Source organism: Culex pipiens, chromosome 3 (genome assembly GCF_016801865.2).
Source record: "Culex pipiens pallens isolate TS chromosome 3, TS_CPP_V2, whole genome shotgun sequence".
Classification (NCBI taxonomy): Eukaryota; Metazoa; Arthropoda; class Insecta; order Diptera; family Culicidae; genus Culex; species Culex pipiens.
In genome coordinates this window covers 38,096,427-38,168,515 of record NC_068939.1, presented here as the reverse complement: position 1 = coordinate 38,168,515, position 72,089 = coordinate 38,096,427, and the positions used below count along the sequence as shown (strand labels likewise).

At 38.0% G+C, this 72,089-nt stretch overlaps 2 protein-coding genes across 2 annotated transcripts; one reads left to right on the top strand and one right to left on the bottom strand.

Annotated features, from left to right (window-relative positions):
* Nucleotides 1–17,643: 17,643 nt before the first annotated feature.
* Nucleotides 17,644–18,316, bottom strand: LOC120426298 (uncharacterized). The gene is made up of 2 exons (XM_039591048.2): nucleotides 18,037–18,316; nucleotides 17,644–17,983 (listed from the first exon to the last, which is right to left on the bottom strand). Exons 1-2 carry the CDS (start codon nucleotides 18,250–18,252, stop codon nucleotides 17,651–17,653), a joined length of 549 nt encoding a protein of 182 aa, XP_039446982.2. The 5' UTR covers nucleotides 18,253–18,316; the 3' UTR covers nucleotides 17,644–17,650.
* A 10,691-nt stretch (nucleotides 18,317–29,007) lies between these two features.
* LOC120426296 (protein hairy-like) lies at nucleotides 29,008–32,656 on the top strand. The gene is made up of 3 exons (XM_039591047.2): nucleotides 29,008–29,568; nucleotides 29,917–30,012; nucleotides 30,105–32,656. The coding sequence occupies exons 1-3, from the start codon at nucleotides 29,461–29,463 to the stop codon at nucleotides 30,936–30,938; spliced, it is 1,038 nt and encodes a 345-aa protein (XP_039446981.1). The 5' UTR covers nucleotides 29,008–29,460; the 3' UTR covers nucleotides 30,939–32,656.
* Nucleotides 32,657–72,089: the final 39,433 nt, after the last annotated feature.

The window sequence follows — 72,089 nt, the reverse complement described above, 5'->3', positions numbered from 1 at the left end:
TTTGTTATTGGATTGTTATTGTAATAACAGACAAATAACATTTTTAGTTATTCTTCGAACAAATCTTTGTTATTATCTTTTGTTATTTTAACAACTAATCCGATCATCAAAATAACATTTGGAGATATTCTTCCATAGCAAAAAATGTTATTCTCGAGTTGTTTTGGCGTTCAACCAATACCAGACCAGTAACAAATTTTGTTATGATAACATAAACTGTTATTATACCCTTATGCAAAAATGGATTTTTCAAGAAGATTCCATAACAATTTCTGTTATTTTAACAGTATTTGTAATTGAAATGGCATGAATTTTGTTATTACCGTCTGCCCGGGATGTTTTAGAAGTCATCAAATGCCAACTTTTCAGAAATTTCTAGAATGTGTTAAAAAATCTTTGATCGAGTTATGAATTTTTGAATCAATATTATTTTTTTTTTCAAAAAATCGAAACATTATTCGCAATTTTTATTCAACTTCATTTATTGTTGTAAAATCGAATTTGAAACCAAAAAGTACAATAGAGCAATTGCAGCTCAAATCAGGACTTTTTCTGGTACTTTTGTACCCGACCCTCTCCATTTTCAATGAAATTTTGTAGACATGTTATCCTAGGCCTATATATGCCATTTTTGTGTATGGGTAATTCTCCGCCAACTCACACAGCAGTTGCCCCGACCCCTCTTCGATTTGCGTGAAACTTTGTCCTAAGGGGTAACTTTTGTCCCTGATCACGAATCCGAGGACCGTTTTTTGATATCTCGTGACGGAGGGGCGGTACGACCCCTTCCATTTTTGAACATGTGAAAAAAGAGGCGTTTTTCAATAATTTGCAGCCTGACACGGTGATGAGATAGAAATTTGGTGTCAAAGGGACTTTTGTGTAAAATTAGACGCCCGATTTGATGGCGTACTCAGAATTCCAAAAAACGTATTTTTCATCGAAAAAAACACAAAAAAAGTTTTAAAAATTCTCCCATTTTCCGTTACTCGACTGTAAAAAATTTTGGAACATGTCATTTTATGCGAAATTTAATGTTCTTTTCGAATCTACATTGTCCCAGAAGGGTCATTTTTTCATTTAGAACAAAATTTTTCATTTTAAAATTTCGTGTTTTTTCGAACTTTGCAGGGTTATTTTTTAGAGTGTAACAATGTTCTACAAAGTTGTAGAGTAGACAATTATAAAAATTTTGATATACAGACATAAGGGGTTTGCTTATAAACATCACGAGTTATCGCGATTTTACGAAAAAAAGTTTTGAAAAAGTTGGTCGTCATCGATCATGGCCATTCATGGTCACCCGCGACAGACACGGACGACGAAACAAAGAGAAACGCAAAAAGTAACTTTTTCAAAACTTTTTTTCGTAAGATCGCGATAACTCGTGATGTTTATAAGCAAACCCCTTATGTCTGTATATCAAAATTTTTATAATTGTCTGCTCTACAACTTTGTTGAACATTGTTACACTCTAAAAAATAACCCTGCAAAGTTAGAAAAAACACAAAATTTTAAAATGAAAAATTTTGTTCGAAATGAAAAAATGACCCTTCTGGGACAATGTAGATTCGAAAAGTACATTAAATTTCCCATAAAATGACATGTTCCAAAATTTTTTACAGTCGAGTAACGGAAAATGGGAGAATTTTTAAAACTTTTTTAGTGTTTTTTTCGATGAAAAATACGTTTTTTCGGAATTCTGAGTACGCCATCAAATCGGGCGTCTAATTTTACATAAAAGTCCCTTTGACACCAAATTTCTATCTCATCACCGTTTCAGGCTGCAAATTGTTGAAAAACACCTCTTTTTTCGCATGTTCAAAAATGGAAGGGGTCGTACCGCCCCTCCGTCACGAGATATCAAAAAACGGACCTTGGATTCGTGATCAGGGACAAAAGTTACCACTTAGGACACAGTTTCACGCAAATCGAAGAGGGGTCGGGGCAACTTTTCCCGATTTCGTGTGAGTTGGTAGAGAATTACCCGTATATGGAGCCAACAGTACTCGAAAATAACATTTGAGAAGGGCGTAAGGTTTTTAAATATTTTTGTATTTTGTAATTTAAAAATTACTGTATCTCGAAGCCTTTGCGTCGAATCAAAAAGTGGTCAAAGACAAACTTGTAGGAAATTGGACGGACCTTTTGAAAAAAATACACTGAAACAAAAATACACGCCACATCCATGAGATTTTTTGATTTTTAAGTCTAAAACTTAAATTTAAAGGTGATGTCACGATTTTTTTCGTTCAAATTTTTTGAAGAAATAGCTCAAAAATTTACCAAAAGACTGACAAAAAAATGGAGGACGGTATGTCTCTCTTAAAAAAATACAAAAATCATTTAATAAAACTGTTTTTTTGAAAAGTGGTCAAAACGTCAAAATTTTTAAAAACCAGTAGTGGGGATCGATATTCCGGACAATTTTACATAAAAGTCTCCATATTGACCATTGTCCTATGTCCAATCCTTGTGAAGTTACAGCGGTTTTAAAAATACAAATGTTGAAGAAAAGGGTTTTTTTTGGTTGTTTTTGGCAATTTCTAAATGACAGACTTGGTTTTTCAGCTTCGTAAATATTTTTACTGGAAAGCTCGTCCAATTTTGCATAAGTTTGCCTTTGACAGCATTTCAATTGGATGTAAGGGCTTACAGATATAAGCTTAATTACATTGCTTATAACTGAAAAAAAGAATATTTTTTTCAGTGTGGTAAAAACCAGGATAGTAAATTTGATTACGTAAATATAAAAACGATCATATAGTCATATAGAAATTGCCAAATACCACAAAAAACGCGTTTTTTCAACTTTTTTGTTTTTAAAACCACTGTATCTTCCCAAAGATTGAACATAGGACAATGGTCAATATGGAGACTTTTATGTAAAATTGTCTGGAAAATCGATTCCCACTACCGGATTTCAAAAATTTTGACGTTTAGACCACTTTTCAAAAAAACAGTTTTGTTAAATAATTTTTGTATTTTTTTAGGAGAGACATACCATCCTAAAATTTTTGTCAGTCTTTTGGTAACATTTTAGGCTATTTCCTCAAAAATTTTGAACGAAAAAAATCGTGACATCACCTTTAAATTTAAGTTTCAGGCGCGTATTTTTGTTTCAGTGTATATTTTTTAAAAGGCCCGTTCAATTTCCTACAAGTTTATTAATTTTTGATACGACGCAACGGCTTCGAGATACAGTAATTTTTAAATTACAAAATACACAAATATTTAAATACCTTACGCCCTTCTCAAATGTTATTTTCAAGTACTATTGGCTCTATATACACAAAAATGGCTTATATAGGCCTAGGATAACATGTCTACAAAGTTATATCGAAATCGGAGAGGGTCGGGTACAAAAGTACCGGAAATAATCCTGATTTGAGCTGGAATTGCTCAATAGTGAAATTTTGATCACCGTGTTCAAGTTATAACCATTTTTAAGTAACTTCTAAGGAAATAGTAGTAGTTATTCTTTTTTTTGAATTAGTTCCCATGTTTACCCACTATTGCAAAAAAATTGAAAAGCTGGGAAAATTCTATATATTTTGCTGTTTAGATCCATGTTGATAAGAAACCCTTAGTAACTAAGATATTGCTGCCAAAATGGCGATGATGAAATACTGAAACAAAATAATTAGTTATTTTAAAGGAATTCAAACCATCTAATTTGACTAAAATGGGGTTGCAGAACTCGAATTTGATATTAAAAGTAAAAATGGAACCAGAATAGAAAATCATTTGTATCATGATTTGATTATCTAATTAGAATTTAAATAAATTAAGTCAGTCAAGAGAGCACTCTTTCACCACTCACTTCACTAGCAATTGCCCTCCCGCACCCTTTTCAAATCCAAACAATGAATTCCCCATAATGAAGATGTTCCTCCTCGTCGGGGAACTGCGCGAGTCGACAAACTTTGCTCCGCGATTTGCGCACTTCAGCCCCATAGCTGCTGCTGCTGCTGCTGATAACAGCTAGCTGAAAGCACCCGCCTCAGACAGTCGTCTGCCACTAAGTCCCAACAAGCCCCCTCCCCGGCTGTTGAGCCCACTGTCTAAGGCCGGTGCTGTTGCCACTCTCGTGCGGCAAGTGCAGTTGTGTTTACTCAGCCTAAGCTCCCGGGGATTGCACTTTGCTTAGCAGCAACGGGCTCCGCGGTATCGATGGGGTGTGAGAAATTCAACGTGATTGTGTGACTAATGCTAAGAGTGGTGGTTGGAAGAGGTGTTTGCTGTTGCTTTGTACAGAAATTAATTTCAGGACACAATCTTAACAAAATGACTAAGATTGAAGTATTTCTTACCACGTGCAGCTGCCAAACTTTCCCACGACCAGCCAATCCATGTCGTGGTCATCGGCGGCGGTTTTGGAGGTCCTCTGACCCTTTCCCTGGCCCCAGAAGAACCCTCTCACCAATTTGCCATCATCTACAGTAAAGTCACGCTCTTGCTCTTGATGTTGCTGGCCATGTTCGCACGAGCTCCAACATCTTCAATTTGCCTTTTTCGAGGTGGAGAACGGAAAGAACTGATGTTCACAGAAATTTATCAATATATATAAGGTACAAAAGTAGAAGAATTTAAGTTTTCATATTTAAACATTTCTATCAAGTACAAAATTTCAAAATTTACATGAAAAATGATTTTAATCTTCCAGTGCCTCAAAATTTCGAAATCCTTCCTCGAAGCGCAGCAGCCAGCAAGTTAAGTCAGTTCGGGACCAATTTGGCTCGTAATTTAGTCAAGGCTTCGCTCCTTCCTCACAATCCCTGCCCTCCAACCCACAAGTTACGTGATTTCGACGCACCTCCCTCTCGAGAGAAGGTGGGAACAATATGCGCCCCCAGCGAGGGGAAACGAGACAACAGATACGGATTTTTTTTTGCGTGATCTTCGGTGGCTTATTTGCGCCGAATTTGGTTTCGTCCTCCATGGACTTATTAAAGGCATTTTAGTTCGATTTATTATTTATCTTTGGCGTGCGGACTGCCCGCAGGACATGCGCGGGCACGCCACGGACACTTTGGCAAGTCAGCATTGTTCACCGGGCTTGGATGTGGTCATTTATTGGGGATATCGAAAGGGATGAAGTTAAAATGAAATTTTCATGGAAAACATATGGTTTAAATTTGAAAAATAGTATCACCATTGTAATCCTCAGAAAATTTTACATGGGAATCTGTGGAAACGTCAGAGTATTGTGAATTTCTATCAAGTTACAGCACTTCGAAGAAAGATTGTCAGTTAAATGCTAGGTAAACTTGTGATTGCTGTAACTCGGGAACGTTTCATTATACTTTGGGATTTCAAGTGTTCTTGATGTAATTTCTCGCGCTGAACATGATGGTGACATCAGCTTTTCTCTAAATTTATAGGTTGTCAAAGAAAAATGCCATTTCAAAGAAAATACTCACAACTTCAACCCTGCAACCCCCGTCGTGATTCCCAAAAACCGATCACAATCCCACGCCCAGGAGCCATCTGGTGTCCGGTTGTACGAAAGGTAAAAGGACATTCCGATCGTGCACTATGTCCAAGCCGGTTGGAATCCCAGCGATTGTTCGCAGAGTTGTTTCATTTCGACCGCCAACACGCAACACCTATTTTTTATTGGAACCTGTTTCTTGAACACCTCCTTTGGTCCGCCGACGTGCTTCTTCTTCTTCTCGTCGGTGGCGGCCACTAGGGTGTAGTGATGATCGGTCGGGCCGCTTCTGAAGAAGGTGAAGCTGCCTCCACCATGCTGAGCCGAAAGCCGAACCTTACCGGACTAATCTCCGATCGGCCTGCTTCGAAAAATTGCAACGGACTAAAGCGCGCGCGTCCAGGATTAATATTTTAACGCGAAAGCTGCGAAATCGATTTTCTTCTTTATCTGTTTACACTGTAATTACCGGGGACCTTTTGCGGAACCAAGTGCCGTGTGGTACGGGGCAAATTCGATCCCGGATTAGGGACCGCAATTTGGGATGATTTTCGCACTATTCGTGCGATTCTAGGAAATTTTGTGCTCTTGGTTAGCGCTTTAGCTACCATATAATTAGGCTGATCGCCAATTTTAATCCAGGTCTGGGCGAAATCCCACTTTTACACCGCCCGATATCAAGCCGGCGAGATTGAGTGAATCTGCCAGAGATAAGTTAAGGCCTCTGGGTTGACCATTGACGTCACATGGTTTAACCATTTTATCAGCTCGGCGAAGAAGTGGTAATCTCTGTGGTTGCCTTTGTTTCACTGTGTGGTTCACTGGATGACACATGGACTCGGTGATAAGGTGGCAGGAAATTTTTGGAAGTGTAAACTGTTTAATTTTGAATCAAGAACTTAACAATGAGGACATTTTCATAGAACACATGGTTGGTTAGAGAAAAAATAGTCTATGAATTGAAAGAAATTCTGTATGGCAGGGTAAGGATTTTCTTTTTCTAATTTCCAACCAATTTGCTGTTTCTCACTAAATAAATAAAATATTTTGCAAAGCATTTGATGGGTACTAGCTTGCTCTCTTATTACTGAGCTATTTATTGCTCGAATTAGGCTTAAAACGCCTTTTTAGGAGCTGTAGTTTAACGTCAAAGTGCTGACATACAAAATATGTGTACGAAGGTATTTCATCCTGTTTCTCCTTTTTTAACACTGATGAAACATTACGAAAAATTATTTTCAAGTAGCAGACATTTAAATGTTGAGCAATTCCAGCCCAAAACAAGAATTTTTAGGTACTTTTTTCTCTACCCTCTCCGATTTCAATGCAACTTTGTAGACATGTTATCCTAGGCATTTATAAGCCATTTTTGTGTATATGAAGCCAGTTACACTCGATAATGACATTTGAGAAGGGCGTAAGTGTTTTAAATATTTTTGTATTTCGTAATTTAAATATTGCTGTATCTCGAAGCCGTTGCATCGTATCAAAAAGTGGTCAAAGACAAACTTGTAGGAAATTTGACGGGCTTTCCGAAAAAATACATTGAAAGAAAAAAACACACTACTAGAGGGTGACGAGCGGAAATTCCCGGGAAAAATTTCCCGGGAAATCGATCATTTTTGGACCTCTCGATTCCCGGGAAATTTGGTCGAGACTCCCGGGAAATTTTGTAATTATAAATATGAAAGCAACATTATGTAAACTAATCAGGAAAAACATTCGAAAAATTCGAAGAAAATTGAGAGTTACATGTTCGATATTCAATTTCGAATATATCATTGCTTCTGCAATCTTCTTATTAGGAAGTGTAAATTTTAACTTGTTAAAAATTCCAATAACTATAATTGAGTGTTGCCAAACAAATGTGAACGCCAAAAGTTACTTTAAATCATGTCTAGCAGGAATGAATGAAAAACTTAAGTTTTTTGAAAAAAAAATTATTTATTATTTCTAAGAGGGAATAAAACCTTTTCAAGATAAGTTCAATTTCCGTATCCTCTCTTGAACATAGAAAACCTTATATTTTTTTTTTTTTTAATTCTTAGTATTGAAGTTGATTTCACTGTATCAAGGTCATTTCCTTTTTGATGTCAATATTCAATTACATTTTGGAAATAAAAAAACTTTAGAACTCTTTGTAAAGTGAAGGTCCACTAATTGTGAACATTCGAGTTTTCCAAATAATAGTAATAAAAATAACATAATTATTTACTTTTTATATTAACAGTTGACCTTAAGAAAGAAAAAGAACTTTGAATTGTTGTTTTGAGTCGTTATTTATCATATTGCAAAAATCCTGATATAAGGTTTTCTAGGCCCAGTGAAAAAAAATATAATTTAACCCAAAAATGACGAACTTCTCGTCACAGTATCCTGATGCAAACAATGATCGAGCTCGAGCTGTCACAGCCCTGCGAAGTATGTTGGCTGACATATCGGGCGGTTAGTCAAAAAAACCAGCTAGAAGTCGCCTGACAAAAAAAAATTGCTAGAAAGAGATAGGAAACCTGATGCAAACAATCGTCCAGCTGTAATGTAAACATACTTTGAATGTATTGGTCAATTTCAGGCTAGAAAGCCTTATTGGGAAAATATATAAGAGCTAGTTTTTTACTTCACAAAAATCTAAGTCTAGTTCATGAAAAAGTTTGTGCAACTTTTGAAAAATCACTCAGTGTGAATAAAGATTAGTAAACATTTTCAACTACTATTTTGAGTCCCAAAAAGTTCATGAAATGAACTCGTATTCACAGATTTAGAAAAAAAATTATCAAAAAGTAGAACTATGTTATGAGCCTACTTAAATTACCGTTTCATTGAATAATTATGAATTAATTGTAACTTTTCATTGAAAAGAAACAAATTTATTACTTTGTTTTTTTTAATTATTGGCACAATTGCATACTTAAAAAAAACTCCCGGGTCCCGGGAATTCCCGGGAAATTGCCAAATACAACTCTCGATTCCCGGGAAATCGAAAATCTCGAGAATCGTCACCCTCTACACACTACTTTTATGAGATTTTTTGATTTTTATGTTTAAAAGTCAAATTTTAAAGTGAGCCCACGATTTTTTTTTTCGTTCAAAATTTTTGTGAAGATAGCCTAAGATGTTACAAAAAGACTCACGAAAAATGCAGGATGGAGCAACTCACCTAAAAAAATACAAAACTCATTTACTGAAACTGTTTTTTTGAAAAGTTCTCTAAACGTCAAAATTTTCAAAAACCGAATACGAGAATCGATTCTCCAGACAATTTTACATAAAAGTCTCCATATTGACCATTGTTTTTTGTTTGAATTGTACAGTTCGGTTTTAATCAATTATTTAAAATTATATTTCTAAATAAACAGTTCTATGCGTTTTGACAAATCAACTTTTTTATTTGGATACAAGTTTGTCCATTGATTCCTTATTTTCAAAGAAACCATTTTGCATTTTCACACAAGTTTCCAAGCAAACTTGGAAGCTGTCCATACAAAAAATCTATGAAAACATTCCAAAACTCCCTATCGTGAGAAAGGATTTTCTGAGCGATTTGGTATTTTCGTCTGAGTTTAAGATTATTATTAGAACTTAAAAAAATATATACACATTAAATCTCATTTTAATTAGGCTGGCACAATTTTTTTTATAAGTTTTTGATTAGTTTAAATTTTTAAAATTTTCTATTATTTTTAATTTATTTATTATATTTTTTAATAATCTATCAATAAAAGAATTAGGTTAAGGAATAAACGTATTTTCTCTATAGGTTATTTTTTTGTTTTTTGATACGTTATTTGAATGTGATGGTGCACTCTTCAAACATATTGCATAATTATAATCTGAAATAAGGCTGGTGCCAAGAATGGCCCGAAAAATCAGGGGGCAAAAAAATATTTTTTCAGGAACTTCAATATATCAATGAAATATTAGGTGCAATCAATTGAAATCAATTTAAAATGCATTCCCCTGCGTTTAGAATAGTTTTTAGCATGTTTGGGTAAATTTAAAAATGTATAGAATTTTTGAAAATTTTCTGTGTTTATTATCGCAAACAGTTTTTTTCGCTAAAATTTTTGTTTTCGTCAAATTTTACTGACTAATGATTGCAAAACAACTTAACTAGTGTCAAATGCATTCAAAAACACTTTTTTTTATTCAAATGTTGAAACAATGGCTTATTATTTCAATATTTATATTTTTTATTGATGATAATTTTAATTCATTTATGGATTTTTATGCAAATATTTTTCAAAGTTTATGTCCCCCCCCCCCCCTTCAAAGTTGACCTGAACAATCAGGGGGCAAAAAAATATTTTTTTCGAAAAACTTCAAAATTTTAATGAAAATTAAGGCTTAATCAACTGAAAACCAGTTAAAATGCATTTTCCCGCGTTTATAATCATATTTAGTATGTTTGAACTCCTTTGAAAACATTTTAAATTTTCATGAAATACCAATGTACAGTCCCACGAAAAGTTTTTATTTTGCGAAAAAAAAAAATCCGTCACTACCTCGATATTTTCAAAACTAATGATTGAAAAGCAACTGTACGCCTGTAGGATGCATTTTAAAGCAATTTTTTCATCCAAATGTTGAAACCTAGGGTTGTAATTCCAATTTTTATAGTTTTCTTATTTTTTGCGAATTAATTTAAATTATGATCATTGCCAAATGTATATCAAATTTTTTTTCATTATTTTATGGTATTTTTTCAAACAAATAGAATAAAAAAAAATCATTTGGAATCATTTTTTTCAAATTTTCCTTGCGATTTATGCAATTTGCTCATTGCCTTCAAATAAAAAAACGAACATTCAAAATGAAACAGCTTCCTTTAATTGATTCTTTGCAAAACGTTTTTTCACATTCTTTTTATTACGAAAATTGTTCATGTAAAAATCGAAGTTGACTTTATAGCTGTCGGCCACTATTGCTAGTACCAACCACTATAGTGTCTTCCTTTTAACTACAAGGACTTCGCTGCCCTGGGCTCCTAAGTATTTGAGTACGGCACGTAGCGACGTCGGGTCTCGTGGCGCAGGGGTAGCGGCTTCGGCTGCCGATCCCGATGATGCTATGAGACGCGGGTTCGATTCCCGCCTTATCCACTGAGCTTCTATCGGATGGTGAAGTAAAACGTCGGTCCCGGTTTCTCCTGTCTCGTCAGAGGCGCTGGAGCAGAAATCCCACGTTAGAGGAAGGCCATGCCCCGGGGGGGCGTAGTGCCAATAGTTTCGTTTTTTACGTAGCGACGGCGCTGGATACTTATATTTTCACAAAGAATTTTAGAGCGCCCACCGCGGGTTCGAACCGGCAACCTCTGGATTGTGAGTCCAGTGCGCGTTCCGATTGTTCCACACGAGCGAGACAAATTCCATAGTAACAGTTCAATAAGGCGAATCTGCGTCTGTCACTTGAGCAAAAGGGATAGACTGCTTGTCTACAAAAGCAGATTCGCCCTATTGAAAAGTTACTACGGAATTGTTCATGTGATGCTTTTAAAATCACATTGTGTATACAATAAAATAAAATGTAATCGTACCGCCCCTTCGTCACCAGATGTCAAAAATTGAGCTCGTATTCGTGTTCAGGGACTAAAACTACCCCTTTGGATTATTTTTACGCAAATCAAGAGGGGTCAGGGCAACTGCTGTGTGGTGTGTGTTGGCGGGGTAGTTCTCCGCAAAATAGGTTATTTAAAATATCTTGGCATTTCACGGTATTTAACAAGTTTCACAGTCAAGGGCAAATTTCGAAATAGGGGGAGAGGGGGTAATATGCACCCCCGGGGCAAAATGCACCCCCTGCTTTTCTCTGTATTTAGAAGAATTTTCCGGGGGAAAAATCATAGAAATTGGAGGTTTAACACTCCTAAATCATGCTGGAAAAATTTGAGCATCGTAGTATAAAAACAGCTCAAGTTATTTGCAAAACTTTAAAATGTTGTGTTTTCATCTAGTTTTCATTGAACTTTCATTATGATTTTTGGACAATATAAAAAGCATTTATTGTTATTGTAAGTGTTGAGGTATATAGTTTTTGTCATAATCTTCATTATTGTGTAGATAGATGAGCCCAAAAACATCAAAAAATGCATTTTTAATTAAATTTTCTGCAAAAAGCGTGGTCGGGGCAAAATGCTCCGCTGTGAAGCTCCTTTGTAAAAAAAGCGGTGTCATCTAGTGGTGACTAGTGAAAACTGCTTTTAGCCAGTGCATTTTGCCCCATGTTGTGGTGCATTTTGCCCTGTTGTTGTAGTGCATTTTGACCCAATGTTGCGGTGCATATTGCCCCGCATTGTTGTTTGAAATGAATCAAAAATATTTTTAGAAATCTGTTATTTTTAAACAATTTTGAGGTTTTTAAAGACTTGTTTCACTTGGATGACGTTGAATAATAGTTATTTATGAACATCTAACGAAATTCTTTCACAGAAATGCTGTTATGGTTGGGAAATCACAGTTTTCCCTTAGGGGGTGCATATTACCCCCTGTCCCCCTACCACTAGCCCAAATTACAATGAAAGATTTTTTTTTAATCTTGCAAAAGTTATTAGAACTTCTAGGTATTTTTTTAGCATGAAGGATCCTAATATTTGAATTAAAATGTCTTTAAAAATTACGAACTGTTTGTCATGAAATTATCATTTAAAATATTGTTGCAACTTGCAATAAGTAAAATACTTTGATGATCTGAGCTTTCTCCATGTAAAAATGTTTAAACCATTGTTACCTAAATTTACCTGAAAGTAGCATTCTAAGTAATTTTATTGAAAGTAATTAGAGCGAAATTTGAATTATTGAATTCGTTTGTAGAATCTCTACAGACAGAAAAACATTTTTGGCAACCCTAGCCAAAACATTTTAGCACGCAACCACCAAACCCTTATCTCGCTTCAGAGGCCTACGCCTAATTGGAAACTTTCCCAAAATAAAGTCAACGAGCGTCTTCCTTTATTTATTTGTTTGTTTCTTTTACAACTCAAGATAGCACGGCCACGCGTCACTCCGCCAAATTCGTCACCTCACCTCAGAGCGAGAGACCAGAAATAAATTTATAATTAATTATCACCGCCGAAGCCGAGCTTTAAGCGGTGGGATCTATGGCGTCTGGCGTGTGTCCAAGATAGTGAAGAGAGCGAACGTTGATGCGGCGTTTACCTTTTATCGCAGCTCGGACGAACTTGCATCACCGAACCAAACCGATTGACACCGGATTGGTGGTGTGACGCACAATGCTGCTGCGGCTGGCCCTTGGCCCCGTGGCCATATCCGGGGTTTTTCGGGGAGGTTGAATGATAGCACTGCGTGCACTGATAAATTGGGATTCGTTTACAAGGTGACAGTGAGATTTTATGGTAGACGTGCGTAGATTAAGGGCGAGAAGTAGGCTTTATCTTTTTGAAATTCAGATAATTGAATATTTCGGATCGGGGTTTCGGATTGTTGGATATCATTCAATGTATCGGAAAACAGAAATCGAGAGATCAGTTCAAGCATCAGTTTGAAGATCTGGCAACCCTGTTGAAGGTTATGACCAATTAATTTAAATATTCAACAAGGTGTCCACGTGATTTGTTGATGGTCTCTTTGGTTCCAAACGAAAACCTGAGAATCAATCAATAATGTTTTCTATGTTCAAAAAATAAATTTTAATAACTTTATCATAAATATACACGAAAACGGTAACTGATTTCATACACATAGACATCGACCTCCTACCAGGGCCGATCGCGTGGCATCCACAACAACTCCTGCCCCTTTCAATCCATTACCCACTCCAGCTTCATCTCGATAGACACACGCTCCCGCTCCAACTTCAACTCCACACAATCACCGCAGCCCGCGTAGATCTCCGTTGACGTGCTGCGGCTCGTTCAATCGTCGATCGCGCACGAGATCGTTACCACCGCTGAGTTCCCGGGAGTCAACTCCAGCACGAATAAGCCACCTTCTTCAACTCCTTCTGTCAGGCACGTTTTCGTACCGCTCCTCCTCTTCCTCGGTGACCACTGATGAACGCTCGAACCTCTCGAGGAAGCCTCTTGAACGGCAGCAGCAGCTCGTCCAACAACTCCACGGTGGCGGCGGCGAATCGTGCCCAAAAGTGTGGGAACAGAAATAAGATTTGATTTTCAATCACATTTCACTGGAACATGCCGGGGGTCTTCCCGGCACAAAAGGAGAAGCGTGCGCGACGACGACGACGGCTTCAAGGTACTTCCCTTGGGATTCGATTGAGCTTCGTTTTGGAGGTAGGAATGTCTGGACTGTGTCTTTTCCTTTGAACCTGGTTCTGCGGGTCGTGATCTACTGGACCTTGAAATACTATTGATCAACTTTTTTTCAGACAATTTCCAACAAGTCACGTCCTTCAACCTGACTAGTCAGAATCTCCCCTGGCGTTAGTCCCAATCATCGCGGCCACGCGCGCGATCATCAACGCTCCACCAGCTTCTTCCCCCTTACGCGACCAACAAACCAGCCGTTTGATGGCCGCGGCATTCCACCGCGATCCGACAGTGGCCACTACTACGGTCTTCAAGAGTTCGCACGCGTACGCCACTTCTAGACGGACCGAACCGAAGTCTACGCGATAGCCGCGGGGCAAAATGGGCCATAAAAGAGCTAAATTTATCGCCCGTAGATTGCTTTGGGAAATAAATAGACCCGTGGAGACGCCGCCGTGGCCAGGCGTTCGGTGAGCGAGAGGTAGAGCGATGAGGGGACGTTGATGACGACGTTGATGGTGGGAAGATTTGGCCCCGGGTCTGCGCGGGTACCTTTTGGACCATGCCGCACCAGCAGCGGCTCGTTAGTTGACTAGGAGTAACGATCCGGTTGGCAGTTTAGCCTCTCTTAGAAGAGAGACAGTTTGTTCTTTTTTGACATCCCTACTCACTCCACAAGCTTTACTCTACCTGTCACAAGGAGTTCAACGGTCAATCCCGCGCATCTAATCCGTCCAGCCGTCGACGACTCATCCCGGTGCTCATCCCACCGCAAATCCTCCGGTTTGTTGTCACCACAGTGCTGACTTTAGCTAGGCTAATCCCGCCCTAATGATCGTGACCAGCAGACACCGTCGTCCGTGTCAGCTCCGTTTACGGGTAATTTCGTCCCAGTCAACATAAACAAAACCCTTCGGATCTAGCCAGGTGCGTCGAAGTGATTTGCCGGACAATTTTTTAAGCCCAAACAAAAACAACTCCCGGGACGTGACGGCACACAAAGGATCAACCCGTCTGGGGACGGGTCGCGACGAGGATCAGGATGTTGTTTTAACACGATTTTTCTCCCCCCGTAGAAGCTTCGCATAGGATCTTCAGCGTTTTGTCTGAACTAATGAGTTGGCTTGGCAACTTGTCTTGATCCGAGTTTTGTTTTCATTAGCGATTTCTATGGCATCCTGTGGGACCTGTTGTTTATGTAAAGGATTGAGCGCAGATGATCTACGGCTCGTTGTTCAGCAGTGTTGACCAGCCTGCTGCTCAGGCAGCACATTCCGACACCTCCGTCGGGGCTAATCACTGGGGTGACCGCAGTGTTGCCAATTATTTGAACTTGATCTACCTTCAATCAAACAACATTTACAGTTAACTGGCAACACTTCAGCTCAAGTCAGCTGAAATTAGTCCTGAATCAGCGACCAGGTCGACAAGTTTGTTGTTTTTTCGGCTTATCCAAGGACCTCTTCTCTTCTCCGGAGACACGAATCCTAGACAAGTCACCGCTATTTAGCAGGTCTAAGCTGTCCAGGGATCGTCATCGCCGTCAGACTGATTGAAATGTTTGTCGTATCACCTTCTCAAGCTCTCCGGATGATTGATGTGAAGTTCATTACGGACATCACGCACCTGACGTCGGCCGGCCGAACTTCCTTCTCAGAACGCGAGTCGTGACTCGAGTCAATAAAGTCAGCCCCGGGTTACCTCACAATCTCGAGCCGACTTTTTTGCCGAGCTTGAGGCTAATTTTGTCACGCCGTTCATCAGCACTGCCACACGTGGAGGAAAATTGTTTTGACGGGGCGTATAATCGGCACCCTTTCCCAAGCAACTGTCGGATTAGACAACTGTGAGAAACTAATCCGGGCGGCGCGTCGCCGCCGCAGAAAAGCCGGTAAAGCCGTGGTCCCAATACAAAATAGCTAATTAATTACAAAGTATCTCTCACCCGAGCGGGAAGCGTCGGTTGTCTTCACCCAGGCCACCGATGCGATGACTGTGAAGATAGCTGTCTGGCATTCCTGCAAGTACCGCGTCTTCAAGTTTGAAAAACAACCAAGTCGTTGAAATATCTGCGATTTACGTCATGTTTTGAGCGTTTGTGAGAATCCGCTCTGCAATAATTACAAAAAGTCAACTTTGTACCATCTTATGGCACAGTCTGTAGACTCGTTCATTCATCCAAGATTCGCTGACACCGTCGTATCCCACAGGTATCCCATATCCAGCCAACTTACTCAACCAAACACCTTCCAAGAACCGCTCGGCTCAGCAAAATACCCAGACTCAGACACGCATTTGCAAATCCAGCACTCTCACGTGGCTACCGCGCGACGTCACGCTTCACTTGACATACCACTGCAGCTGAGTCACAACCCCGCCAACAGAATCAAACGTCATACAAATATTTATCCAAGCATGCCACCTCCACCCTCATAGCTAGCCCCTTCATTATTACACTACCATTGCGCGAAAATGGTACACCCAAACGAAAACAGTGAAACATTTGGCCGATTTTGACAGAAGCGCCGTCATTGAATGACACAGAACTCCATCGCTTTCGATTGAGTGTGCAGTGGTGCGGTTGTCAAAATCGCTAGCTCTGACTCTGTCACTTCGATGAAAGCTGACTTTGTTTATGTTTTGGTTTTCCTGACACAGTCCATTGTTTTTGTTTTGGTTTTCGTGGCACGGAGTGATGCACTCACAAACCAAGACTCGCTCCGCATCCGTTAGCATTAGTTGTCACAATTCCTTCGTTTGGGTGCATCCCGAAGCCGATACTCTGCGCTGATGCAGCATCGTCATTCCGTGCCAAACCTCCCCGGAGCTCACATTACCGGTCCGACGGACGCGCGCGCGCCACTTGCTCCTCCGAAATTCTTTTCTCACGCTCAACCGCCGGCTCCTTATCGCAAACTGTCCAAGAAGAAAACAATCGCGCCATCTCTTTCCCGTTCGGCTTCCAGAGAGAGCGCCCCCCTCCGACTGGAACTCACATTTCCCCAACCTTCGCGTTCGGGCCACGTTCGGCTCGAGTCGCGTGGGGAACTCACGCTGGAGCGAACCACCGGTTGTCTCTTTCTCGCGGCTTCGTGTGGCCGTCAATGAGTTGAACCGCGCGCGCGCTCGATCGGCGCACGGTCGATCGTGAGCAGGACGTGCGCGCCACACGATCGCGACGAGGCTCCTCCGGGGAAGGCTTGCTTTTGTTATCGTTCGCGCGCGCACGCTCGCGCGTTTGTTTGTTCCTTCGTTCTGACGATCTTCGCTGGGATCGAGCGCGCGCGCGGGTCTTGAAGGAGCTGTTTTTTAGGGTCTCTGCTTTGGGCGGTTGTTCGTGCGGTGATCGTGCCACGAGTGGACTGTGAAATTGGGATTTTGATTTTTGTTCTTTTCTTTCTTCGGGTGTGTTTTGCTTCTCTGTTCTAAGGAGTTTGGGATTTGGGACGCGCGAACGAGCGGTGAACGATTGGACCGTTTTATTGGAAGGGTACGGGATCGGGAGAATCTGAACAATGGGACCTTTGTCTTTTTTTGGGATGCCGACTCGGGTGGTGGATTTCGAGCGGAAATGGTTTCAAAGATCAGGAATTTGATCTTTTTTGAGTTACGACTAATCTGCTGTTTGGCAGGTCAATATTTTGAAGTGGTGGAAAAATGTTCTGGGAAAGGATTTCTCATACCAATAAATCATAAAACCTACAGGTTCGATCATGTCATCAGCTTTCTAGTAAGCCTAAAATAGAACACAAGTTGAGACACCGGAGCATCCCCCCTCTCCAAACCCCAACCGTCATCCGCCACAGCCCTGTGGGCACAACCGGCGGAATCCAGTCAGCTTCCGGGGCCATATCCCGCACCCAGTACGTTCCCTTGGGAAACGGACAAAACACCCGAGCACCTTTATCGACCTGCGGCGTGTTGGAGGAACCGACCCAGACGTGCTGATACTCGCGATATTCCTCAACCATGTACCGGCAGACTGCCTGTGTGGATCAATCGGACCGCGCGCTGGACTCACAATCCAGAGGTCGCTGGTTCGAATCCCGAGGCGGACGCAAAAAAAATTCTAAGTGTAAAATATAGGTAATCGGTGCCCTCTCCCCGTGCCATACCTTCACACTTAGGAGACCCGGGAGGCGGAGTCTTGTCGCAAAAAGAACGATACACACCTGTGGATCCGTTGACGAAACCGCAAGGTTTAAGAGGGCCACATTATAAGGTGTTACGTCGATTCCGTACCGGCAGACCTTCTTGCGGGGCAGCTTCATCGGGTATTCGTTGAACTGGTTGTTCCCAAGTGAGCTATACGCGTAATTGACGCCCACCTGTGGACTTGAGCACATTGCACCCTTAGATCATAATGATTGTCGGGCCTTACCTCGTAAGAATCGTCCAAGTCCTGCAGCAGGATAGCCGTTCCGTTCAGACTGTAGGTGGTCCGGTTAAACTTTCGGACGCGGATTTGCCAGTCGGACAAACCTTGGCCACCGATTTGTTCAACTCGTTCCAGCTGGAAGGTCATCGACTGCAGGGTTGTGATTTGCGGAGGCCAAATGACAACGATCAAGCAGAAGAGCAGTGTTGACTTTACCATTTTAGCACTCCAAATGGGTGAATTTAGTTTGACGTTTGATGTTTTTATATCAGGATATAATAAATGACTGCAACGTGAATCGCGTGAACGCAATTAATAACTAGAAACAGCGTGTTCTGCATTGATTCTAAAACTCACGATAACGTTGGTCGTGATTTTCTAACATAACACTAACCTACAAAAAATTGAAAAAAAACCACCGCGCAGGCCCAACTCGAGGGGTAGCATGAAGTTTGGGGTCTCCAAAAATACGTGACCCCAAACTTCATGCTTTCCCTCGAGTTGAGTCTGCGCAGAAATTTTGTTGGTCGGTGTAATCGTTCAGATTGAAAGTACTAACATGAACCCAAAACAAATTCAAACTTGTCCCCTTGTTTTAGTTGTCGTTTTTAAAACCATCAAGGTATAGTTTGAAGTTTTTTTACAGCTTTTTTCCCCAAACACCACCAGATTTTTTATCCAGAACTTGTTTAAAATCAAGCAAAACAATGTAAATGGGCCAAAGCCGAAGTGTAAGCAACTAGTCTGTCCTGCTTACGTTAGTGGATGTTTACATTAAGAACGAGCAGAACAGACTATTAGCTTACATTTTGACTTTGGATCGTTTACATTGTTTTGTTTGATTTTAAACAAGTTCTGTATAAAAATCTGGTGGTGTTTGGGGAAAAAATAGTTAAAAATTTCAAACTATACCATGATGGTTTTATTCCTGACATTAGGAATACTTTCAATTACAGCCAATTCAAACATTCTTATTCTCAACATCAAAACAAGTTGGTCCAAATTGCATATTACATTTTGAGGCTGTCGTGCTAACTTGTCGCACGTTGCTTTATGACGTTCCGAGAAAAATGCATTTTAATGTTTTACCTTGAATAAACAAAAACGAGAGCACGCAATGTAAACAATAACAAACACGTTTTGTTCAGGGTTCTGTCACCCATGCAGTTTTCTGAAGTTTCCGCCAGAGGCGCTGTCAATATTCTTTACATGTGGTTTATGAAAAGGTCGTATGCAGCGATGAAAAAAATCTAAAAAAATCATCATCTTGATTATTCGGTGGAACATCTTTTTCGCCACTGCACTTGCAAGTGTAACATCACACGTCGAAAAAGGACCTGTCACATTTTGTAGATGGGCAATGTATTAAAACAAAGTTAAATAAATATTTTTGAGTGGTGCTGACAAGGAAATTCACAAAAGATCATCAGCAGATTGATTTTCTTGGAGAATTTCGGGAGCGATTTTCTGTTGCGTGATTTGCCTCCTCTCTCTTCGCGGGTGAAAATGGTTGATTTTTTCGCGATTATTTCATCATGAAAAAAAAAATACATAAATTTCGTTCCCAAATTGTTTTTTGCTAGTTTTTACTATCTTCTTCATATACAGTCCAGACTCGATTAGCCGAAATTCGATTACACTACTCGACAAAACAAAACTTGTGTCAAGGGATTAACGTTATCTCATCCGTTCCTGAGAGAAAAGGCATCCCCGAATCCGATGCAATCGACAGAATTTGATTTTATGTCCACGCGGACTGACGAGAAGTTGGTACATTTTTTAACATATAAAATCGAACAATTTAAAAAAAAACCATGCGTCTCCTCCCAATTATATGAGCCATCTACAAGAATATGGAAGCGCCTGGTGCATAGCCATTTCCTTTAAGCACAACGGAAACAACCAATACAAATGTATAAAAAAGTTGTCAAGTTCTCGAGGGGTCCACAGCTAGCATTTTTTGTACGATTATAAAAAATAAATATTAAAAGTTTAAAATTAATTTATTTAAAAAACATATTTTTTGATTTACTTGTTTACTAAAATTTTATGTATCTCAAAGGTCTAGGGGTACTTCGGGATGTCCATGGGCATCCAAGGACTGCCTGGAGTTAAGATCTACGAGTCTACCGCCGTAGCAAGCAAGAGGTCGTCGGATTTTGACCCGGATCATGTGCATATAGCATCAGTGCATATGGTAGACTACTATATGAATGTGTTGGGATGTTCATGGTCATCCGAGGACTCCCTGGAGTTAAGATCTACGAGTCTACCGCCGTAACAAGCAAGAGGTTGTCGGATTTTGACCCCGGATCATGTGCATATAGCATCAGTGCATATGGTAGACATACTATATGAATGTGTTGGGATGTTCATGGTCATCCAAGGACTCCCTGGAGTTAAGATCTACGAGTCTACCGCCGTAACAAGCAAGAGGTCGTCGGATTTTGACCCCGGATCATGTGCGTATAGCATCAGTGGATATATTAGACTACTGTATGAATATGTTGGGAAGTCCATGGTCATCCGAGGACTCCCTGGTGTTAAGATCTACGAGTCTACCGCCGTAACAAGCAAGAGGTCGTCGGATTTTGACCCCGGATCATGTGCCTATAGCATCAGTGCATATGTTAGACTACTATATGAATGTGTTGGGATGTTCATGGTCATCCGAGGACTCCCTGGAGTTAAGATCTACGAGTCTACCGCCGTAACAAGCAAGAGGTCGTCGGATTTTGACCCCGGATCATGTGCGTATAGCATCAGTGCATATGGTAGACTACTATATGAATGTGTTGGGATGTCCATGGTCATCCGAGGACTCCCTGGAGTTAAGATCTACGAGTCTACCGCCGTAACAAGCAAGAGGTCGTCGGATTTTGACCCCGGATCATGTGCGTATAGCATCAGTGCATATGGTAGACTACTATATGAATGTGTTGGGATGTCCATGGTCATCCGAGGACTCCCTGGAGTTAAGATCTACGAGTCTACCGCCGTAACAAGCAGGAGGTCGTCGGATTTTGACCTCGGATCATGTGCGTATAGCATCAGTGCATATGATAGACTACTATATGAATGCGTTGGGATGTTCATGGTCATCCAAGGACTCCCTGGAGTTAAGATCTACGAGTCTACCGCCGTAGCAAGCAAGAGGTCGTCGGATTTTGACCCCGGATCATGTGCGTATAGCATCAGTGGATATGGTAGACTACTGTATGAATATGTTGGGATGTTCATGGTCATCCGAGGACTACCTGGTGTTAAGATCTACGAGTCTACAGCCGTAACAAGCAAGAGGTCGTCGGATTTTGACCCCGGATCATGTGCGAATAGCATCAGTGGATATGGTAGACTACTATATGAATGTGTTGGGATGTTCATGGTCATCCAAGGACTCCCTGGAGTTAAGATCTACGAGTCTTCCGCCGTAACAAGCAAGAGGTCGTCGGATTTTGACCCCGGATCATGTGCGTATAGCATCAGTGGATATGGTAGACTACTGTATGAATGTGTTGGGATGTCCATGGTCATCCGAGGACTCCCTGGTTTTAAGATCTATGAGTCTACCGCCGTAATAAGCAAGAGGTCGTCGGATTTTGACCCCGAATCTTGTGTGTATAGCATCAGTGCATATGGTAGACTACTGTATGAATGTGTTGTGATGTTCATGGTCACCCAAGGACTCCCTGGAGTTAAGATCTACGAGACTACCGCCGTAACAAGCAAGAGGTCGTCGGATTTTGACCCTGGATCATGTGCTTCATTCATTCACATTCATATAGTTGTCTACCATATGCACTAATGCTATACGCACATGATCCGGGGTCAAAATCCGACGACCTCTTGCTTGCTACGGCGGTAGACTCGTAGATCTTAATGGTCATCCGAGGACTCACCGGTTTTAAGATCTATGAGTCTACCGCCGTAACAAGCAAGAGGTCGTCGGATTTTGACCCCGGATCTTGTGTGTATAGCATCAGTGCATATGGTAGACTACTGTATGAATGTGTTGTGATGTTCATGGTCATCCAAGGACTCCCTGGAGTTAAGATCTACGAGTCTACCGCCGTAACAAGCAAGAGGTCGTCGGATTTTGACCCTGGATCATGTGCTTTATTCATTCACATTCATATAGTAGTCTACCATATGCACTAATGCTATACGCACATGATCCGGGGTCAAAATCCGACGACTTCTTGCTTGTTACGGCGGTAGACTCGTAGATCTTAACTCCAAGGAGTCCTTGGATGACCATGAACATCCCAACACATTCATATAGTAGTCTACCATATGCACTGATGCTATTCGCACATGATCCGGGGTCAAAATCCGACGACCTCTTGCTTGTTACGGCGGTAGACTCGTAGATCTTAACTCCAAGGAGTCCTTGGATGACCATGAACATCCCAACACATTCATATAGTAGTCTACCATATGCACTGATGCTATTCGCACATGATCCGGGGTCAAAATCCGACGACCTCTTGCTTGCTATGGCGGTAGACTCGTAGATCTTAACTCCAGAGAGTCCTCGGATGACCATGAACATCCCAACACATTCATATAGTAGTCTAACATATGCACTGATGCTATACGCACATGATCCGGGGTCAAAATCCGACGACCTCTTGCTTGTTACGGCGGTAGACTCGTAGATCTTAACACCAGGGAGTCCTCGGATGACCATGGACATCCCAACACATTCATACAGTAGTCTAATATATCCACTGATGCTATACGCACATGATCCGGGGTCAAAATCCGACGACCTCTTGCTTGCTACGGCGGTAGACTCGTAGATCTTAACTCCAGGGAGTCCTTGGATGACCATGAACATCCCAACACATTCATATAGTAGTCTACCATATGCACTGATGCTATACGCACATGATCCGGGGTCAAAATCCGACGACCTCTTGCTTGCTACGGCAGTAGAATTGTAGATCTTAACTCCAGGGAGTCCTTGGATGACCATGAACATCACAACACATTCATACAGTAGTCTACTATATCCACTGATGCTATACGCACATGATCCGGGGTCAAAATCCGACAACCTCTTGCTTGTTACGGCGGTAGACTCGTAGATCTTAACTCCAGGGAGTCCTTGAATGACCATGAACATCCCAACACATTCATATAGTAGTCTACCATATGCACTGATGCTATACGCACATGATCCGGGGTCAAAATCCGACGACCTCTTGCTTGTTACGGCGGTAGACTCGTAGATCTTAACACCAGGGAGTCCTCGGATGACCATGAACATCCCAACACATTCATATAGTAGTCTAACATATGCACTGATGCTATACGCACATGATCCGGGGTCAAAATCCGACGACCTCTTGCTTGTTACGGCGGTAGACTCATAGATCTTAACACCAGGGAGTCCTCGGATGACCATGAACATCCCAACACATTCATGCAGTAGTCTACCATATCCACTGATGCTATACGCACATGATCCGGGGTCAAAATCCGACGACCTCTTGCTTGTTACGGCGGTAGACTCGTAGATCTTAACTCCAGGGAGTCCTTGGATGACCATGAACATCCCAACACATTCATATAGTAGTCTACTATATGCACTGATGCTATACGCACATGATCCGGGGTCAAAATCCGACGACCTCTTGCTTGCTACGGCGGTAGACTCGTAGATCTTAACTTCAGGGAGTCCTCGGATGACCATGAACATCCCAACACATTCATATAGTAGTCTATCATATGCACTGATGCTATACGCACATGATCCGAGGTCAAAATCCGACGACCTCTTGCTTGTTACGGCGGTAGACTCGTAGATCTTAACACCAGGGAGTCCTCGGATGACCATGGACATCCCAACACATTCATATAGTAGTCTACCATATGCACTGATGCTATACGCACATGATCCGGGGTCAAAATCCGACGACCTCTTGCTTGCTACGGCGGTAGACTCGTAGATCTTAACTTCAGGGAGTCCTCGGATGACCATGAACATCCCAACACATTCATATAGTAGTCTATCATATGCACTGATGCTATACGCACATGATCCGGGGTCAAAATCCGACGACCTCTTGCTTGTTACGGCGGTAGACTCGTAGATCTTAACACCAGGGAGTCCTCGGATGACCATGGACATCCCAACACATTCATACAGTAGTCTAATATATCCACTGATGCTATACGCACATGATCCGGGGTCAAAATCCGACAACCTCTTGCTAGTTACGGCGGTAGACTCGTAGATCTTAACTCCAGGGAGTCCTTGGATGACCATGAACATCCCAACACATTCATATAGTAGTCTACCATATGCACTGATGCTATACGCACATGATCCGGGGTCAAAATCCGACGACCTCTTGCTTGCTACGGCGGTAGACTCGTAGATCTTAACTCCAGGCAGTTCTTGGATGCCCATGGACATCCCGAAGTACCCCTAGACCTTTGAGATACATAAAATTTTAGTAAACAAATAAATCAAAAAATATGTTTTTTAAATAAATTAATTTTAATCTTTTAATATTTATTTTTTATAATCGTACAAAAAATGCTAGCTGTGGACCCCTCGAGAACTTGACAACTTTTTTATACATTTGTATTGGTTGTTTCCGTTGTGCTTAAAGGAAATGGCTATGCACCAGGCGCTTCCATATTCTTGTAGATGGCTCATATAATTTGGAGGAGACGCATGGTTTTTTTTAAATTGTTCGATTTTTTATGTTAAAAAATGTACCAACTTCTCGTCAGTCCGCGTGGACATAAAATCAAATTCTGTCGATTGCATCGGATTCGGGGATGCCTTTTCTCTCAGGAACGGATGAGATATCGTTAATCCCTTGACACAAGTTTTGTTTTGTCGAGTAGTGTTATCCGAAGGTTTGTATTGAACTTCAGATAATCGAATCACGCACAAAATTTTTTTTTTCGTATTTTTTCATTTTCTTGTTTTAAACATAAAATTTGAGTTCTACGACCCCATTTTAGTAAAGTTTGAAATGTTGATTGAGTTGTTGCCAACAACAACAACTTGTTGGTTGAGTTGTAATCAAAAATTAGACAACAAAAACATTTTTTTTCGTGATTCGATTATCCGGAGTTTCGATTATCCGAAATGAAATTTTTCCGATGCCTTCGGATAATCGAGTCGGGACTGATCAATACAATATTACATTTTACATTTATTAGATCAACAAGATTTCGTTCTACTTGACGATCCAATACCAGACAACACACTAAACTGGACTAAAAAACTGAATAGCTCCAGTTTTTTTGAAATAAAATGAAATTAGTTGATACTTCCCCAAGTAGCATTTAAGGTTTTAAGAAGGCCATAAAAGCCTGTTTAGGCCTAATGAGGGTTTTTAGAACCATGATAAAACCCGTAAGTTTAAAAATGTTACTTGGGTTCTAACAGTTGGTTTAAAATGAATTTAGGCTTTCAGAATATAAAAAATGCTTTAAACTAGCTGGGTAATTCTCTACCAACTCACACGAAATCGGGAAAAGTTGCCCCGACCCCTCTTCGATTTGCGTGAAACTTTGTCCTAAGGGGTAACTTTTGTCCCTGATCACGAATCCGAGGTCCGTTTTTTGATATCTCGTGACGGAGGGGCGGTACGACCCCTTCCATTTTTGAACATGCGAAAAAAGAGGTGTTTTTCAATAATTTGCAGCCTGAAACGGTGATGAGATAGAAATTTGGTGTCAAAGGGACTTTTATGTAAAATTAGACGCCCGATTTGATGGCGTACTCAGAATTCCGAAAAAACGTATTTTTCATCGAAAAAAACACTAAAAAAGTTTTAAAAATTCTCCCATTTTCCGTTACTCGACTGTAAAAAATTTTGGAACATGTCATTTTATGGGAAATTTAATGTACTTTTCGAATCTACATTGTCCCAGAAGGGTCATTTTTTCATTTAGAACAAAATTTTTCATTTTAAAATTTCGTGTTTTTTCTAACTTTGCAGGGTTATTTTTTAGAGTGTAACAATGTTCTACAAAGTTGTAGAACAGACAATTACAAAAATTTTGATATATAGACATAAGGGGTTTGCCTGTAAACATCACGAGTTATCGCGATTTTACGAAAAAAAGTTTTGAAAAAGTTACTTTTTGCGTTTCTCTTTGTTTCGTCGTCCGTGTCTGTCGCGGGTGACCATGAACGGCCATGATCGATGACGACCAACTTTTTTGAAACTTTTTTTCGTAAAATCGTGATAACTTGTGATGTTTATAAGCAAACCCCTTATGTATATATATCAAAATTTTTGTAATTGTCTGCTCTACAACTTTGTAGAACACTGTTACACTCTAAAAAATAACCCTGCAAAGTTAGAAAAAACACGAAATTTTAAAATGAAAAATTTTGTTCTAAATGAAAAAATGACCCTTCTGGGACAATGTAGATTCGAAAAGTACATTAAATTTCCCATAAAATGACATGTTCCAAAATTTTTTACAGTCGAGTAACGGAAAATGGGAGAAATTTTAAAACTTTTTTAGTGTTTTTTTCGATGAAAAATACGTTTTTTCGGAATTCTGAGTACGCCATCAAATCGGGCGTCTAATTTTACATAAAAGTCCCTTTGACACCAAATTTCTATCTCATCACCGTTTCAGGCTGCAAATTATTGAAAAACACCTCTTTTTTCGCATGTGCAAAAATGGAAGGGGTCGTACCGCCCCTCCGTCACGAGATATCAAAAAATGGACCTCGGATTCGTGATCAGGGACAAAAGTTACCCCTTAGGACAAAGTTTCACGCAAATCGAAGAGGGGTCGGGGCAACTGCTGTGTGAGTTGGCGGAGAATTACCCAGCTGTCATTGAACACCACAGTGTTGATATGTCAACACTAGGTGCCTGACGGAATTAAATTCACTTAGTTGACCCTTGAATTTAAATGTAGAAAAGAAAAAAAAAACAAAAAAAAAATATTTATTTTTGAAATTTATGTCCGGTAGAACCTAATTAAAGCCACGCGCCAAAAACATGGTTCGATCTTGGTTCGATTTTGACTTCACTCGCTTTATATATGCCGGAGACCCGTCCCATTACAATAACAAATGTTAACAGTATTCAGGGCATTTACGTCAGTATTCTGACATTTACGTCTGCCAAACGCGTTCGGTCCTAAAATCCCTTTGGCCAGTTGTCGCACTTACATCAATTTTCAGAGTGTGTCAAGATAGCACGACAAGATTGAAATTGCTGAAGAGAGACAAAAATGCACGGATTTTTTTTCGGTTTCTATTGAATATCTCAAGATTGAAATCGATTTGTGAATGTCACTGCGCTGTAACGTCATGGAAATTCTCAATGCTGTATCTTTACGAAAAATTGACCAATTTCGATCTACCCAGTTGCATTCGACGGGAATTCATTTTTTTTCAGGAAATGATTAGTTTTTGAAAAAAATAAAATGGTTCCTGACCTGATACATTTTGGTTTTTTCCGGAGGCGGTTTTGATGAGCTTTTCCACTGATTGAAGTGCTTGAAAACATAATATTTCGGTTTATTGAGTTAATACTAAAATCTAAATATAAATCTTTGCAAGTTTGTAAAAGATGGTTTTAGAAGCTTTATATTATACAGAATTCAATCACATCATTAAATCAAATTTCATACCAGCCTGGAGAACATGTCAAGTACATTTTTTTAAATTCAAAATGTTTACGAAACAAAAAATGCAAATTGGCATGAAATGATGTATTATTTGAATTTTTTAGAAGTTTTTTATTTTTTCATACGAAAATTGCTTTCTTTTTACATTTTTAAGTTTTTTATTCATTTCAAATCATAAACAATATTATTTAAAATATATGCTTTTCCATTTCTAAATTATCCAAGGACTATCCAGAAACCTGATGCTCTAATTATACATAAAAAAGTAACATCAGTTGCATAGCAATAAAACAGGCACCACTTCTCACAACAGGTAGGTCAATCCCCCTCGTTCTTAAAGTACTTCCTCCAACAAGCCTCTTTTTAGCAACGCGGCGCCTTATTGTTTCAAAATCTCTACCTCGCGATGGCTTAATTGTTATTGACCTGATTCCCGAAAAGGGGTTACTTTCTACCTCACAGCCAAAAAAAGGTAAATCCCAAGATTTTTTTACAGCGAATCGTCCCACGTTCTCAATTCAATACCGTCAGATCCATCTAGCGGCAGAACGCTGAACTTCACCCTGTCCGGGAATCGTCAGCCAAAACAGCAAGAATCTTCCCAAAAAACCAACGAAATCGATCGCCGAAAAACTTGGAAGGAAGAGAGCGAAAACCAAAAAAAACGCATCCCAAAGGCAATAAAAACATAAGCGATGCCTCTCTTTTTTGTGTTGTTCCGTCCATTCAGGGACTCGAGCCTTGCCGAAAAAGATCAATCCCGATCCCCCGGGTACCTGCCACCTAAGTAATGTTTGAGCTGTGTGCTGACCGAGAAGCTTCCTCAACGGCTCGGTTGACGTCTGTTTGCACCCGTTTGAATGTCTTGGTGTGACGATTTTGCTGTGTTAGTTTCTGTGTGGAGCATTGATATTAGTGATTGATTTGCTAAGATTTGAGACTTTTAGACACTTGGATTGATTCGCTGCATCATTCAGAGTATATCCAACCGTACAGCTTCCACTAATCCTTATTTCGGTGGGGGTTTCCCGCTTGTGCCGTCATAGAGCTCATCCCCACTCTTCTGCGCACAGGACACACTGATTCAGGACCCTTCCGTCGTTCGTCTTCTTCGTCGTCCTCTTCCCTCGCGCTCAGCTAATCCTTCGATATCAACAGGCTGCCTGCCCGCGCTTCATCTCGCTCGCACAGCCTGCTCCTGCGCATTCGCTCTCTCTCTCTCTCTGTCGCTCGCACCGCCTCGTGCCCACTTCGGGTAGCGCTCGGCACAGGCAGACAGCCGAAGCAGAAGACCAAAGCGGACACGGTGAAGCTCGGGTCGAGCTAGTGCACTGCCGTGCCGAACCAGAATCAGAATCGTTTCAACACTCGACAGAGCAACACACATAGTTCGGCTCTCGGGAAACAGCAGCAAGTTTCAGCTTTTGCTTTCGTTTCGGGACTTTGAGAATCTTTGACTTGCAGTAGCAGCTCATTTCAGTCGCGACCGGCGAACGGAACGGAACGTGAGAGAGAGCGTTTGAGTTTTCGGGGGAAGTGAGAATTTCGGAATTACGAAGAAGTGCGTGACAGAACAACGGAACAAGTGAGAACCCACTTTGAGCACAGGATAAGCCAAGTGGTGACAAACAGTGCCTTTCGTGGGGGAACAGCAACAAGTTACAGAACGTGTGACACGATCTTTATGGATCGTAGTGAAGTTTGAACAGCAAACGCAACAACAGTGTACAAGAACAAGCAATCAGTGAATCAGCAATTGTGGATACCTTAGCAGCAAACCGTTTCAACTACAGCAACACAATGGTTACCGGAATTGGAACCGCAGCCCAGCAGGTTGGCACCATGCCGACCACCTCGCAGATGCCCCCGGCCGAACAGCCGGTCAAGCGAGCATCCGACAATCGCAGAGTAAGTATCCAGAACCAACACCAATCAGGGGGGACGTGCTCAATCGCGAACTTCCCACACGCGTCGCCACCGGACTAATTCCAGATCGGTGCTGGCGCGTGTGGGAATTCACCGTCCACGCGTGCTCAAGAAGTGGATAAAGTCAAGCGCGTGACAAACCGTCGCGGGAGTTGATGTTCGTAAATTAACACTTTTGAGATCGCGGCGGCGCGGTTCCCCCCGCTGAGCCAAGTGGATCATATTTTTAGAAGCGGTTTGTTGCGCCACCGCTAAGCGAAGACATTGTTTTGGGTTGATTTATGAGCGGAGTACTTATGTGGGATTTTTGCTTTCTTTTCTGTTCTACAGAGTAACAAACCAATCATGGAAAAACGTCGCCGTGCTCGGATCAACAACTGCCTGAACGATCTGAAGACCCTGATCCTGGATGCCATGAAGAAAGACGTAAGTGTCCGCAAGAGCGAGTTTTGAAACTCGAAATCGTGGATTTCAGAAGACTAACGATTTGTTTCCCCTTTTTCTCTTTGACCTTACAGCCAGCTCGTCACTCAAAGCTTGAGAAGGCAGACATTCTGGAGATGACGGTGAAGCACTTGGAGAATCTGCAGCGCCAACAAACAGCCATGTCCCAGGCGACCGATCCGAACGTGATGAACAAGTTCAAAGCTGGCTTCAGCGAGTGCGCCCAGGAGGTCAACCGGTTCCCGGACATCGATCCGGTGACCCGGCGCCGACTCCTCGCACATCTGAGCAACTGCATCAACGGTGTAAAGAACGAGATGCCCAAGCCTCGCCAGTCTGCGGTGCAAGTTCACATCCTGCCTTCGCCGCCAAGCTCGCCCGAACAGGACCACAACTCGCAGGTTCCTCACCCCGCCCAGATCAACGCCATCCAGACCGGCAACGGAGGAATCTTCTTCACCAACAACGTCGGCTCCAGCGTTCACCTGATCCCGACGAAGCTTCCGAACGGTAGCATTGCGTACGTGCTTCCAGCCGCTTCCGCCCCAGTCCCAATGCTGGTGCCAATCCCAAGCCGTACCGCCTCTACCGGATCTGCATCGTCCAGCCATTCGTCGGCTTCCAGCTACGACCGCGTTCCACGGGAGCACGCCACCTCGCCATACTACGCCCCTCCCAGCCCGGCCAACTCCAACTACGAGCCCATGGACTGTCAGTCCTCGGTTTCGTCTCAGGACCAATCTCAGCAACAGCAGTACCTCCACCCCCAACGCTTCCAGCAGACCCCTTCCCAAGCCCCACGATCCTACAGCCCGGACAGCCCACTGTCCCTGGTCGTGAAGAAGGAGCAGAACCTCAGCGCTCAGGACAAGCCAGCCTCGCCTGCCGCTGCGTGGCGACCGTGGTAAAACGTCATCTTTCGTTCCCGCACCAAAGCGAGTCATGAAACAATTAGTACCTTCAACCACCAGTTCGCAAAGTGTCTGTGTGTAAAAGTGTAACCGAGTGAGAGCGCGCGCGCGCGCCGGAAGTGTCTACCAAACCGATCCGAAGCGGTTGTAGCGCCTACTTTGTAAATCACGAAATAGTTTGCATAGCGCGCCAACGGCAACAAAGTAGGCGAACGTCAAAGGGTCACACGAGTCAACAATCGTTCGGTTGTTTTCCCACACTCATTAGTAGGCGACGACGACAGCGCGCAGCGCTTCGGCTAAGCCGAACGCGCGCTAGAAGAGCACGGCGGAAGAAAGTGTTAACGTGAGAGTGAGCGAGAGGGCGAGCGCACGAGCAACAAACTTGTCAAGTATCGCGCTCTCCCGTGGCAACAAAGTGTGTGATTGAGAAGAAGAAGACCGACGGCGGCACGAGGCAAAATGTATTTTTAACGCCCAAGAGAGAATACAGTTTTTATCACTTTGCACGCGCGAAACAAAGTAAGCGGTGTACGTGTGAGTGTGTCACTTCCTCTCGCGCGCGCATAGTTGTCCACGGCCTACTGAGGAGGCAGCACACGCGCCGTGTGTGTTTGTCCTTCCCGTTTGACGTTCGACCTTGAGCATCTTCTCCGGAGCAAGGTGATGCGCCGCGCCACACTAGTCATACAAAACTGTGCGCGGCTAGAGCACAACGAACACGCACACACACACATGCAGATATTGGTGGTGACAAAAGAAAATGATACAATACACGCGCTACTGCTGCTGCTACTTCCTGGAGAAGTCAGAGGAGGAATAATAGAGTGAGAGAAGGAGAGCGGTGTCATTAGCTGTGAATAATCGTTAAGGTCCAAAAAAACGTGATAACAAGCACTACAAAAGAGAGAAAGGAGTTCAAAACTTTAGCAAATTAATATATTATATTCTAGTATCTAGAGAGATCCTACACAACTACTGGTAGCACAAGCTTTCAACCCCTAACCTCTAGGCTCACACGAACAATCATGTGATTAGCCCCTTAAATCGTCATTTAAGATCGCCTTAATCCATCATTCGTTCCAACCTTGTGTTTTTCATCTTGTTCTTAATTTTTGTATCTCGAGACAAAAACTAGTGCAAAATTCTTTGTAAATATCCATCCCATTTTTTTCTTCTTTAAGTTCAACCTTTTGTTGTAGAACAGCGCGACAGTAATCACGACAGTCTTCCATTAAGATTAAACAAAAAACCAAGCAATCATTAGAAACCATGGTTACACCTAGCATTAAAAGTCGCCAGTCAAAGCAATTCGGTATCGTTTTTCCTATTGGATCAATTCTTTTTGGTGTGTATAAATTAATTTAAACCCCCGTCTCTAATTTATCGGCTCTTCCGCTATTTTTAATTCTTTTTATGTTTGGCATGATTTCTTTAGCGTGTAAGCGTTAGCGTGTAGGACAAACCACTTGGTAGGCATTATTATTTATAGACAGAGAGAAATACCCAAGATTTGAAGCAATTGTTTTACATCAATAGTTGCGATAGTAAGCAATCCGAGTAGGCCAGAGATAGCATGGCATAGGCAAGGCCCTTCGAGGTTTGCCCCCAGTGGGGGTGGCTGCATTGTATTATATTGGAAAACACTATTTTATAAAGATCCAGAGAGCGAAAGCTTTACAAATGAAAAATATAAAATATTTTACAAATGAAAATTTTTACTTGTTTTTTCTTCTTTGTTGTATCCGAAAAATTGTCGCTCTGCAAATTGGGTTGTCAAGTTCACCTCACACATTATTAAGGTTATTAAGGTATTATCAGGTTTGATTGAACCTTGGATTGAACAAAGTTTGGAGAAAATAATCACAATAATGCAGCAATCCTCACGAAAAACGCACGGCCATAAATAAAAGTGTTCGGATCGGCCGAAATAATTCAAGCAAAACAATGTAAATGGACAGAAGCCGAAGTGTAAACAAACCGTTTGTCCTGCTCACGTCTGTGGATGTTTACATTAGGACGAGCAGGACAAACTCTTTGTTTACTATTCGGCTTTGGCCTATTACATTGTTTTGCTTGAATTAGACCCGTATTTTTTTGGCCATTAGGGTGACCTATGCCGTGCAAGGGTGGTTAAAAATAGTAAATTTCGTCAATCTAGCCAAACGTTTTGAAAGGTCGTTCAATCTTTAAAATGACCAAAGAGCACCAAAGAGCATACGTATGAAAATATTTTTATCGGATTCCTTGAAAAATTTTACGTAGTGTCAGGATCTAACCCCTGTATGAAGACAACACAGGCAAGATAGATCAACTATAGTTCAGAGGTGGACGATGCAAGGAAAGACAGATCTGAGTTAGAGTGTAAGGCGGACGGACGCACGAGTGGTGGCGGCAATAAATGTAATTATTAGCCGCCAGTGAAATCTTTTATTTATATCCGTTTCTTCTCCCGACCAAGACTCTACACGTAGCATACACGAGTTATGATTTTCTGAAAACTAAAATTTGTTTTTTCGGCGCGCTTTGTGCAGAAAACAGGAAACTTCGAAAATGAAAAATGACTTTTTTTCACTAAAACTTCACTAACTTGAAAATGTCAGCGAGGACCTATGATTTTTGGGGATCAAAATTATCGTGATTGAAAGACGCAACTTTTGGAACCCAAATTTGAAAGTTATCGCAGTTTTTAGTGGAAAATGATGATTTTCCTTTTCCCGTTTGCGGTCGTGGCGCGCCGAAAAACAAAGTGTTAATTTTCAAAATATCATATCTCGGAGTCCTGTTATTGAACTCCTTCCAGTTTTCGAGTATGTTACTTAAAATTACACGAGGAATTCGACATTTTTTTTCAGACATAGACTTTTTGGTCCAGACACCTCAAACGGCATTTTTAAGTTTCATTTGACCATTTCAAATGTTAGGATGATTTTTTCGGACTTCAAACTACTTTTCTTCAAATGCCACCTAATCATCTTTATTTGCTTCTAAGGCAGCTGAAATCCTTTGAAATGGTGAAGAGTTATGATTTTTTTTATAAAAGTGGTTTTGCGAAAATCGACGAAAATTGCAATTTTTTTGACCACCCTAACATGGACTAGACCCCCCTTATGGCCATTTTTTTTTCTTCAAATCTTCAAATCTTCAAATCTTCAAATCTTCAAATCTTCAAATCTTCAAATCTTCAAATCTTCAAATCTTCAAATCTTCAAATCTTCAAATCTTCAAATCTTCTTCAAATCTTCAAATCTTCAATAAAAACAAATTTGATTATTTTTCTCTAAATTCTTTCAAAAATCACATTTAGTATTTTTTTTTGTAAATTATCCATTCTATTTGAGACCATCTTTTGTGCATATTTTGGACTTATGAACAAAAGCGTGAAACTCATTTACGATCCAATTTCCGCTGACGAAACAACCATCAAGCTCAATCCAGTTTCACCAGAACTTTTCCGGGGCGGGGGGAACTCTACGTGTGTGCGCGTTCGCTCTTTCGGGGGGTAAGTTGAGTCGCAATAGAGCATTGTTAAACAGACCAACTCGACCATTTAGGTGCTGAAAATGTGGTCAATTTATAAACCTGCTAAAATTTACGCAAACGAAACCGAACCATTTGAGGGATCGATTGAATATGCGGTGCGTGGTTTGATCGTGATTTTCCTTTTTTTTTGTTTAATTTGGACTTGGTGGAAAGTTGGGATTTTTGTCTGTCATGCTGATTTTTGGCATGTTCAGTATTTCTTTTATTAAATTTCTTCGAATTAATAAAAATCGTTTTGTTTTCGATCATTAATTAGGTAATTGCCTATGAACAGCTCTCTTATCAGTGATCATGTTATGTTATATATAAATTATAAAAACGTGTTTATTTTGTTATAACTTAGTTTGAAACAGTGATAAGCCTTGCCTTTGTTATGTCATATAATGAATAGAAACTGCGAAACTTCAATCGCATGAATTATGAAACTTTTTAAAAATTCATAAAAGTTGATTAAAGAGCAACTCCAGCCAAAAACAAGAACTTTTAAGGTACTTTTTTGTCGACCCTCTTCGATTTCAATGAAACTTTGTCCTACGCTTAAATAAGCCATTTTTGTGTATATGGAACCAGTTTCACTAGATAATGCCATTTGAGAAGGGCCTAAGTGTTTTAAATATTTTTGTATTCCGTAATTTAAATACTGCTGTATCTCAAAGCCGTTGCATCGTATCAAAAAGTGATCAAACACAAACTTGTAGGAAATCTGACGGGCTTTCCGAAAACATACACTGACAGAAATAAACACTCCACTTTTATGAGATTTTTTGATTTTTATGTTTAAAAGTCACCTTCAAGATCCCTTGATTTTTTTTTCGTTCTATTTTTTTGTGAAAATAGTCTAAGATGTTACAAAAAGATTCACGAAAAATGCAGGATGAAGCAACTCACCTAAAAAAAATACAAAAATCATTTACTGAAACTGTTTTTTTTTTTCAAAAGTGCTCTAAACATCAAAATTTTCAAAAACCGAACACGAGAGTCGATTCTTCAGACAATTTTACATCAAATTCTCCATATTGGTAATTGCCTTAAGCCCAATCCTTGTGAAGTTACAGCGGTTTTAAAAATAAAAATGTTGAATAAATAGGTTTTTTTATGGTTCTTGGCCATTTTTATATGACAGACTTGATTTTTAAGCCTCGTAAATATTGTTACCGGAAAGCTCGTCCAATTTCATATAAGATTTTCCTGATTTTTTCGTTTTCGTTTTTTCGACTTTTTAATTTAAAAATCAAAAAATTTCATAAAATTGAAGTGTTTATTTCTTTCAGTGTGTGTGTGTTTTTTTTTTTGAAAGACCGTCAAATTTTCTACAAGTTTGTGTTTGACACTTTTTGGTACGATGCAACGGCTTCGAGATACAGCAATATTTGAATTACAAAATACAAAAAATATTTAAAACACTTACTCACACTCAAATGTATTTATCGAGTGAAACTAGCTCCATATACACAAAAATGGCTTATATAAGCGTAGGATAACATGTCTACAAAGTTTCATTGAAATCGGAGAGGGTCGGGTACAACCGATTCCCTATTTGACATGGAATTGCTCTTAAAATACAACAAACCTTGACCACTAAATATTTATTTAATAAAGTTTTTTAACTAAAAACTTCAAACATTCAGTATATGCAACACTTTTTCGCACGCGCCGTTACGATTGTTTCCTCGAAGCAAACTCCCTAGGTGATATAGCTTCAGTTCCAAGTACAGGAACACCTCGCCTACTGTACCTTCATAAAACTATTTGATTCTAAGATAAGTCGCACGCGTGTAGCGTTGAGCGAGCAGGTCAACCCAGACTTCTTGGAAACACTCCTTGAATTTGTTGATTTGATTCGTCAGTAAACTGTTCGTGTTAAATAATTTCAAATCAGATGGTGTCTTGTTTGGGGTCATCCAGTTATCACGTATTTTAATGATATATTTTTTCTTTGAAATTGTTTCAAGATATCTAACAATCTCGAATTCTATCCTCTTTAAATTACGTAATTTGTGAATGATCCTTAAGACACAACAAAACTTTTTTATGTTATTATAAGATTATTTATTGCTCAGAAGCATTTCACAATAACTTGAAACTAAGTTGGAATGTGACGAAATCGCTTTAAGGTGGCCCACCTAACAAGTTGTGCTGACGATTGCAAACAAGTTTTCAAATTACTAGTTGTTCCGTTCGACCTGCAACCGGATCCGCAAAAGGGACAAAGCTGCAAGTTGCCTACGTGCATTTTCGCGTTGGGGAATTTCGGTTAATTTAATTTGACAGAAGTCATATGCGAACCGCTCAAAATTGACACTAATTTTCACACCTCGTGAGAAAAAAGCCCAAGTCACTCTTCAAAAAAGTCGCTCGATAGAAATAAAAAACACACGAACCAGCTGATGTTTGTAAATCGCAGTCTGGCACGAGTGTAAATTGCGCGAAATTATCATCCTCTATAATCGTGCGAAGATTATCTTGATAAGACCCGTGGCTCGTGTATCAAATTGGACAACCGTAGACCGCGTGTGTGTTTGTGTGTGCGGTGCAAAAGTGTTATTAGCATGCGATTACCGGAGGGCGTACTGGAAGGAGCGATTCACCTTTAAGTATTTTTAGAAAATAATTTTAATACTAAGAATCTTAATTTCAAGCAGTTGTTCATGCGTGTTCGAAAAATAAAAAAAACGCCTACAATTTGAAGGTTAGTCTTTTCAGATAAAGTTCTCCCTGAGAATTTCATAGTTTTCTTTAATTTACTAGGAGCTTCTAATATTTCTCTAGTTGGAACAACCCGTTCATCACTCAACTAACACCCTTCAGTCCCTCAACCCCCGCCTCCCGTAACCACGAGCCTGTAATTAAATTAGTTACAATGTAACACACTCAAATTGCGCTGCCGCTGACAGCCGGTTACCCTCGTGCCGCGCATGGCATCACGAGGAGATCCGCCGCGACCACCCCGAAAACGTACTCAACACCGCCCGTCCCCAGACCGCAATCACCACCAACCAAAGGGACTGAACACCATTAGGACGACTCCACCACCGCCGAGAGATCGCGAAACCACGATAGAACCGAAACGCTCGAAACTTGCGCGTGTTACTTTTTTTTTTTTTTTTTTTTTTTAATTTATATTTATTCAAATTTCTTTTCCATGTACATTCATTCAGTTAAAATATTATTGAGTGTCCAATCACAAACGATGACTTTTCACCTCAATTTTAAATACTAGCAACTTTCATTTATTCATGAAATATTGTAGCTTTCGCTATTCAGTGATTTCAAATGTAGGAGGTCCTACATATACAAAAGGGAAAAGGGATACCTTAAAACTAACTTATAAACTATATAAAGAGCGGATCAATGCAGCTGAAGACTGCAATGATTTTTGTCGAAATGCATCAATTATCTTATTGGACATAACATCCAAAGTGTCAACTTCGGCTAATTGATGAAGTTCACCGGTGCTGAACCAGGGAGGAAGTTTCAGAATCATTTTCAGAATTTTGTTCTGAATCCTCTGAAGTTTTTTCTTCCTGGTTAAGCAACAGCTTGTCCAGATCGGCACAGCATAAAGCATGGCAGGTCTGAAAATTTGTTTATAAATTAACAGTTTATTCTTGAGACAAAGTCTAGAATTCCTGTTTATAAGTGGATACAAACATTTAATATATTTGTTACATTTAACCTGGATACTTTCAATGTGATCCTTGTAAGTAAGGTTTTTGTCAAAACCAAGTCCAAGATATTTCACTTGATCCTCCCACTTTAAATTTACCTCATTCATCTTTATAATGTGATGACTTTTTGGTTTAAGAAAATCAGCCCTTGGTTTGTGAGGGAAAATAATAAGTTGAGTTTTTGCAGCATTTGGAGTAATTTTCCATTCTTTCAAATAAGAATTGAAAATATCCAAGCTTTTTTGTAATCTTCTTGTGATGACACGAAGGCTTCTGCCTTTGGCGGAGATGCTTGTGTCATCAGCAAAAAGTGATTTCTGACATCCTGGGGGCAAATCAGGCAAGTCAGAAGTAAAAATATTGTATAAAATTGGACCCAAAATGCTTCCTTGAGGGACGCCAGCACGTACAGGTAGTTGATCAGATTTGCTATTCTGATAACATACCTGCAGAGTACGATCCGTCAAATAATTTTGAATAATTTTCACGATATAAATCGGAAAATTAAACCTTTTCAATTTCGCAATCAATCCTTTATGCCAAACACTGTCAAATGCTTTTTCTATGTCTAGAAGAGCAGCGCCAGTAGAATAGCCCTCAGATTTGTTGCTTCGAATTAAATTTGAAACTCTCAACAACTGATGAGTAGTTGAATGCCCAAGGCGAAATCCAAACTGCTCATCAGCGAAAATTGAATTTTCATTAATGTGCGTCATCATTCTATTAAGAATTATTCTTTCGAATAATTTACTAATAGATGAAAGCAAACTAATGGGCCGATAGCTTGAGGCTTCAGCAGGATTTTTATCCGGTTTCAAAATCGGAATTACTTTGGCATTTTTCCAACTACTGGGAAAATATGCCAAATCAAAACATTTGTTGAAAATTTTGACCAAGCAACTTAAAGTTGCTTCTGGTAATTTTTTAATTAAAATGTAAAAAATGCCATCCTCACCAGGGGCTTTCATATTTTTAAATTTTTTGATAATAGATTTTATTTCATTCAGATCCGTATTAAAAACTTCATCTGATGAAAATTCTTGTTCAACAATATTCTGAAATTCTATTGAAATTTGATTTTCAATAGGACTCAAAACATTCAAGTTGAAATTATGAGCACTCTCAAACTGCTGAGCAAGTTTTTGAGCTTTTTCCCCATTAGTTAATAGAATATTATCACCATCTTTTAATGAAGGGATGGGTTTTTGAGGTTTCTTAAGAACCTTTGAAAGTTTCCAAAAAGGTTTGGAATAAGGTTTAATTTGTTCGACATCTCTTGCGAACTTTTCATTTCGCAGGAGAGTGAATCTGTGGTCAATAACCTTTTGCAAATCTTTTTGAATTCGCTTCAGTGCAGGATCACGAGAACGTTGATACTGTCTTCGGCGAACATTTTTCAGACGAATCAGAAGCTGAAGATCGTCATCAATAATGGGAGAATCAAATTTGACTTGGACTTTAGGAATAGCAATATTCCTAGCATCCAAAATTGCATTAGTTAAAGATTCCAAGGCTGAATCAATATCAGCTTTGGTTTCTAAAACAAAATCATGATTCAAATTATTCTCAATATGATGCTGATACCTGTCTCAATTAGCTTTGTGGTAATTAAACACAGAACTATTGGGTCTGGTAACTGCTTCATGAGAAAGTGAAAAAGTTACTGGAAGATGATCAGAATCAAAATCAGCATGAGTCACTAAAGGACCACAATACTGACTTTGATTTGTCAACACCAAATCAATTGTTGATGGATTTCTAACAGAAGAAAAGCAAGTTGGCCCATTCGGGTATAAAACCGAATAAAGACCAGAAGTGCAATCTCTGAACAGAATTTTACCATTGGAATTTACTTTTGAATTATTCCAATATTGGTGTTTGGCATTAAAATCACCGATGATCAAAAATCGAGATCTATGCCGAGTAAGTTTATTCAAATCCCCTTTGAAATAATTTTTATTTTCCCCAGTGCATTGGAATGGCAAATATGCAGCTGCAATCATAATTTTCCCAAAAGAAGTTTCAAGTTCAATGCCCAAACTTTCAATAACTTTTAACTTAAAGTCACGTAACGTGCTATAAGTCATACTACGGTGGATAACTATTGCAACTCCACCGCCATTTCGATTCATTCGGTTATTAGTTATAACTTTATAATCTGGATCACTTTTCAAATAAGTGCCAGTTTTTAAAAATGTTTCGGTTATAACAGCAACATGCACGTTATGAACTCGTAAAAAGTTGAAAAATTCATTTTCTTTCGCTTTTAAAGAGCGAGCATTAAAATTCATAATATTGATGGAATTACTTAGATCCATGATTAAACTTCAGGGTAAGAACAACATCATTCGCAAATTTTAATCCAATCTGGATTGCTTCCATCATGGATGTAGCATTACTCATTGTTTGAATCAAACCAAACAGTGAGTTTTGCAAAAAAGTCATTTTTTCAAACGTAACATCGCCGAAATCAGAAGATCCCAAAGCGTTGCCAGCAGAAAAATTTTCAAATGAGATTTGAGGTACCTGCCCAATTTCAGAAAGATTGGTAGAGGATTTAAAATTCGTGGATGAACCCGAAACGACGTTAGCATAAGAAATGCCATTGTTGTTACCTAACTTTTCCACGGTAGAGGTATTTCTAGAATTGTTCGAGTGAGACAGCACGAACGTTTGATTTAAAGATGCAGGTACAACCTGACTTTGAGAAAATTTCGGTTTGGATTTCGGCTGATGCTTAGCACGAGAATCCAAAATCTTTTTTCTGATGGGGCAATCCCAGAAATTTGATTTGTGATTTCCACCACAATTTGCACATTTAAATTGGGTGACTTCTTTCACGGGACAATTGTCCTTGTCGTGAGAAGAATCCCCGCAAACCATGCATTTTGGAACCATGGCGCAATGATCAGTACCGTGACCGAATGCCTGGCAACGCCGGCACTGGGTCAGATTCTGGCCATTACCGCCATGTTTCTTAAAATGCTCCCACTTTACCCGTACATGGAACAAAAACTGTACTTTGTCCAAAAGTTTTAAATTGTTGATTTCATTTCTGTTGAAATGAATCAGATAAAATTGTGAAGTCAAACCAAAGCGAGAAATATTCCCGTTTGATTTTTTCTTCATTGGTATTACTTGGGATGGGGCAAAGCCAAGCAACACCTTAAGTTCGTTTTTGATCTCATCCACCGACAAGTCGTTGGAGAGACCTTTCAAGACCGCCTTGAATGGACGAGCATTCTTGGTCTCATACGTGTAGAAATTGTGTTTGTGGTTTTTCAAATAACCAACAAAAGTTTGGTGATCTTGTAAAGATTCCGTCAACAAGCGACATTCTCCTCTTCGACCAAGCTGGAACGAAACTTTCAAATTGCAAGTTTCCTTGCAATTCTTCAGTTGCATTCGAAAGCTGGCCAAATCGGAGACGGAAGTCACTACAATTGGCGGAGCCTTTACTCGTTTCTCGACGGCAGAAGGCTCAGTACGAGGAGAAGGTTCCTTGTCATCAGTTTCGGATAAAACACCGAAACTGTTTGTCAATGGAATTGGAGGATTGACCTCACATTCAGAATCAGAATCAGACCTCAGAAGAGGCTGTTTTCTTTTTCTGTTTCCGTTAGCCGGTTTAGCGTTCAAACGCTTCACCGACGTAACGACCAAATCTTCAGAAGATTTGCGTTTACCTTTGTTTTGACGCATTTTGCAAGCAAAGTTCTCTTAAAAAGATGGCTTCGTTTGTAAGATACAACAAAATTTCAGGTGGTGTTAGTCTTGAAAAGACTGTTTAGAATTTTGGAAAATAACTCAGGTAGTCTTTAAAAAGACTGTGAATTTTGTTTTGAAATAACTCTGAGCTTAGGTAGTAAAAAATACCGCAGCTCTAGTGTCCGTTCACCACGAAGGTTCGCAAGACACTGGAGCGCGTGTTACTTAGTTACCACTTCTCCCCCGTCTACCCCTCTGAATAGTTCCCACTAGTAGGTACAACTGCTAGGAGCAGGCTGTCGCTAATTATCAAAAGCACACGATGCTCGTTCGTTCGCTCGTGGTTGGTGATGATGATGCGTCAAAGTCATAGTTTCGGACTTGCGGCTACGAGTGCGCGCGCGGCAACAATGTATCAATACACGAGCCGTACTGTTAGGGGAGGGTGACTATCTGTACAAAATCCGTAATGTTACAACTAAAAACTTTTTGAGTTAGGCGCTTTAAAGTCGAAGCCGGTGAGGACGGAACCTTCACCTAATTTAAAGTCGATTTATTTTTAGCACATCAACATGTGCGCATCTGAACTGAGCAAGTTGTCGCCAATCACCTATCTTCGGTTTATGGAGGGTTTGTTGTCCGATGAAAGCTCCAAAATAACTGTTTAGGTCATAAACTAGCGGCAAACATTTTTTTTTTCATTTGCTGCCCAACAAGATCAAACTTAATGACTTTATCCTGGCCGTTTTGGTGGCTGTCAGTGACAAGCAGCGTATCAATAGTTTGCTAAATATAGTTAGAAAAGTCTCGATTCAAGATTGATCTTCTCACTCCGACGCTGTCGTGCTCACTTGTTGCACGTCGCTTTTTGACGTTCCGAGAAAAACGCATTTTAATGTTTGACCTTGAATAAACAAAAACGAGAGCACGCAATGTAAACAATAACAAATACGTTTTGTTTGATAGAACATTCTGTGCGTTGCTCCGAAGTTTTGTTGAATTTGGTTGCTGGAGTCCCGAGTTATAAGTCTAACTTGTACTTGCGTTAAACGCGTTCTGACCTGGAATCCCTTTGGCCAATTGTCGCACCAACATCAATTTTCAGGCTGTGTCAAGATATGCTATTGACAAGATTGAAACTTCTTTCATATGAAATGTGACAAAAACGGAGTTTTTCGGTTTTTATTGAATATCTCAGAATTGAAGCCCCAAAATGCACGTACGACAAGTTAGCACGAAGGCGACGAAACGTTGACTTTCTCAAAATGTTCATTCTCTTTTTTGTGGACAACTTTTTCTGCCTGCTTTTTTTGTTTTTGATGCTGTTTTCTATCCATTTCAGCAACTCAAGAAAGCAGGTTTGCAGAAGTTTTTTCGGTGCACTAATATTTAACAAGATTCGATGTTAAAAAAAAAGAAGTCTATTTCATTTGGTGAGAGCTTTCCATTTTAATACAGGCAATTCTTCATATATTTTAACATAGGTATTTACAACTCATTTAAGACCAACCACGCCAATCTTAAAATACACAGTCATGTCTCGGTTTTGCACTGCCCGGTTTTGATTCGTTCAGCAAGGCCCAGTGCTTAACTGAAGCACAGAGCTTATGGGATTTGGGCTGTATAAGAGACATTGGCTAAAATCTTATGAAACATCATCCAAACTTTAAAAATATACTGTTTTGAAACCGGAATGATGTTACCTATATATTGCATACAAAATTACGTGAAAATTTTCACAAAATACGTATTTTTCCTGTGTTTTAAAAATTGCAATATGGCAATCAAATGATCGGGATTTTTTCATACAATTGAAATGTAATTGAAAAAGATTTGAAAATACTAAAAATTTTCACTACTTTTTTTGAAAATACTCAGAATTTCCACAAACTACGTATTCAAAAAAAATACTCCAAATTACAGTTTTTTAACAATATGGCTATCAAATGATCGGATTTTTTCATACATGTCGAAGTCATAACACATTTTTTTTTCTAAATACTCAAAATTTTCACAAAACTACGTATTTCCGAAGAATAGTCAAAATTTCAGTTTTTACAAAAGGAGTATCAAAAGATCGGGATTTTTGTTACATTTTGAAAGTAATAACTCATTTTTTAAACAGCTAAAAATTTTCACAAAGCTAGGTATTTTCGAAAAAATACTCAAAATTTCAGTTTTGTTACAATATCAGTATCAAATTGTCGGGATTTTTTGAAAGCAATTGCGCAGTTTTTTGGAAATACTCAAAATTTTCACAAAACTACGTATTTTGAAACAATATTCAAATATCAGTTTTTTTCCAATATGGGTATGAAAAAAATGTGTTATAATTTTCCAAATGTATACAAAAAACCCGATTATTTGATATGCATTTTGTCAAAACCTGAAATATTTAAGCATTTTTTTTCGAAAACAGGTAGTTTTGTCAAAATTTCGAATATTTTCAACATTATTTGTCATTGCTTTCGAAATGTATACAAAAATCACGATAATTTGATACGCATGATGTAAAAACGGCCTGGGTTCGATCCCAGAAGGTCCCGGTGGCAAATTTTGAGACGAGATTTGTCTGATAACGCCTTCCGTCGGACGGGAAGTAAATGTTGGCCCCGGACTAACCTAAAAAGGTTAGGTCGTTAGCTAAGCCCAGGTGTAGGGGTCGTCTCCCTGGGCCCTGTCCTGGTGGAGTCGCTGGTAGGCAGTTGGACTCACAATCCACAGGTCGTCAGTTCGAATCCCGGGATGGATGGAAGCTAAGGTGTAAAAAGAGGTTTGCAATTGCCTCAACAATCAAGCCTTCGGACACCTAGTTTCGAGTAGGAATCTCGCAATCGAGAACGCCAAGGCAAAGCTGTAGAGCGAATAATTTGATTTGATTTTGATGTAAAAACCTGAAATGTTTTAGTATTTTTTCGAAAATACGTAGTTTTGTGAAAATTTTGATTATTTTCCAATTTTGTTTTTACTTTCGAAATGTTTGAAAGCAAAATATATGCAAAATTCTTGATCATTTGATACCCTACCCTTGCAATATACTGCAATTTAGAGTATTTTTTCGAAAATACGTAGTTTTGGAAAATTTTGTAGTATTTAAAAAAATGTGTAAAAACTTCGATAGGAATGAAAAAACCCGATTATTTGATACCCATATTACCCAAAAAAATCGATTTTTGGAGTATTTTTTTAAATATACGCAGTTTTATGAATTTTTTTAGGAATCTGTCCTCTGATTTTTCAGGCCAACTTAAAAGGGGGGGGGGGGGGGGGTGGCAACATGAACTTTGAAAAATATTTGCAACGGCCTAACGGCAAATGGCACAGCTTTCAAAAAAAAAATAGTGCTTTTTCGATAAAAAATATGTTTTTTCTGGAATTTTCTGTACGCAACCAATTCGGGCGTCCAATTATACAAAAAAGTCGATTTGACCCCAAATTTTTAACTCATCACCGTTTCAGGCCGAAAATTATTGAAAAATACTTCTTTTTTTCCATGCTCTAAAACGAAAGGGGTCGTACTGCCGCTCCGTCACGAGATATTGTATGAAATCGACGAAATAAAAAGCTTAACGCCGCTCCGTTTAAAAAGAAAATTCTCTGTATCAGCAACCTTATTGATAGTACATATTTGGAGTTTTTTTTTTTTGAAAAAAAGGTCCAATAAACCTAATTTTTGGTTTTTGCTTTTTGGGTGTTTTTTAATACCCATGACTCAAGGCGGTTTCAAAAACACCCAAAAAGCATAAACTGGAAATTTGGTTTATTGGACCTTTCCAAAAAAAAAAAAAAAAAACACCAGATATGATATTTAAATAGAAATTAAAAATAAAATATTTTTTTTTTCTTAAAAATCTTAAAACTTTTGGTAGAATCGACCAATTTGGATGCTTCTGGTTGCAAAAGATCCAGATTTGTCTATATTTTTGACTGTCAGATGAGGTACAAATATGGTCTACTTTTACCGGAGATATTCTGGATTCCGTTGGGGTACCTCCGCCCTCCTATTTGGGGTTTGGTCAATAGAACAAAAACTATTTCACAGAACAACGCCGGAAATGATGCAAAACTACAAGGCATCATTCTAATACATCATCCTGCATAGATACATGACATGGTCAAGACCTTCGGGCACCGAAACAGGTTCCGACCGAAAACGGTTTACTGACATCAGATTGGTGACCAAATTGAACCGACGCCGGAGCCCCGTAGGAATTAACCACATCAATTATTTTAGCTGGATGATGTATTAGAATGAGGCCTTGAAGTTTTGTATTTTTGTATTTTTCGTCGAAAAAAACTCTAAAAAAAGTTTCCATTTTCCGTTACTCGACTGTAAAAATTTTTGGAACATGTCACTATATGGGAAATTTCATGTACTTTTGGAATCTACATTGACCCAGAAGGGTCATTTTTTCATTTTGAACAAAATTTTTCATTTTAAAATTTCGTGTTTTTTCTAACTTTGCAGGGTTATTTTTTAGAGTATAACAATGTTGTACAAAAATGTAGAACATACAATTACAAAAAATTTGATGTATAGACATAAGGGGTTTGCTTAAAAACATCACGAGTTATCGCGATTTTATGAAAAAAAGTTTTGAAAAAGTTGGTCGTCATCGATCATGGCCGTTCATGTCTATATATCAAAATTTTTGTAATTGCCTGCTCTACAACTTTGTAGAACATTGTTACACTCTACAAAATAACCCTGCAAAGTTAGAAAAAACACGAAGTTTTAAAATGAAAAATTTGGTTCTAAATGAAAAAATGTCTCTTCTGGGTCAATAAAGATTCGAAAAGAACATTAAATTTCCCATAAAATGACATGTTCCAAAAATTTTTACAGTCAAGTAACGGAAAATGGGAGAATTTTTAAAACTTTTTTAGTGTTTTTTCGAAGAAAAATATGTTTTTTCGGAATTCTGAGTACGCTATCAAATCGGGCGTCTAATTTTACATAAAAGTGCCTTTGACACCAAATTTCTATCTCAACACCGTTTCAGGCTGCAAATTATTGAAAAACACCTCTTTTTTCGCATGTTCAAAAATGGAAGGGGTCGTACCGCCCCTCCGTCACGAGATATAAAAAAACGGACCTCGAATTCATGATCAGGGACAAAAGCTACCACTTAGGACAAAGTTTCACGCAAATCGAAGAGAGGTCAGGGCAACTTTTCCCGATTTCGTGTGAGTTGGTAGAGAATTACCCCTATATAACTATATAACTTTTTCTTAAGTGTTGCCTTTCATTGCGTAAATTAGTAAATATTATTCAATGTGTGATATCGCCTCGCAGGCAAATTTTTGTTTCATATAAATTATATTAAAACTTACAAATTCATGCATATTTCATGTTGATTAGCAACGAAAGTTTGCAAATATAATTCAGGTTTGTCATTGAACTTGATGTTATATTGTCGTTTCTATAGAATTTTCATTTCCATATAAGTTCAGTTAAAATATTTTTGACTTTCCAATCACAATCGGTGATTTTTCAACTCAATTCAATTAAAAAAATGCGATTATTCTCCATCCAATGTTTATCTCTAGCTGCACTCCCCTATCTCGCACTTCTTCTTCTATCCTCTCCCATCCGACCAGTGTAAACTTGGTGTGATCTTTACAAGATCGATCCGCGAGTGTTTGCCACGAGCGGCGGTTGCACCTTAACCTCTCCCTCTCAGCACCGCCTCCTCCACATGTACCTTCTCCGCCATTTTGCCGTCAAAACCACTTTCCGCGTTAAGTTTGTGCCTGACTCACTATACTACTCACTACTGCTCTGCTGGCGGGCACGAACGATAACGCGACTAAAAAACATACCTCGTCTGCGCACCATATTGATGATCAATTTGCGCAACGATGAGTATATTGAATTTCCCGACTGCGATGACGCTCGACAAGTTCCAAATCGCGCGATATTGGAATCACAGATAATTAGACTTCCGTTGGGGAAATAAAAAAGTTAAACGTAAACGCAAAAATTTAATAATATTTTGTCAAATCTAACTGTCATCCCATAAAATAGTTAAGATGTCTGCAGTTCAGGACCGGAAGGGACCAACCAGAAAGGGGATGAGTAGTGAGGAGGAGTGATCTTCACACACGTGCCGACGTGAGGTCGCCGAAGTCGCGAAGTCACCGTCTTCGCGAGTCGTTGCCGCCGAGTCGTTTTGTTGTTACCGACGGACCGACTTGTTGTTGGTCGGTTGATCTGCTGGCAATAATGAAATGTCTGCTGAATTGGGGCATAAAATTAGCGCACCCATGCCAACGATGCGGGTGAGAAGTGAGCCGGTGATGAGCAACGACTCATCTCGGACGGAGCTGAAGCTCTGAAGAAGCCGCCTCTCGGCCGGCCGACCTCCGAGGGAGAAATTGTTTGTTGACATTGTTGGGTAATGCGAATTGGCGAACATGTGTTGCGAAGGGCGAACGAGATTAAATATGAAAATATTTAGTGTTGGTATTACTGGTGCAGGATCAATCGTTGTATCATTGAAACGTTTGTAAAAGAAAAACATGCCACGACTTGTAATTCAAAATGGATTGCAAATAGTATTAACCTCAATCAATATTTTGTTGATCAATTCCACACTATGTATCTATGTAAAATTTTATTCATGCTTTTATTTTGTCAAAAAGGAAATATCTTATATGACGAGTGTCAATATTTCCCTTACATTTAATGATAATCGGTACGGTAACACTATTTTTTTTTTGGTTATATTTTAGACATCAAATGCCATCTTTTCAGAAATTTCCAAAATGGGCAAAAAATCTTTGACCGAGTTATGATTTTTTGAATCAATACAGATTTTTTCAAAAAATCGAATATTGGTCGCAAAAAATTTTCAACTTCATAATTCGATGTAAAATTGAATATGCAATCAAAAAGTACTTCGTGATTTTTTGATAAAGTGCACCGTTTTCAAGTTATAGCCATTTTTAGGTAACTTTTTTGAAAATAATCTCAGTTTTTCATTTTTTTAAATTATTGCCCATGTTTGCCCACCCCTGAAAAAAATAATTTTGAAAAGCTGAAAAAATTCTCTATATTTTACTTCATTAAACTTTGTTGATACAACCCTAAGTTACATTGAAATATGAAGTTGAAAAATGTTTGAGACCAATATTTCAATTTTTTGAAAAAAATCTGTATTGATTGAAAAAATCATAACTCGGTCTTAGATTTTTTGCCCATTCTGAAAATTTCTGAAAAGTTGGCATTTGTATTTTTTTTTGCAAATCTGATTTTGTGACAAAAAGTGAAATTAAAAATCACCACATTTTATTACTGTGTATCATTTTTTTCAGTGTAGTCCATATCCATACCATAACTTTGCCGAAGACACCAAATCGATCAAAAAATTCCTTCAAAAGATAAAGATTTTTGAATTTTCATTTCACACATCATTTTTGTATGGACAGCTGCCAAATTTGTATGGAAAATTATATGGACAAACTAATGATGCAAAATGGCTTCTTTGGGCATACAGAAGGCACCAAAAAAGTTTCAGCCAGATTAAAAAATACAAAAATTAAAATTAAAGAAAAAAGACCGATAAGATTGGTAAAATGTTGTACTACTTAGAATGTTTGAATTTTGTACTACTCAGAATGTCTTTGAAACTTATAATTTAGGTAATTTGTAACATTTTCATAAAAGGGACCATCCATAAACCACGTGGACACTCTAAAAAATCTTATACCCCCCCCCCCCCCTTTTAAGGCCCGAACCCCATCGCCCACCTCGTGGAAATTTTCCAAACAAAACCAATATTTTGTATGGAGCGTGGACAGTAGCAGAACTAGAGCGTCCAATTTCCCGGGGTTACCAAATTCCCGGGAAACGGGAAATTTTCAACAAATTTCCCGGGAAATCCCGGGAATTCCCGGGAAATTTTAAATTTTACGAAAATTATTCTAACCTGTTTCTGATTAATCTTTTGCAACGAAATTGTATAGAACAGCAACTTTAATGGTCAAAATGAGTGTGAGGATCAATTAATGGCTTGACTGCTTGTAAAAAATCATGCAACTTTGAGAAAATATATAAACTTTCTAATTTTGAAATCTTTCAAATCGTCCCAAATGAAAGAAAATATTATAAGTATTTTTGTTGAGAAGGATTTTTTTAAATCAAAGTGTTTGGACAGTGAAAATCTATGCTCCACAACTGGCGCTTTTTTTACTTGAAAATTTGATACGAAGTTGATTTTTAATGGATTTTCATGGTTTTATGATATGACTTTAGTTAAATGGTATTCAGCCTAATAAATCAATTAGATTAAAATAATTTTGAGCATTTAAAAGTGGTTGAAATTCAACAATATGTTTTCATATATAACCCTCTTACGCCCTTGGTAGCTCACATGCTTCATAAATTTATAACTTCAAACTGTAATTTCTCGAATACTTAGAAACAAATTCTTCTTACACAAAACCTTTTTTAAAGATTTAATTATATTAGTTCAATTTCCATCAAAACATGTTCAAGGTAAAAAAAAGTCAAACAAATCTCAATGTTGATCTTGGCCGGAAGATGTAAATATCTCATTTTCAAATGATATTACAAAAAAAAAAACATTAAAAATGGTTGTCAAAAATAACGTAGTTTATATTCATTCCATAACAGCGTAAGTTTTGTTGTCCAACATATAAGCAAACAATATTCCTTGTGGTGAATGCTTCAGAAATAAATATTATCTGAATTAAACCTTGACATGAAATTTACAAACAAGCTGATTAGTTAATATGAACAGTAGATGGAAGTAAAAAAATCAAATCTCCAATTATTATTTTTTGTATAATTTCAAAACATTGGTGCCAAAAAGGTAGGAAAATGTATACTTCTGCTTGTAATTCGGGAATTCCCGGGAAATTTACAAATTTCCCGGGAAACGGGAAATATTTTCCCGGGAATTTTTTTCCCGGGACGGGAAATTGGACGCTCTAAGCAGAACCAATCCCCCCTCCCCCACCACCCCAAAGGAAATCAATTATTTTACCATAAACAAAAATAAAGAAAAAAAATAAAATAAAGAAAATGAAGTTCTAACGGAAAGTATTTTATTTTGTTTTTTCGTAGTTTTGGTAAAATTTATATAATTTAGAGGATTTCAAAATAATTCATAAAAAATGGATTTTACTATGCATCTTCTTCATAGTTCTAAAGAAAAGATTAAAATTGTCTTATTTTCTGTAAAATTTTACATTTACAATGCTTTTAATTCCCATGCTCATGCTTTACTTTAAATTTAAAAAGTTTTTAAAACTTATAATTTAGATGAGTTGAAAATAATTCATAAAACAAATTAAGGACTTTACTTTGAATGAGATGCAGATCTTAAGAAAAGTTTAAAATTTTCTGTATGTTACGTAGTTTTTGTAAAATTTCGTAGTATTTAAGATGAATTCACACTCACAATGTCTTAGAAACTTATAATTTAGATAATTTGAAATATTTTTATAGAAGAAATCAATTATTTTATCATAAAGCAAATGAAGTTCTAACGGATAGTATTACATTTTCTGTATTTTATGTAGTTTTGGTAAAACTATGTAGTATTTAGAATGAAAACATACTCAGAATATTTTTGAAACTTATAATTTAGAGGATTCGAAAATAATTCATAGAAAAAACTAATGATTTACTGTGAAGAAGATGAAGTTCTTAGGATTTTTTTTTGTTTTTTTACGTAGTTTTGGTAAAATTGTGTAGATTTTTGGAAGCAAAACGATACTTAATCCACCTTTAGGTGGTTGGTGCCTTCCTCACATTCATAAAGTCAATACATTCAGTAAAAATAGCAACATTCCATTAACATGTTTAACAAATCAATTTTATTACTGATTTTTTTGATAGGGTTCGCAGACCTTCAATTTTTCTGGCTCATCGGCAAGGTCTGATAAAAAAAATCTATTCAACGAAAGTTCACATGGAAGATTCAGACAATATTTTTATCACAATATCTCAGATCCGGCCTCCAGAAAGTATATAAATAACATTTAAGTGCTAATAACTTTTGATAGGGTTGTCAAATCCTTGATGTTTTAGGCTCATTTGAAAGGTCTTTCAATTATCTAACTAACGATGGGTCGCATGATGGACCCGGACATAATTTTTACTGAAATATCTGAGATCCGGCCTCCAAAAAGTGTATAAATAACACTTAAGTGCCAATAACTTTTGATAGGGTTGTCAGATCTTCAATGTTTTGGGCTCATTGGAAAGTTCTTTTCGATACCTTTCTGAAAATGTATAACATGATAGGTTTTCTTGCAAAAACAACCCTTTTTACAATCTTCCGGACTTACGCCAAAATCGTTTTTTTAGCTTAACTTTTGAAGTACTTAACTAAACTTGCTGATTTTAAATAGAGACCTATGGGACCCCAAGACGGATCGAATGAGACTAATACGGTCAAATTCCGTTCATCCAGTCCGGAGATAATCGAGGGACAATTTTTTTGTCCACCCACCTACACTAGCCTGTCCCATTTTGAGGTCATGTCGAGGAATTTTAGGTGCTCACTTCTTAAATGATAGATTATGATGTTAGGAACAATGTTTTCTTAGACAAGAAAAAATAATAAAATACTTTCTCGCACCCCCTAGTCGATTTACTGAAAAAAGTCACTTTTTTGAACAAATTTTCTAAAATCGCTTGGAATCAATACAAAAACTGTTTCGATCAGGTGTGTATTATCTTCAAACGATAGGTTTTTGTCCATAGATTAAGATGCACTATCAATATTGGACCAAAATTTAAGTTTTTGGACTCTCCCAGGCGGATTTGTGTCGAAAAAATCGCATTTTTTCGAAACTTTTTTCAGAAATGTTCATTTAATTTAGGGTAGCCTATTTTTCCCAGTGAAACCAATACATGCAGCTTGTAGGAAATTTCATGGCGAACATTTTTCCTTCTGAGAAAATGCAATTTCGACACTCCAGAGCCGAGATATTTGAGTTTTAGTGAGGAAAAAAGTGACAATTTTCAAAATTTCTCAGAATTCAGAAGCAAGGCCTACTAATTACACGATGTAGCAAGCATATGTCTCAATGGTCAGGGTATGCTTTTTTATAGTAATTTTGGCCGCTGAATCCGAATCTGAAATCAAATTTCGTGTAAACAGTGATGTTTTGGAGCTACACCCTTTTGGAATGTTATTTGCGTGTTTAAGAGGCAGTTTTTGTAAATATTGATCGGTTTGTTTTAGAGGTCGTATCAAGGTGCTCCGATTTGGATGAAACTTTCAGCGTTTGTTTGTCTGTACATGAGATGAACTCATGCCAAATATGAGCCCTCTACGACAAAGGGAAGTGGGGAAAAAATATAAAAAATCTTAAAATTAAATTGCTCGCATTTTAGTAAAACTTCATCAATTCCCACTCTCTTAGATGCATTCGAAAGGTCTTTTGAAGCACTTCAAAATGGGCCATAGACATCCAGGATTGGTTTAACTTTTTCTCATAGCTTTTGCAAATTACTGTTAAAATGGTTTTTTTTTAAACCTCAATATCTTTTTGCAACAGCCTCCAACACCCATACTCTTTTAGTTCAAAAGATAGGTAATTTCATGGACTATAAGCCTACGGTAATAACTTTTTGGCCAATCACAGTTTTTCTCATAGTTTTTCGATTTTTCTATAACAAACATTTTACAACGTTAGTTATTGTCCTGTAGGCATCCATAGCGGCACTTTTAAGTCTTAATTTTGTCATATTCGAAATCCTTGGAAAATTCAAACTTCAATGCCCGTTTTACCCCACTTCCCTTTGTCGTCGAGGTCTCATATTTCGCATGAGTACATCTCATGTATAGACAAACAAACGCTGAATGTTTCATCCAAATCGGAGCACCTCGATACGACCTCTAGAATAAACCGAGTAATATTTACAAAAACTGCCTCTTAAACACGCAAATAACATTCCAAAAGGGTGTAGCTCCAAAACATCACTGTTTACACGAAATTTGATTTCAGATTCGGATTCAGCGGCCAAAATTACTATAAAAAAGCATACCCTGACCATTGAGACATATGCTTGCTACATCGTGTAATTAGTAGGCCTTGCTTCTGAATTCTGAGAAATTTTGAAAATTGTCACTTTTTTCCTCACTAAAACTCAAATATCTCGGCTCTGGAGTGTCGAAATTGCATTTTCTCAGAAGGAAAAATGTTCGCCATGAAATTTCCTACAAGCTGCATGTATTGGTTTCACTGGGAAAAATAGGCTACCCTAAATTAAATGAACATTTCTGAAAAAAGTTTCGAAAAAATGCGATTTTTTCGACACAAATCCGCCTGGGAGAGTCCAAAAACTTAAATTTTGGTCCAATATTGATAGTGCATCTTAATCTATGGACAAAAACCTATCGTTTGAAGATAATACACACCTGATCGAAACAGTTTTTGTATTGATTCCAAGCGATTTTAGAAAATTTGTTCAAAAAAGTGACTTTTTTCAGTAAATCGACTAGGGGGTGCGAGAAAGTATTTTATTATTTTTTCTTGTCTAAGAAAACATTGTTCCTAACATCATAATCTAGCATTTAAGAAGTGAGCACCTGAAATTCCTCGACATGACCTCAAAATGGGACAGGCTAACCTACACACATCCACACAGACATTTGCTCAGAACATGATTCTGAGTCGATATGTATACGTGAAGGTGGGTCTGCGAGGTCGAATTAAGAAGTTCATTTTTCGAGTGATTTTATAGCCTTTCCTCAGTAAAGTGAGGAAGGCAAAAACATTGAAAAGGTTTTAAAAACTTATAATTTAGATAATTTGAAAATTTTTTTTAAAAGAAATCATCATTTTTTTTATATGAAGCAGATGAAGGTCTTATGAAATGATTTAAATTTTCTGTAATTTTCGTGTTTTTTGTAAATTTTTTTGAAGTTTTTTTGAAAGAAAAAAAATTGACAAGGTTTATAAAACTTAGAATTTAGATGATTTGAGAATATTTCATAAAACAATTCATGCAGAAAAAGTAAGCTATATTCGATAAAAACTTTTCCGGTTCTTTGAAATTATTAGTAATTTCTGAAATTGACGTTGTTTTGTCAAGAAATTGTAGTATTTATCCATCAATAAAATACATAGGTTATCGCTATAAATTTAAAGTTCTCTTCATAAAATGAGTAATTTTTATTTTTTCTGTATTTTTACGTAGCTTTGTGAAAGTTTTTGAGAAAATAACTTTAATTTGAGAAGCTCCTGTGATCATAACATAAATTTTGAAACATTTTACCATGGGTTTTGCTAACAATTTAGCAAAGTTATTTAGTTTTTCCAGCGTTGCAAAAATGTTCTCGCTAGAGTCGCTGTTAGAAAATACACGCGGAAAAGAAGTCGCTCCGACTAATTTAGTTGTAGTAATTAGAGAACCTGTGGGGACATCTGGAGATCCGTACAAATCTCTGGAAAAAAGAATCATCCAGATTGGTTGTGTTTTGGCGGAGAACCAGCGAGTTGAAGTTACCGTCCCAACTTTTGTTCCGCTTTGGACGGAGGAGTGTTAAATAAGCAGGATGGATATAGACACAGTCATTTTACCACTAGAATCTGGTACTATGTTTTCTTCAAAACTACAAGACGACTACCATAAAAACTTTATCACACTTATATTTCAAATTTTCAGTTTGATTTTTTTTTATTTTTTCAGTCATTTCAATTGTTTGATGACGACATTCAATATTTATTCAACTATATAATTTGAATTCTAATAAAAATTAAAATATAAAATTAATATTATGTTTTACGATACCAACATAATTTAAAATATTAAAGAGTTTTAGATTTGTTACGTACATTGTGGTTTCTGTCCATCATAGTTCAAACAACTTTGAATGGAATATTCCTTTGAATAATAGTTTAATCAACTCCGATGCTTTACATCTAATCCTCCAAACTGGTTCAACCGGCCGTAAACCAACATCGCTTACCCCTTAAAAACAAACATCCAATCACTGACCTACGGTCAACTCGAGCTCAAGTCGAGCTGCTGGCCGCATATCGCTGATGGCGCGTGTGCGGATTTATTTTCGACAACACTGGCCACAGTGATTAACCCGTTTTAAGCTGGGTGGCGCGTGCGCCTCTGCAGAAGGTCATCCACTTGTCCACCGTGGCTTAGTAGATAGACCCAGCGCTAGCAGCTGTGGAATCCGGATAGTGTGTTGAGTAAGGTTTATGTTCTTTTTTTGTTTGTTGTTGGTTGCTTCTGGCCACGCGCGACCGATTGTTGGTTTTTAGTAGAGCTCTCAGGGTCTTCGATACCGGGGTCCTTAATTAGCGGGGTCGCCTAATTGGCACGTACGCTAGGGGCAGTCTTGATCCTTGCTAAACGTGTTTGGAGCTGTGGGTTTTTTTTTTGGGTTAAGAAATAACACCATAATCAATACACAAGCTGTTGTCGAGGTTCGGTAATTGGATTATCGTGCGAGGTGGATTTATGACCTGAACCTGTTTCCGAGGGAATTCATCAAACAGTTAAACTTGCAAGTAACAGGAAACCTCGGACCACTTTTTGTTCTAGAAAGATTCATAAAATCGAATCAACACCATGTGGGCATTTCGTAGGATATTTTTACGAGCCAGTGTAACGGACGGACGTGACTAACGTTCCGGTTGATTGTACCTTTTTATGACCGTTCGGTAACTGACTCATTGGTGGTTGACGGTTGGTGTAACAACTGGGGATCTTCGGGTTGAACTCAATGGCCTTACGAAATCGGGTTTTAAAGTTATTTTTACGTTCAATTCGAAATGGTTTACAGAATCAAGAATCCTCGGATATCCCAGTTCAACCCCAAAGGTTTTGCTCGAACACCGCACCTCCACGCTCGACTGCTCATCGAGGACCACGTGTTTATCCACTTTTTTCTTCCTCTCTCTCCAAATGACTCAAGCCGCCTCAAACTTGCGAGTAAACACTTGTTATCCAAATAACACAGCCAGTGGCCAGACGATGACGGCGACTCGCCACTCCGACATTTCTGTTTACCCGAGTTCTTGCCGGTCGGTGGCCGACCAAGCGGGCGCGCGCGCCTTCAATCCTTCACCGATCCGCGGCCAATTGGCTTCGAAGGGGGCAGCGAGCGGGGACTTGAGCCAGTTAAGACGACAACGATGGCGACGAAAAAATTGAAAATATCATGTGAAAAGCAAACACAGAGACCGACCGACCGGCCAGAGTTGAGCAAATAGTGGTTCAAATGGAACGCCTCGGAGTTGGTGACCCTGTCGGGACCTGCAGTTATGAAGTCGAAAAGTGACTGCAATTCTACACCTCTTTTCAAATCAACCTGCCCCCGAAAGGGTTCCCGCGGGCAGTGTCCTGCTCTTGTTGCGACCCGTACGTGACTTGGCGGGTCGTGGACAACCGTTTGGGAACGCGTCAGTCAACGGCGGATGTGCGCTTCTACCTCCGAGTTACAGTCTAACGCCGTTGGTAAACAGTTCGAGTTCTTTTTTTTTTACTCTCTGTTCAAAACATCTTCGGACCGGGTTATGGAACACTTTATCGGCTCGGGCGTGGTCTTCGCGGTTGAAATCTTCGGTAAACAGTGCTGCTGCTGGCGTGCTGCTCGCTCGATCGTGATTACCGCGACTCGACCGATATCGTTTAGTGCCGCTAACTGGGAAAGCAAACATGGTCAGTTCTAGAGAAATTTAGAGCTTGAAGAGCTGCTAATACGCAAGATCGGTTGATATATCGTATGTGAGTTCAATTTGTAGTTCAAGCGTAAGTTTAAGTTCAATGCTCCTTCTGAAACTCGATAGAATCCTTAATTGTTGGTGAAATTGTTCCAGAAAGGTAGAAATTTGCATTTAATCTGTCTACAAGGAGGTCATTGTAAGCTGCGGCGGCGACGGGCACGAGACCAAGGAACGTGACCAACTCTCCGGACCAGTCAAATCGGCAGACTGTAACATTATCAAATTAATACGTTTTACCTTACCTTTTGCTACCGAAGCCCGGATATTGTGGGTGGTTCGAACTGCTCAGCAGTCGTGGAGGGGAGGTACCCCTTTTTTTCACTGGAAAAAAATCATCGGAAAGAAAGTGTCAGGGCATGATTTATTTATTGAGCGATGAGGGATTGAGGGCTTTACAGAAGTTGATCACATGCATTGGGGTGTGAATTCGTGTGCATTCTGAATCAGATCAGTTGGCTGGACTCGTGATTTGAGCTAAATAAAAAATACTTTTTTTTACAGAGCTAACGTTACTGGTTGGTGATACGATTTCTCGAACAAGGTTTGTTTGTATAGCTACTTAGTTTGAACGTTCAACAAACTAATTTATTTTGTTGCTGCAATACGGTTTACAACATTATGACTAGGGTTAGTGAAATTTCACGATATCGCGGGCAGCGTGAAATCCACGTAATTTGGCTTTTTCCGCGAAATCCCGTGAAACTTTATGTTTGTGTGAAAATGTAACAATTTTTCTCAAAATAATTGATCAAACTCAAATAGGAATAAACATTATTTTATGAAATACTGTAGAATTGAGCGAGTGAATACCCTGGTTTAATTACTAATATAGGGTCAGTGATTTTTGACGATTTCGTGGACGACGCGAAATTCTTAAATTTCATAAATATTTCATCAATGAGGACTATTCAATTACATTTAATTAGTTTTCAATTAAAGAGCTTGAATATATATGTATGTATTATGTATGTCAAGTTGATATAAATCATTTGAAGAAATGTTCAGATTTTTTAGTTTTTTTAGAAACTATCTAAATTTAGTAACATTTTCATTCGCTGTAATGAAAAATTTTACTGCCTTTTTAATTTGAAAAGAATAATTTCGAAAAGCTTAAAAAAATCAAACTTTGTTTTATTCAAAATAAGAGGAAGAGTTTTTTATATCTTTGAATTCACATATTGAAACATTAAAATTTTTTCTGAGTTCTGTTTAAGTTTAACGATATGTGTTTACTTGGGTGGATGATTCCCGTGAAACTTAAAAAATAATACTTTTTTTGTTTTCTTTTCTCAAAATATGTTTAATGGGCTAAATGTCGCAGAAAATTCAATTTATTTGACTCATTTTGGCTGGACAAGATTGTTAAATCTGGCTTTGATATGAAATTCAATAAAATATATAATGATTTAACAGAAATAAATAAGCGAAAACATTTTAGCTTTATTAGTCGAATATTAAAAAGCAGTTCAGTAAATGAGTGTACGCGTGCCCTACATTTTGTTTCCAAACATATAAACCAGGTGGAAACTTTTTTGAAAATTAGGAGATTTTTTTGTGTCACGTTACGTGATTTTTTTTAGTTTAAAAAAATAATTAAAAATGAAGCATAAACAGTAGTTTCTGTGATTTAAACAAAGGATTTTCAGAGTTATTTTAACATTTTTGGCGTTCCGCGAAATTTGCGTGAAATTTGGTGTTTTGAAATTGAGGTCCCCGTGAAATTGGCAATTTTAGAGCGTGAAAAATCACTAAGCCTAATTATGACCATTTTACGCGCACCACAAAAATTAATGTTTTGGTATTTTTTTCCGACTCACACGATATTTTGGGAGCGAACAATCGAAAAAAGTGTTTTTCAAATTTGTAAATTTTCCGAGATTTCCCGAAAGCGTAAGTATACATTTTCTCAACTTTTTGGCATTTTTTTAAATAAAAAGAAATAGTGAAAGAACTCAACTCACTGATTTGTTCAATATGTTAATAACTGTAAAATTGAACAATTCATTATTATTATTGAACTTATCAGTTCTTCTGAAAAAATCATGTCAAGGTTTGTTTCAGCTGATTTTAATTTCCTAAACAATCACAACTGTAAACAGATCTTGTTTATTTGTCGGGCAACAAAAATTACGATATTATGAAATTAAAAGTAATATTATAATTTTGGTGGGTTTTTCGAAGGATTTTTTTTGTTATAACAAGGAACAAAAGTACCTTCCTGAAAAAAATCCAAAATTAGTTTTTCTTCGTTTTTGTTTACTATTACCAATTTGGATGGAAATTGAATTGGTACCATTAAATGTCTCAAAGAGGATTGTGCTAGAAGAATTAGGTTAATTTGATATAAAGTGTTTGAGAAAATACAGTTTAAAGTTGATATTTTATAGAGCAATAGAACTTCCTAGGGCGTTAGAGGTTTAAATATGAAACTACTAAACTACTTATTCGCTATGAATATAATTTTAACAAAAGTAATTTTTTAGGCTGCATCATTTAAAACAGGGGTGCCCAACCTTTTGGCCCTGAGGGCCAGACATGATTTTTCTGAATCAGTGGCGGGCTGGAACCAATACCTTATCAAAATTGAAAACTAAACCTTTTTTCATAATTTTTTATCAGGTTCTTTTAAAGAAAACAAAAGATTAAACAAGTGTTGCAAATAAATTTCATATATCTTGATGTAAAGAAAAATAAGCAAAGATAACATTCAAAAATGTTTTCATTTGTTAATGTTTTGTTTAAAAATTGTATTGTAAATGTTTTTGTCGATTGCTTTTAAAAATTGCCAATTGCTTTTAAAATTTAATTTATATATAAATAGAAATCAATGAGGCATAAAAAAATTATTTAAACGAAATATGGATTAAAATCTCCATCACAAAAAAAAATAGCGTTAATGTGTACCTTTATAAAAATATATTTTGTAAAATATTTCAAATGACACACAAATTTCTTTAAACTATTGAAGTTTATGAAAAAATATTTATGCTCCCTGATTTCATGACTTATTTTGAGACATTTTTAATGTTTTAAGCTATGTGCATTTTTTTGTCTTCTTTAAGAATAATTTGCTTTTTATAAGATTTTATTGCAAACAAAACTTTATCACTAAAAAAATCAATTTTAATCAAGTTCCTCAAAATAGAAAAAAAATCAGTTTTAAGGAAACACAGTTGAAACTGTAACAGATTTAAATTTAGTGTATTTTTGTTAATTAATAATCAAAAATCCATGTTTTTTTATATGGTAATATAGAAATGATATGAATTAAATTCAAACGTAAAGAATGTTCAAATTAAAAAAACAAAAAGGCAAAGTCCAAGAAAAACGCGGAAACAAATAAAAAATAAACAAAATGCTTCTTCCTTCCATCGGATGAGGAAGTAAAATGTCGGTCCCGGCCTTGGTTGTTAGACCGTTAAGTCATTCCAGGTGTAGGAGTCGTCTCCATGCCATAAGTACAAACAACACACCAAACCAAGCCTACTCCGGTGGAATCGCTGGCGGCGATTGGACTCGCAATCCAAAGGTCGTCAGTTCAAACATTGGGGTGGAAGGTTCCTTGGAGTATAAAGAGGTTTGGGTGCTCTCCCCATTCAAGCCTTCGGACTCCTAGGTTCGAGCAGAAACTTGCAATAGAGACCACAAAAGACCCGGGGGTCGTTAATGTGGATGGTTTGATTTTTGCTTCTTATTGAATTTTTGCTAAAATATGTTCAATTTGATCTCAAGATATGTTTTCAAAATTCAAACAATCAATTTATTTTATTTATTAAATTTATTTGAATATTTCATGAACATTCTTACGGGCCGGTCAAACAACTTATTTGAAAAGCCTAAGCGGGCCGGATAAAATGGCTTCACGGGCCGTATCCGGCCCGCGGGCTTGACGTTGGGCAGGCCTGATTCAAAATATCTTCGAAAAACCAAAAAAATGCAAAAAATCCTCAAAAACTCGCTCCGAATATTTCAAAATTTTGAGTTGAGACTTCATTTAAATGCTATTTCAAGTGAAAAAGATGATTTTAAAGCAAACTCAATGCTTCCCGGGCAGACGGTAATAACAAAATGCATGCCATTTCAATAACAAATATTGTTAAAATAACAAAAAGTGTTATGGAATCTTCTTGTAAAATCCATTTTTGAATAAGGGTTTAATAACAGTTTATGTTATCATAACAAAATTTGTTATTGGTCTGATTTTGGTTGACAGCCAAAACAACTTTGGAATAACTTTTTTTGTTATGGAAGAATACCTCCAACTGTTATTGGGATGATCTGATTAGCTTAGCTTAGCTTGGTTGACCGTACTCTAGCCGAGCAAAAAGCTCGCAAAAGCTAGGTTGGCGCCGATAAGGAAAATAAATGCGTCAGGAATGTGCCGAATGACACATTACCATTCATTTTTCCTTTTGGTCGACTCCTCACGATCAACGGGGGAAGTGGGGGAGGGATTTGATGATTGGATACCCTATAGAGATGCCTAAGAACTTAGACGACCTCCAAGATATCCGGATTTGGAAGGGGAAAAGGATTGATGGGATACTTCACCGACGAATGAAGTAGTAGGCTTTGGTTGGTGAATATCATGAAATTTAAAATGCAGTAATAAAATAATGAAAATAAAAAAAAATAAGAACGCTCTCACCAAATTTGACCCCACACCAACGACGTCACTGCCATCCTGAGAGCTGTGTATGTGGAACTTGTCCTTCTTTCTCCGCTTCCTTGGCATCTCCTGATCTGCCGGATGTGACCGCCAGCTGGTCCACAACAGTCACGTGAATCCAGCAACGATGACGGAAAGCAGCACCAGATAATTCCACTCAGCCGACGACTCTCCAGTGCCAGCAGGAACCAACTGACGTGTAAAACTTGCGGTCCAAGGGACGGAACGTCTTCACGTTCCGGGGGTCATTCAGCTAGGCCTGCAGCTTGGCCAGCTTGGTGCCATTCTCCGTCACATCCAGATGCTCGTAAATCTCCTCCACGTTGATGAAGGTCTTCAAAATCATGTGCACCTCGGTTGGGCTCGTTCCTTCTGTAGCGTCTGGTCGCGGACCCAATGTCCGGAGCTTTAGCCACATTCAACAGCTTGCAGCGCGCACCCTTAAAGCAATCCGGATCATTATGCGGATAAATCCAGCTATCATCCTCCGGCACGTACCAAAAAACCGTGAATTTTCCTAAAATTTCACTGAATATTCTACATAATTTAAGACAAAAAAAGTCACCGGAAAAAAAGGCCGACACGCGCACGGCTTACTACGATCAATATTGGGATGATCGGATTAGTTGTTATTAGTCTGTTATTACAATAACAATCCAATAACAAAAAAATCATAAGGACGAATAACAATTCTTGTTATTAATAACATAAAATGTAATTGGCCTAGCATTTTCAAATATCAAAAAATGTTATTTCCACGTTATTTCCGTCTGCCCGGGTTATCTATTTAATCATGAGCTCAAACAGGTTAGATTTGTTCTGGACATATTTTCTGCAGTATTTTTTTTTTTAGAATTATTATTCTTTATTATATTCTCTCAAACTGGTCACAGGGACAAACTGTAAAGCAATTTTATGGTTTTGGCGCATGGATTCATTTAACTCACTGTCCAAACACTATGATTTAAAAAATTATACCTATTCTTAAAAAAAAAACTTTTAATAAGATATTTTTAGATATTTTGTACGAATGAAATGAAAAAAAAAATGAATTTAGAAAATTTATATATTGTCTGGTAGTTGTGTGTGTTTTTTTTTTTTTCAAGCAGATATGGCATTAACACTTGTAGCCCCAACGGGGTCAAAAAAGTTGGAAATGCAACTTAACCGTCTCTTTGAACTCTTGGAAAAAAAAGTTGGAAATGCCTTTTTCATTGTAACTAAGGTTAGACGCATCTGTTTTGGATCTACTTTGTTGTACCGTAATCTGGGCGAATCGGGACTACAGTCTGAATAGGGACAGCAGTTTTTAAAGCACTTAAAGCTTTTAAATGTGGAAATGGATGTACACATTTTGTTGGCCTGAGTCTACTTAATCGAAACCAACCAGAAAAATCAAAATATTATGCTCCAACATGGTTAAAATTGCTGTCCCAATTCGCACCATGTGTCCAGGTAGGATTGACCCCAGTTTACGGTAAGTGATTTTTGACATCATTCTGTATCGAATGTAACAAGAATAATCCAAATCGGTTGAATTTTCGCCGAGGTTTTCGTTGGTGCTACAAGTGTTAATTGATCCTCACACTTTTTTAAACCATTGCTTTTAAAATTCTAGACAATTTTGTAGCAAAATAAGAAACAGAACCAGGATCAGATCAATTTTCGATAAATTTCAAATTTTCCGGGAAACTTGTTAAAAATTTCCCGTTTCCCGGGAATTTTGTAACAGCGGGAAAATGGACGCACAACCACAACCCTCCTCAAAAATGACTTTTTGGCGGGCGTTTAAGGGCCTGTTCCGGTGAGCGTACTGCCGTAATAAGAGCTGGTGCTTTGCGTTTGAATTTCATATGGGATTAAAAAGTTTTTTTTTTTCAAAAACAATTTTTTTTTTTGCACTTTGGCAACTAATGTGACCTGTAGGCCATAAGTGACCTGTAGGCCAGATTTGCAATCATTAAATTGGCCGATTTTACCGTGACACACTATATGGATGACCCCTACCGGTGTTTTGAAAGGTATTGTTCTGGTGTCTACATTGGTCCTTTTCCTTACTTTTATGTCCCACTTTTAAGTTCAAAAAAAGTATGCAGTAATGTTCATTATGTTTATGTTATGATGTGGTTTTCTTTGTCGTGATTTAAAAGCTAATTGATTTAAATTATTTCAAAAATATTTAAAACATTCAAAAAAGTTAAAGATAGTTTAATTAGGTTGTAGCATAGAAAAACAAAACAAAAAAAGATCATTGCAAATACAAATGTTAAAAAATGAATAAAGTAAAATTTAAATTATCAGAAGAAAACTTTTTCGAAAAAAAGTTGCTCAAAAAACACGAGAATAAATAACAATACACAAAATTGGGCAAATAAATCTCATATGAAAACATTATTTACTTTTCATTATTTACCATGCTTTACCAACACGGAAAAAAATCCGGCATGCGTATAAATGGAGCTCAATATTACGTATTTGTTCAACTTTCTCTGTTCGTCTATTTTTAAACATGTGACCCAAGTTGCATCAGGGAATGTCCAGTTATTTTTCACTAAGTCTGAAACCTTTGCCAGCGTTCAAATATGAAAGTTATGCGAAGTTGGGGGCCATCCATAAACCACATGATCACTTTAGGAAGGAAGGGAGAGGGGCAACTGTCCACAAAAGGGAGGAGGGTTGAGGTTTAAAAAAAATGTCCACGTGGTTTATGGATGGTCCCTTATCTGTCTACGATTGAAGCATCCATCCAATATTCATTCACGTGACTGCATCCCGATCGGCTGTCAGTCTCATAACAACGACCCCGCCTCCAGACGCACCAGCATTTGAATGCTGATTAAGAACATCCTCCGAGCTTGACTCCGACTGACCTCTGGGAAACCGTCCAGAACGGGTTACGAAATTCTTCGATCGGCCGACTTGCATACGCCAGCGAATCACGTGGCACGGTTGGAATTCAACGTCTGGAGATCTCCCCCCTAATAAATAGATTCAAATGGGATTCGAGTTGTGGCATCACGTGCCTGTATTGGGAACATCGAAGAACATCGTCGGGCGGCTTCTGGAAGGATTGAGCTAGTCTGACCCCAATAAGTTCGAGAAGAGGAGTTCAGTGTAGTTCACTGCCAACACGGAGATAAAAGAGTTCCTAAAATCGTGAAAAAGCGTTCATGAAAATGGGAACCACGAACAAAGTTTTCAAATTTCATGGTACGTTTTTTAAAATCGTACCATGGGATCACGTTTTTTCTCCGTGAATAGAAAGTGCTTTGAATGTCAAATGTGAATGGGGTCAAAGTCAAAGCAGGATTGACCATTATTTGAGGCAACAATTTTCATGAGTATGAAGGAATGAGCTCGGAGACCCACCTTCACATATACTTATTGACTTAATTGGAACCCCCTTTAGCACATTTTTCCCCTGGAAATTTAATTCCATTCCATCTTCCAACCTAGGGGTCCCCAAGGAGCTCCACCGAGACCCCTGGGTTGACAGTTGAACAAAGAACACAAAACAAAAAATGACCAGACAAACCCGTTAAAATACACCACACCGGGGCGGGGTTCGTCGTTGGCGTTTTTGTTTGATTAGCTGTTTGCGGGTTTGTTTTGCGCTACCTCATTACATGGTGCGCGCTGGTCTTGTTTGCCAAGAGTGAGTTATTACTAAGCAGCCCCGCCGCGGTTTGGCCACGCGTCTGTACCCTAACTTGCGCGCGGACCGGCAGGGGGTCCGTCCGGTTCTCGCAACGGTGGCCTCGTAGGTGGTCCATCTCGAGTAGGTTCCAGAATTGTTTTGGATTTTGGTCAAATATTTGCTGGAAAACTGGTATTGGGTACCGATTTGGGTTGGAACTGTTCAGGTATATTTATTTACTGTAAGTGACCTTTAAGAAATGCCGCTCAACTGGGCAGCGGATTTATTAGTTTGCTAATCTTTTTCGGTGGCAACTGCGAACGGTATCGAATTTCAGACGGTTGGCTGAACCTGCTTTAGGGGACCTCGATCGGGGGTTATTTTTATGAACAGATAATTATGAAATTCGAGTCAAATCATCAAGTTGAACAAGTTCGTTAAGTTTTAAATGCAGAAAATTACTATTTTTTAATTGATTGAAATTTGATTGATTTAAAAATTATATTTAAGATGACAAAAAAATAAACAAATATCACCAGTTTAAGATGAAAAATCAATACATTACTTGTTATTTTCAATATTTTCAAATCCTAATATATTCAAAAACAATCACGGATAGCACATTCTTATCACGAATTGTATTAACTGACCTGTCTCAATAATTATCAGATTGTGATCATTGAATTATTATACCTACCTCAACTTCCTGCACAACAATCAAAATATGAGACAAGTGGAAGTCCTTGCTCGAGGCACTGCTGGTTGTTTGACACTAGTTAATCATTGATATTTTAGTCACTGCCGCACTCAATCTAGAACAACAAACAGGTTGCACCATTGATACTTAATTATTCCCAAAAGAATAAATGAAACAAACCGTAAACTTGTTTTTTTTTTTTTTTTTTTTTTTGTTATAAAAAGTTGAACGGAGATCTAGATCAATAAGAGTGCAAAAAAATGTTTTAGGTTCAGCTTTTGTGAGGCACGTGTTGAATGATTGACAAGATACTTATTATTTTTAGCATATTTTTTTGTTAACACTGTGACTTGCTTGGATCATTGGATGAACGTAATTTTGTGCAGCTCTAAATGCCTCACCTTTTGACTTTCACAGATCCCCAAAAAATCGATTTCACTCCTGAGATATTCAATTAAAACCGAAAAAAAAAAACTTTGTGCATTTTTGTCACTTTTCATATGAAAAACGTTTCAATCTTGTCACAGCCTGGAAATTGATGTAAGTGTGACAATTGACCAAACTGTTTGTTCAAGGTCAATTATTCAGTTTTATTCAGTCAATAATGAACAAATTTCTATATTTATGACCAAAGAAGCCATATTGCATCTTTGCTTCGTTCATTTTCCATACAATTTAAGCAATCTGTACCTATAGAACGGTATTTTTGATCGATTTGATGTCTTCGGCAAAGTTGTTCATTTCACATGAAATATAATAAATTGAGCAGACTAACCGTTTTTGAAAATTTCAATTGTTGGTTTTATTTTAAATGGCAAAAAATGACATATCTTGAACTATGCCAAAAATCAAAACTGAACATATGTCTGTGTGTTTGTATGTGTGTGTATGTGTGTGTGTATGTGACCAAAATTCTCACTGAGTTTTCTTAGCACTGGCTGAACCGATTTTGGTCAAACCAGTTGCATTCGATTTGGTTTAAGGTCCCAAATGTACCTATTGATTCTTATGAAGTTTCGATATGTAGTTCAAAAGTTATGTATAAAAATGTGTTTTTGTATTTATCCGGATGTTGGATAAGTGACCGGTAATCGATTCAAATATCGTCATGTTATACATCATTGATTAAGTAATCGCAAGACCTTTCCAACGAGTTCAAAACATTGAAGATTTGGCAACCCTGTGTCGAGTTATGACAACTTAAGTAATATTTTTGTACTTGTTTTGGCGGATTTTAAGAAAAACTACAAGGGTTTCCAGAAGCGTTTATTACTTGCCAGTCTGCCAATTAATTACTCAAATTACTGGTCCAAATTAATTAATTACATTAATTACTTTATTACTTTTCACTATGATGAAAAAATATATAATTTAATATTAAATAGATTTAAGTATTTATTTCTACGGTTCTAATCTTGAATATTTATTAATAGCTCATTCGATAGCTCTTTCAAAAATAAATTTAATGAAATAAAATAAAAACACTCAATATCAAGCAAAGTACAAACAGTATTGTTTTGTTCAAAGTCTTAAATTATGCTTTTTTTGTGCCAATCTGGATATTGTGTTTTTTTTTTGTTATTGAAAATAGCAGAATATTTCACAATAGTTTCATGTTTACACATTGAAAATTTTCTCCCACTAGAGGGTGCTGAAACTTGGCAAGTCGAATGCCATTGAAATATTGTTGTTTAAAGTTGTTTGAAAAAAGGCTCCCAGATTTTTGAGCCAAACATAAACTTTGCATCGGCTCTTTATGAAAACTGTGAAATTCTTCAAAATAACGTTATGTTTTAAAATGTTTTTCGATCATTGGTTTGACATTATTTCGTTTGTTTTTTTTTTTGCTCAAGTATATTAAAAAAAATCCGTTACCAAAAAAAAATTCTAATTTCACTGAGTTTGATTTTAAACAATGAAACATTTGTCTCAGAATTATTTGGAAATGTTTCAAGAAAATAGTTCAGCTCTTAAAAAAGAGATATTACAGGACTGTCAACTGCTGTAGTTAGCTGAAAAATATATTAAAAAAAAACTTATTTTTATTTTAATTGATTTTTAAATGGCTTTCACTTGAAAACTTTGCTTTCATCAATGATAATTAAGTAAATTTTGGTTTTAAATATTTGATCCATATAAACTTCAAATAATTTTGGCTGTCTATTAGAAGAAAAAACATAGAAGATACATAGAAAAAAATAACCAACTCTAATGTAGTTCTTGCAAAAAAATCATATTTCTCGACTTTTTTTTACTGAGCCCAGTAAACATATGAAAGACAATAGCTTTTAGGTCCTTTAAAGAATAAAACTCTGGATTTTTACAATTATATAATAAAAATAAATAGATTTTGGATTTATGCAACATTTTTCACTGGGTAATATATCATGGCGTTACCTTTTGTTGTAAATCAGCTTCGCTAAACAACATGTTGAAAATAAATTTTAGGAGAGAACTATGGTGAATAAGGACTTCTACATACAGAACCATAATTTATGTGTGACGCTCTTATTTGAAATGAAAAAGAAATACTGTTCTAATAGATTATATCAAAAAAATCAAAAAGATTCGTTGAAGAAGTACAATATAAAAAAGATTACTTAAATTACTCAAAATTACTTTAATTACCAAATAATAACTTTAAATTACTCTAATAACCATGAATTACTAAGTAATTAAGGGATTACCTAATTACCAGCTTAACATCAAAGTAATTATTAATTACTTGCCAGTCTTAGGCCTTGCTGGAAACCCTTGAAAAACTAGATGAAATTTGTGTCCAAACCTATCGAATCACCGATAGTAGGTAAAGAGTGAGGAAGGCACTAACCTCTTAGGTGCATTAAGTTAGTTTTTGAGGGCCTACCTTTTACGATGTAAAATCAAACAAACATTCGAAATGTACTTCACATACATTTCAATATCGTGCACCCGACCATGTCTTAATTTTTTTTTTGAATCAGAAAATTTCTAAATAGCAAGGGTGCTCAAAAGTAATCGAAGATAGGACCATGGGGTTTTGGGATACAAAGCATTTTAAATGCACAGTGATAATTGTGTAAATTTAGAACATATAAAATTTAGAGGAGTAATATTAACTCAATTTAGACTGAAATAGTGGCAAAACACTGAAATTGTTTTGATATTATTAATTATGTTGTAGAGTTTACTCTAAATAACAAAAATATTGTAATTAAAAACAAAAAGTCAGCTCAGCAAATACGCGTCATTTGTATATGTCATCAAGATTGTATTGTGAAACTTTTCCATCTTCGGATTAATATATTTTGAAGATTCTTAATGAACCTCAACATTTAAGAAGCGCAACTCTGCCCAATTAATTTTGACCAGCATTTAATTTTCATTTTTTTAATAGCCTATTTATTTCAAACTTAATTTGATTCCCAAAATTAAAACTACAGATGGTTGAAATGCAAGGCTTCTGCTGTTTTGCCTTCCTCATTGAGGTAAGGCTATAATCCTGCTCTAAAAATGAACTTCGTATAAAAACGTCGTAGACCCACCTTCATGTATACATATCGACTCAGAATCAAAAGCTGAACAAATGTCTGTGTGTATGTGTGTGTGTGTGTATGTGTGTGTATGTGTGTGTGTATGTGTGCGTGTGTATGTATGTATGTGACCAACAAACTAGCTCATGTTTCTCGGCACTGGCTGAACCGATTTGACCCGAACTTGTTGCATTCGACTTGGTTTAGGGTCCCATAGATCGAGTTTTATACAGATTGAAGTTTTGATAAGTAGTTCAAAAGTTATGTATAAAAATGTGTTTTCACATATATTTGGATCTCACTTAACTGTATGTAAACTATGTCCGGGTCCATCATCCGACCCATCGTTGGTTAGGTTATCAAAAGACCTTTCCAACGAGTCCAAAACATTGAAGATCTGGCAACCCTGTCTCGAGATATGGCCACTTAAGTGATATTGATGTACTTTTTTGAAGCCGGATCTCACTTAAATGTATGTAAACTATGTCCGGCTCCACTATCCGACCTATTGTTGGTTAGGTTATCAAAAGACCTTTTCAACGAGTCCAAAACATTGAAGATCTGGCAACCCTGTCTCGTGATATGGCCCCTTAAGTGATATTGATGTACTTTATTGAAGCCGGATCTCACTTAAATGTATGTAAGCTATGTCCGGCTCCACTATCCGACCCGACGTTGGTTAGGTTATCAAAATACCTTTCTAACGAGTGCAAAACATTGACGATCTGGAAACCCTGTCTCGAGATAAGGCCTCTTAAGTGATATTGATGTACTTTTTTGAAGCCGGATCTAGGTGGATTAATTTAGTTTTTTATATTTCCTTAGTAACAGTTCAATAGGGCGAATCTGAGTGTGAAATTCTTATGTAAAATTTTATGACAAGCAACTTTGTTCAAGACCGCAAAACGATGAGTTATTAGTGATTAAAAAAAAACGTTTTAGCATGAAAAGATTTTTTTCGCCGACTTTAACTTTGTATAGCGACCCTTAAACCTTAACCAATTTGGCTCAAGATGGGCACAGTCACTTATTTTTACCTTAAGAATCGAGTATCTCTGATATCAATTTTTGTATCACCCTAGTACACAGTGAAATAAATTTATGACAATATTGCATGAAAAAATTAAAAAATGTAAGGAAAAATGTCTTATATTGCATCAAAAAGTATGCATTTTTTATTGTGTAATTTCACATGAATCGATTCAAAGTAAAATCGAAAAACATCAAATATTACAATTTCCTTTAAAAAATTCATAAACAAATCTAGAGTTTAATTTGAAAAGGTTCTAAGAACACAACGAACCACTTAGCTTGTTGGACCTTTAAACTAAAACTCTAGAAATCAAAAGTTTAATTACGAAAATATGTTTTTATGTTTTAGCACATTTGCATTTCTTCAGAAATATCCATCCCCCATAAAATGTGGTATAGCACGTTTTTATATGCATTTCAAGTTTCAAGATACTTCATTCAAGCTTATTTTTCCGTTGGCGCAACAGTAAGGGAAAACATTGTAAAAGGCATTCTATATCATGTATTTTGAACTTATGTCTATTTTTCTCGAATTTTCAAATTCAGCAGAAACAAAGTTATATGCAAAATTTCTAGCTAAAAGAAAAAATATAATAACTCACATCTGAGAAAAAACACCCAACACATTCCCCACCCCCACTCTCAATCCGCTAAGTGAAATTCACAAACTGCGCGGTGCAACATATTTATTAATGGCCACGTATAAAATGTCAACAATAATGGCAATAATAACAAATGATAAATATTTTTCAATCAGCCGACACCGCCACTGCCGTGAACAAGTCGTGGGACAATTTAGCGTGCGCGCGCGAGTGCGAGGTTTTACAAGTTACGTGAGCCCCACACTCAAATTGCCGCGGTGGGCAAGCTATTTAGCGGAATTTAGTGCCCGGAGGGTGTGTGTTTGTGTTTGTGAGCCGGCAGTGTCGTAAATAATACATTGTAAGCTT

Excerpts from the sequence above, each read along its gene's own strand:
- LOC120426298 (XM_039591048.2), bottom strand. The coding sequence starts at position 18,252 with ATGGTAAAGTCAACACTGCTCTTCTGCTTGATCGTTGTCATTTGGCCT. Across the intron at positions 17,984-18,036 it reads ACTTGGACGATTCTTACGAG|GTGGGCGTCAATTACGCGTA; the intron begins GTAAGGCCCGAC and ends TCAAGTCCACAG.
- LOC120426296 (XM_039591047.2), top strand. The coding sequence starts at position 29,461 with ATGGTTACCGGAATTGGAACCGCAGCCCAGCAGGTTGGCACCATGCCG. Across the intron at positions 29,569-29,916 it reads GAGCATCCGACAATCGCAGA|AGTAACAAACCAATCATGGA; the intron begins GTAAGTATCCAG and ends TCTGTTCTACAG. Across the intron at positions 30,013-30,104 it reads TGGATGCCATGAAGAAAGAC|CCAGCTCGTCACTCAAAGCT; the intron begins GTAAGTGTCCGC and ends TTGACCTTACAG.